At 45.0% G+C, this 70321-nt stretch overlaps 3 protein-coding genes across 14 annotated transcripts; 1 reads left to right on the plus strand and 2 right to left on the minus strand.

The window, feature by feature from the left end:
- Positions 1–3513: 3513 nt before the first annotated feature.
- Erp27 (endoplasmic reticulum protein 27) lies at positions 3514–18661 on the minus strand. 3 transcript variants are annotated; one of them, XM_006506554.2, is made up of 7 exons: positions 18309–18661; positions 17929–18029; positions 16070–16207; positions 7729–7845; positions 5658–5783; positions 4225–4422; positions 3514–3707 (listed from the first exon to the last, which is right to left on the minus strand). In XM_006506554.2, exons 3-7 carry the CDS (start codon positions 16169–16171, stop codon positions 3663–3665), a joined length of 588 nt encoding a protein of 195 aa, XP_006506617.1. In that variant the 5' UTR covers positions 16172–16207; positions 17929–18029; positions 18309–18661; the 3' UTR covers positions 3514–3662. The 3 variants fall into 3 exon arrangements, with proteins under 3 accessions (XP_006506617.1, XP_006506618.1, NP_081259.1); NM_026983.2 differs by having other exon boundaries at positions 3587–3707; positions 18229–18380; XM_006506555.3 differs by lacking the exons at positions 17929–18029; positions 18309–18661 and adding an exon at positions 16775–17326.
- Positions 18662–19854: 1193 nt separating this feature from the next.
- Arhgdib (Rho, GDP dissociation inhibitor (GDI) beta) lies at positions 19855–38099 on the minus strand. 9 transcript variants are annotated; one of them, XM_006505404.4, is made up of 6 exons: positions 35711–35802; positions 29784–29973; positions 28460–28543; positions 25812–25888; positions 22872–22935; positions 19855–20526 (listed from the first exon to the last, which is right to left on the minus strand). In XM_006505404.4, exons 2-6 carry the CDS (start codon positions 29959–29961, stop codon positions 20327–20329), a joined length of 603 nt encoding a protein of 200 aa, XP_006505467.1. In that variant the 5' UTR covers positions 29962–29973; positions 35711–35802; the 3' UTR covers positions 19855–20326. The 9 variants fall into 9 exon arrangements, with proteins under 9 accessions (XP_006505467.1, XP_030110978.1, XP_030110977.1 ...); XM_030255118.1 differs by having other exon boundaries at positions 35613–35794; XM_030255117.1 differs by lacking the exon at positions 35711–35802 and adding an exon at positions 31232–31341.
- A 10318-nt stretch (positions 38100–48417) lies between these two features.
- On the plus strand, positions 48418–59685 carry Pde6h (phosphodiesterase 6H, cGMP-specific, cone, gamma). Of its 2 annotated transcripts, none has more exons than XM_006506773.3 (4): positions 48418–48509; positions 55426–55594; positions 57365–57405; positions 59393–59685. In XM_006506773.3, the coding sequence occupies exons 2-4, from the start codon at positions 55461–55463 to the stop codon at positions 59467–59469; spliced, it is 252 nt and encodes an 83-aa protein (XP_006506836.1). In that variant the 5' UTR covers positions 48418–48509; positions 55426–55460; the 3' UTR covers positions 59470–59685. The 2 variants fall into 2 exon arrangements, with proteins under 2 accessions (XP_006506836.1, NP_076387.2); NM_023898.4 differs by lacking the exon at positions 48418–48509 and adding an exon at positions 50723–50779 and having other exon boundaries at positions 59393–59683.
- Positions 59686–70321: the final 10636 nt, after the last annotated feature.

Consider the following 70321-nt stretch of genomic DNA (forward strand, 5'->3'; position numbering starts at 1 on the left):
CTGTGTGGCAACTCCTTTTCCAGATCTCACATGGCTGGTCATTTCTCTATCAGAAACCTGACAAACTTTCTCTCTCCTTCCTTCCCATCTGTCTGCCTCCTCCAGGGACCCAGAAGTACTGCCCCCCCCATCCCTTCTGCTCCGCAATTGACCATTGCTTCTTAACTGACAGATCAAGAACCAACTGGGGAACAGGACTGTAGCATCAACACTAACTACCCCTACAGCTTACCCCACCTACTTTCCTGATGAGATCTTTTGCTCTAGCAGCTGCCCTGTTGTCTTACTCGCCCCAGGGTCAGAGTCTAGGCAGCTAAGGACAGTCTTTAAGGCCCCGAGCCTGGGGTACCCTCCTTCACTCTCATTTGTCCTTGCCAGCCCTTCCTCAGGGAAACGGCTGTGAAGGCTTTTGCCCACATTTCCCTGTTGCTCAATCCGCCTCATCAGTGATGGCGATACTTCACTTGAACATCCTCCCTCATGGCCAAGTGAGCTCTTATTTCTTGTGAGTGCTCATTTTAACACTGGCAATTGTTTCCTGCTCTGGTGGCCTCACTGCATTGAGAAATAATGAAAGCGATTTAAAGATAGTTATCCCCAGAATTTCCCGCTGGGCAGGCTCTTTTGTTTAAGGAAGTTAGTAAGTGATGTCTTTTTGTTTCTGTAAGCTGTGACTACTGGAGAAGTGACATGATGGGGGGAAGAAATACAGTGTCAAGGCTTTGATGTGTGCCTTCAGCCTAGAGTCTCAAAATATCCTATGTAAGTGACTTTATTATCTTCAACAAGTTTGAAATGAATCTCCAGAGACAGAAACTGGTTCTCACAAAGTCCAGGAAGGAGTCAAAGGCAAACTTTCCTAACATGCTTTGTTCTGCCCATGTGCACCCCCTCCATCACAGTTTCCCAAATCTTCCAAGTTATTTGTGATAACTGCAGACTTGATACCATGGAGATAGGGTATAGTTTTACCAGTGGGAGCTACTGAATGCATCCAGGCACAAACCACCCAAGATGTCCCCAACAGGAGTGTAGACTCAGGGAATAAATATGAAGTCTTGAGGAATGATTAACCAATGACAAGGAAACATCTAGAAATGGCAGAAATTTTAGTAGGCACCAGCGTTAGCCAACAGAAACCTCTTCTTTTGCCTGTTTTGGTTTCACACACTTAAAATCCCAGTCCTTCAGCAGCAGAGGCAGGATGGTCTTGACTTTGAGGCTGACTGGTTGAGTAGGAAGGAACCCACAAAGGCCTCAAATAAACACACAACCCCAAAGCTCTTCTCCCTAAAGGAATTTCATGCGCTGGTTTTGAGCCCTGAAACCTAATCAGCACTGACAAAGACATGGGGAATTCCTGGCTTTCAAAGAGCCATGAGGTGATAAGGAATAATCCAACTCAACACTACAAATACACAAACACAAGCACCCGAGATACTATGGGACAGAATTGCTACAAGACATCATCAACTAGAAAATCAGCCTCCATCTTGTTATTATCTATGGAGTCTGTGCTGGCTATCAGCATGTGTGGAAGAGTGTGAGGATATGTATGGTAAAATTAACCCTTTATTAAACATGCTATGATGTGGGGCTTTACTAAAGCTTAGGGCACTATCATTTTAAGCAAAAAAATAAAGACAGTTGAGGAAAAGGGAAGAGAGAAAATGATTGAGTGATGAACACATTGGAAATGAAAAGTATAAACGTTTGGGTTGCATGGAGGACCTGAGACCATGTAAATGGGCTTAAAAGAAACAAGGAAAGGGGCTAAGAGTGTAGCTAACTGGTAGAGCTCTCAGATAGTATGCCTAAGTCCCCAAGTTCAATTCCTAATGCACCAAAAAGAAACAGAGAAATCCGTGGAGTTGAAAGTAGCCTTAGGCTAGTGATTCTCAGTCTGCGGGTTGTGACCCTGTTGGCGGTGTTGACCTTTTCACAGGGTCACATAGCAGATGTCCTGCCTATCAAATATTTATATCCTGATTTACAACAGTAGAAAAATTACATTTATGAAGTAGCAATGAAATAATTATAGGGTTGAGGTCACCACAACATGAGGAACTCTATTAAAGGGCATCAGCATCAAGAAGGTTGAGAAGCCAAGAGGGCTCATGCCTTTGACCCCAGCACTCAGGGGGCAGAGGTGGGTGGATCCCTGTGAGTTTGAGACCAACCTGGTCTACAGAGTGAATTCCAGGAGAGTCAAGGCTACTTGGGAAGACCCTGTCTCGAAAAATTAAAATAAAATTAAACGGTTTAGAAAAAAAAAGGTTGAGAAGAAAGCACAGCCTCCTGGGGGGTTGGGAAACCTCAGTAGGGCATCAGAAAGAATTCTGGAATGTAAATGTCAAAATGCCCAGAAAGCATTCTGGGATGAGCTCGTTTTGTACCCCTGGGCTTGTGCAGCTCTGGGGCGACCTGGTGTCCCTCAGCTCCTGGTTCCTTTGTCACTGCAAGAGTTACTTTCACAGTCTCCTTTCCAGCCACTTTCCATGCCCAGGGGCCACGGGGTTATCCCACAGCAAGGAACAAGCAAGCCTTTCACTCCTTGTCCCTCACTTGGAACCTTCCTGCCGTACATCCGTGGTTTTTCAGCTCTTCAACACTTAGTCGCTTTTCTTTAGAGCCAAGGGCCTGGAGTGGGTGGGAAGGGTGTGACAATGTAGCATCTGTGTGTTGACAGTAACAGCCCGTGGGCCAGCGACCCACAGTCAAACGCGCCTGCATCTGCTGTGTGCTGGACCGCACACCTTACTGGCAGTAACCGTGGTTAACCCCAGCGCGTCCTGGCGCCAAGTGCCCCTCTTCTGTTGCTCCCCAACATCTTACATAATTGACTCCCTGGCTCCTTTGCCACATTTGTACCAACTCTCACGCAGGATGATCTGGTCCCACCACCCATCCCACCCACACAGAGAACAACACATCAGTGGGTCACGACCTAACAGGACACAGAGCCCTGGAGGGTAGGGCGTGTACCACTGAGCTGGGCAGCTGTGTTTCCCTCCAAAGGGTTTGGCTTGCAGAGATACTGCTCTGGGTTTTATTTACTCTACGGGTTGCTGATTTACACAGGGAATTGCAATCTCTAAATGAGCGTAGCTTTTAACATGCTCTGTTTCTGATGCGTTCAGAAACTTGGAGACATCCTTTAACTTTTGGGAGAAAAAAAAAGCTCCAAAGCAAAAAGACATTTTTGTTCTTGGCCCCGAGTCGGAGAAGGATATTTGCTTATGAAGGAGGGGCGGGTCTATCCTCTGATGACCCCAAAGGAACAGGAACAGTTGCATAAGCCATGTGCAGGGTACCAATTCAATGTCAGTGACACACCAGAATGTCCTCTCTCTAGGAACGCTTGCCCTTCACGGAGATGCATGTCTCTGAAGCCCATGTCCCGTACCGTCCCGTCCCGTCCCGTGTCCCCCCACCCCCCCAGGCTCTCAGGCACAGTGTGAAGCTAGGCATGGGGAGAGGGGATAGGAAATTGGAAACAAGAGGCAAGCGGGATGTGGAAACAAGGCCAATGATTGTGATCCTCCCGCCCCTTGTTAGAACGCCCGATGATCGTGTGAGCGTTGCAGGGATTTGAACAGCTCCCTTTTATTCAGTATAGAATAGACACAGGGCAGGCATCGGGCACAAGTTCCAGGGAGCCATCAGAGCTCCTCCTTCCCGGAGTCTCCTTCAGCTTCGTGATCTCTCTGAAAAGAACATAGCAAAGAGTGCACTGCTAGTGACTGGAGAAGCCTCACATCCGCCCTAACTTTGACCTGCTGACCTCTTCTGTTACGCTGATGCTGGTTTTTGTTTTTTAAAAAGAGTTTTCACTACTCAGCTCCGGCTGGACTAAACTTATTATGTACCCCGCGCTTGCTTCAATCTGTGGCGGTCAACCTGCCTCAGCCACCAGAGTACATGGCGTGAGCCACCACACCTCATACATGAGCTCTTTATCTGGGATTTAAGTTATTTCCCATCGGCCTTTCAATTTAAAAAAATGGAGAAAACCCAAATTCAGTTTGTGCGTACAAGCCCTTCGTAAATCGGCATCTCTAGCTAATAGAGTCCCATGAATCATGTGTTCAGAGTCACCCTACTCTGCCCTCTCCATCCACACCCTCTGTTCTCACAGGGCTAAAGACCTCTGATTCCTTCCATGAGAAACGGAGCACACGGAGAGAACAACACAGGCGTGTTTACTCGAAGCCCGACACTCACCTGCAGCAGCCCCTTTAAGAATCCCTCGCAGAAGCCTCGGACCTTCTCCACCGTAACCTCTGCGATGGGCAGTGTGTCCCACTTGTCATCCACAGACTCATAAATGGCCAGAGCTGGCAGCTGAGACTCTTTTAGTTTGAAATAGGACATCACCTTTCCATTTTCCCTTTTGCCGCTGTCCACCAGAACAAAGAGAATCTGTAGAGGGAGAGAGGGGTGAAAGAAAAGGGTCCAGCTAAGATCCTGGGGGGCAAAGCGATGCTTGTCATTACTGTCACTAGGCAGACTGGATTTATGCTTAGTGTCACATAACATAAGTTAGAGCCTGGCTTGATGGAGTGTTCAGGACACTCTCATAATTCTAGCACTTGGCAGACAGAGGTAGGAGGACCAGAAGTCCAGAGTTACCCTTAATTACAGCAAGCCAGCAAGTTCAAGGCTGGCTTGGGCTATATAAAAATCTCTCTCTCTCTCTCTCTCTCTCTCTCTCTCTCTCTCTCTCTCTCTCTCTCTCTCTCTCTCTCTCTCTCTCTCTCTCTCTTGTTCTCCATCTATCTACCTACCTACCTACCTACCTACCATCTCTCCACATACACACACCCCATCTTGATTAAATTTAAGTGAATTTGAAGTTTATTTTTTTTTTTTGCTTTGGCATTTGATCCTTTAGTCAAATGTAACTACATGAATTTTGGATTTGGGGTTAGATCAGTGATTCTCAACCCAAAGCCGCCACCCCCTTAATACATTTTCTCATACTCTGGTGATTCCCCCCCACCAACCATTAAATTATTTTTGTTGCTACCTCATAACTGTAATTTGGTTAGTGTAATAAATCACAATGTAAACATTTGTGTTTTCTGATGGTCTTAGGTGACACAGGCTGAGAGGTATGGGGTTTAAAGAGATGGCTCAGAGGTCAAGAGTTTATACTGCTGTAACAGAGGGACCTGAACTTGGCTGTTAGCACACAGTACCAGCAAGTTCGCAGCACCCTGTAACTCTAGCTTCGGGGGATCCAACTCGCTCTGATAGTCTCTGGGCATCCTCACCCACTCCCACAACCTGATTAAAAATAAAAAAATAGCATTGTAAGAAAGAGTTTGGGCTTTGAAGACACTATGAATTTTCCTTAAGCAAGAGAGTATAGATGGCCCTGTAACTAAAGGCAGAGAATGAAGTTAAGTCCGAGTCTGTCTTCCTGGCTGTGTGATCTGGAGCAACTTAGTTTCTTTGAGACTAAGTTTTCTTGTTTGTAAAATGTACTGGTTGGGGTTGGGATAAAGCGAGACAGTGTATTTAGTGATTGTTGTGTGTAGCACGTGTTTGGCAAATGTTATTTTCTAGCCCTATTTTAAGAACCCCCACCTCAGTGGCTCGCTAGAGTCATGGATGTGCTCTTTCTTGCTGTATGTACACATGGTGACTCTCACCTGTCCCTGGAAGAGCTTAGCTGCCTCCCGATATCTGCGCATGCTCTCTTCATACTCTGGGGAAGTCTTCTTCATCATCAGGAGAAGATGGGTCTGAACCATGGTGTTAAATAAGCCAGCTGCAATCTGGAAAAGTAAGGTTTGCTATAGAAGAAGAATAGGAAGAGGGAGAAGGAGAAGGAGGGAAGGAAAGAGGGAAGGAGGAAGGGAGGGAAGGAGGGAGGGAGAAAGGGAGGGAGGGAAGGTCAGAGAAGCAGAGATACAGAGGATTGCCAGTGCAATGAACAGAATAACACAAAAGCAAATAGCCTCTAAGATGGCTGTTAAGTACCTCACCGCCTGGAATGTATTCAAAACCCATTGTATACATGTGTGGAATTGTCAAATAACACAAATAAAAATATTTGTAAGAAGTCAAATCATTGACGATCGGAGAGATGGTTCATAGGTTAAGAATACATTTAATTTTTTTAATCCTTCTTATAGAGGACGTTGGCTTGGTTCTGCATTCTGTCCAGAGACCCTAAGGCAAAAACACCCAGCCACCCCATGCCCAGTGGCTGACTCCTAGGATCTGTGTGAGATTTTTCTAGCGCAGCTGGTCACAGAAGGGCCATGGGCAGGCAAGCACGGTCAGATGAAGTGCTTCCTAAAGACGTTTGCTTGGGCTTTAACAGCAGGCTCGGTTCTCACTGGGCGCACTGTGTGGCAAATAATTGATTCTTATTATGATAAGATTTGTAATTATAGTAACTGACTCGTGCTACTTAAATACAGAGTAGGATCCAGTTTGTTAAAGCAGAAAGAATTCTTGGGAAAAGTGAAGAGAAGAGAACCAAGGAGCCAAAGGCATGGGATGGGGGTGCAGAAGTTTTATCTGGCTTAATCTCAACCAACACAGCAAAGCCACACATGGAGTGTGTACATTAACTGTACACGCAGGAGCAGGGCACGGCTGTGACTTTCTGCCCAGCTTTTCTAGCACAGATGTTTGTACCAGCATGGACAAGAAACAGCAGTTACTGAGTTGGCAGCTCTCCAAGTGAGAAGGGATGACTTCAGATACGTGAGAGCCCCATAAAAGTTAAACATGCCGCTCTAGAGAGCTTCTTTCCTGAGTTTCTCTTGATGTGATTTGCTTTCTCTACTAGTGTGAAATTTTTAAAAAAGGACACATCACTGTGTGTAAGATAACAGCTGGGGACTTCTGGAAGATGTGTCCTCACACTGGCTGGCATCCAGGACACCATGACACCAGGGTTGTGTGCACAGGGAACATTAGGACATCTTTTCCGAGTCCACATGCAGTCCAGCGGACATAACAGAGACAGTGGTGATGCCCCAGAGAAAGAAGACTATATGGTTACGCTTGTGTTCAACTTGATTGGATCGAGAACGCTCCCAGTCATGTCTGTGAGGGTATTTCTAGATCTTCAAGAGAGACAATCAACCATGAGGGTGGGTAAGCAAACCAACGAGTTTCAATCCTGGACAAAGGGAAAGGAAAAGCAAGGGCAACGTGGCCCGTGGACTGTACCCGCCTCTTCGTGCTTCTTGGTTATGGATGCATTGTGACCAGCTTTACATTCTTGACTCAACAGCGCGATGGACTGTATGTCTCAAACCGTGAGCCAAAAGAAACCCTTCCTTCCTTAAGCTGTCTCTACCACAGCAATGAGAAAAGCAAAGAAGAAAGAAGCTTTCTTGATCACAGGCTGAGAAAGGTGGTTTTGCAGCTGTCTCAGAGCCAATGACCTCCAGAGAGCACACTTACACAGCAAGACTCCTGATTCGGAAGGTTTTCATCCAGATACATTGTATTTGTATTTTGTTTTTTTCTTATGAGTTGTGTTATAGGCCACTTAACCTTTCTGTGTCTGTTTCTCTCTTTGTCCCACAGGGAGGGAGGAAGCCATGCATCTTAAAGTGTTAGTAAAGATAGTAGCATAAACAACAGGCTAGGTGTTCAGTGAGAGACGGGTACCAGCAGTCGAGAGAACATCTCTGTTCCGGGGGCAAGGACCCTTCCTGACACCAGAGCATAAGACTGGCCACAGGGACCAGTGTTTACCATAGGACTGTACTCTGTCACCCAGTGGAGGTTGTTCACGTGAATAAAACGGCTCAATTTGGCAGCATCGAGATTTTCAATGTCTTCAGCATTCAAATGTAGTTGTTGATCATCAACCTGGATTAAAAAAAAAACAAAAACAAAAACAAGGGACAGAGTGGCCCCTCTCGTGCACATTTTGAGATCATTGATAAATAGCATTTGATTATGAAGATGAGACAGACACTGAGCACAGCTCCAAAGACAGGAAATAAGTTTCCCACCCTCAGGGACTCTTTTTTTCTCTGCTTGTGTTTTAAGGGCTATTTTTATGTAATATAATCACTGATATATTGAATTTCCCATCAGTGCAGCTGTTCTGAATTCCATCTTCTTAACTTCTGGCCTATTCTGCATTTAGTTACTTCCCAAGATTCCTTCCTTGGTTGGGAAGTTTCTCAGACTTGATTTATCCCTTTAAGGACTGCCAGCATGCATTATGGGATACGTAGCTTCTAACATTCCAGAATCTAGGATCATCGGGCAGCTACATCTCCCTGTTGAACATTAGAACATACACACAAAGATGAAGAACTAAAACAAAACAAATAAACAAAACCTTATGAGACTATCTTAAGCAAATTAAATTTACAAGATAATAAATGCAAAGGTATAGAAAATATACTTCTGAATTAGAATTTTTGGGGAAAACTCCACCCAAAGCCCTAGATACTGTAAAAACATGAAGTACAGGCTGGCAGTATAGGTCAGTGGTAGGGCCTTGCTTGCCAGGTATATGTGAGTTCCTAGGCTCAGCTCCTAGCGCAAACACACAGAAATGGCACTAGAGATGTGTGGTTTGGCTGGTAGCACGCTTATGTGGCATGCAGGAAGCTGTAGATTTGATCTCCAGCATCACATGAAATAGCCATGTTAGTGTCTGTAATCCCAGCGCTCTAGAACTAGAGGCAGGAGGGTCAGAAACCCAAGGTGCCTCTGCTACACAGTGAGTCTGAGGTGAGAGGTGAGAGGAGATGACGTCATTCGGTACATATGCAGGTGTGCTAAAATCCACCATGTTCTCACTCTCGGAAGAAACACTGAGGAAAAGATAGAAGAACAATAGGAACAGGCTCCGGGGACCTTGTTCAGCTTTGTAGTCCTAATATCTACACCAAATCATAAAAAAGTAGAAGGCTGCTGTGGTGATTCATGCCTTTAATCCCAGAATTTAGACAGACTAGGCAGGAAGATTTCCAGGAGTTCAAGGCCAGCCTGGGCTACATGGGAAGTTCTAGGTCTTCCTGGATGATAGAACAAGATCTTGTCTCAAACAAACAAAACAAAACAAGGAGTTAGAGAGTGGTTGAGAGAGCTTGCTGATCTTTCAGAAGATCTGAATTCAGGTGACTCCTAGCAGTTTATAAACTCCAGCTCCAAGGGGACCTGAGGCCTCTGGGCTCTGCCAGCACCTGTCCCCATGGGCATATATCCACACAGAGACACAGAGACACAGAGGTATTCGCAGAGCCAGCTAGCCAGGCTGCCAACCAAAGAGAAACAGACTCAGGAATCAGAGAGGGGTGGGGTAGGGAGAGAGAGAGAGAGGGTGGGGTACGGAGAGGGGGAGGGGGTGGGGGAGGGGGAGAGGAGAGGAGGAGAAGAGGAGAGGAGGAGAAGAGGAGAGGAGGAGAAGAGGGGAGGGGAGGGGAGGGGAGGGGAGGGGAGGGGAGGGGAGGAGAAGAGAAGAGAAGAGAAGAAGAAAGAGAGAGATTAGACAGAGACAGACAGACAGACAGACAGACAGACAGACACACACACACACACACACACACACACACACACACACACATACATGCACAGAGAGATTTTCTCTGTTGCTTAAGGCCTGGCTTGCCAGCTGGCAGAATATCTCACACTTAGGACTTTGCTATTACAGCCCACTCAAGCCATTATTATCATAATCAAGGCCCTCTTAATATTGACTAAGTCCAAATGCGTGAGGATTATTTTTCTAGGACGTAGAAGCCTGGCATCTGTGCGCAGCTGGCCTGGCAGCACGTGGACCAGGAGGCCCCGCCCACCCGCCCCGCCTGCCCGCCTGCCTGCCGCCTTTCCAGGCAGTTTTTCGGGTTTCCCAGAACTGGTGAACTGGAGGCGCCAGGAACTCCAGGTGTTTCTGAACAAGGGAATGCAGAGAAGGGACAGAGCATGTGCAGCAAAAATAAAGTTTCTTCCCTGGGCAGCAAGGGACCTTCAAGAAGCCGCCCCCTCCCCTGCAGGCTCTCCGATTACTGGGGTTCTTCCAACAAAGTGTACCTGATTATTTCATTATTTCCTAAACTAATAAACCCAGGAGGGTTCGTGTGTAGGGTTCCTGGAGGCAGTACTTGAACAGGAAGCATGCTTTCTGCCAAGGGAATCGTTTGCATAACGCACTGCAGAGAAAGCTCTATCCTAGCATAAGGCTTTGGGGGACGTTTTAAACATCTATTTTGCCAGGGTTTGGAAAGAGTTTTACTTAAGCTATCCTCCCCAAGGACAGAGATGCCCACAGCAGAAGAGAACAGCTGGAAGGGCTTTGAGCTCAGGACTGTTGGTTTAGTGCCCAGCGCTTTGCTAGGAGGGGGTCTTCCTTTGCGTTCCAGAGAGCTCTCTGACCATCTAGCTTTCCAGAAAATGCATTAAAACTCATCTTAGTTTATTTATAGTCTTTCTTTTTAATTTTTAAAAATTTATTTCAGACAGGGTTTCATGAAATGAGGTTGGGTATTAGTTTCCAATGCAGCCAAGACGAATCTGAGCTCCAGCCCCTTCCCGTTCCGCCTCCCAGTTACTGGAATTACAGGCTCACCCCACCATGCCCTGTGTATCTTCCTTTATACTGCGCTACAATATTTTATGACAATTGAGTCATTGAGTCATAAAGTAACTTGGGTAGGGCTGAAAAATGACTTGAGCGTTTGCCTCACATCTCTGATCACACACACACACACATACACACACATACACACACACGCACATGCATGAACACACTTTGCTCAGCTGCCATGTACTTGTAGATATATACTTTTGTTTGTTTGTGTCTCCTGTAGCCCAGGATGGCTTTAAACTTGTTGTGTAGCCCAGGATGACCTCCAACTCTTGGGTCCTCCTGTAAGTCTCCAGGTATGGGATCACACGTATGCACCACCATGACCAGCTAAACACATACTTTATAAAAGTGTAATCACTTGATTCATATTACTTCCCTCTTTTACATAGTCATTTCTTCTGACTCATCTGGTATGGTGCATCTCTTATGCCAACTACTCAAAAGTCACTGTATGGAGGTCAAGAATGATACTCTGTCTCTCATATCTCCCTGGGTCAGAGTTGGGCTAACTTTATTTCTTAAAATAGAAGTGAATAAGAAAACCCGAAGTAGTGCAGATATTCAAATAGCAGGGCAGGGTCACGGTCCACTGACTCCAGGAGTTGGATCTCTGTGAGGATTACATCTCTGTGGGACCGTGTGGAAACGCAGAGGGTCTCCATGCTGCCACACCCACAGGCTGGGTCCCTGACAGCCACACTGTCACCTGCAACTTCTTACTGTTCCTTGACTTTTGCTTAGGGCTTTCGGGGAACCTTTATAAGAGTCAGTCTGCACTAGTTTTGGAGAGTAGGTTCCTTTCCTACTTTCTTTTCGATTGCTGTGCTGAAAACCGTGGCCAAAGCAGTTTGAGAGATGAGGAGAGGGCTTCTCTGGTCACAGGTCACAGTCTATCATGGAGGGAAGCCAAGGAAGTGAATCGAAGACTGTGGAGGAGTACTGCTTACTGGCTGGTTCTATCTGATCTCTGTTTCAAGTTCCTGCTTTGAGTTCCTGCCTGGGCTTCCGTCAGTAATGAACAGTCGTCACATTCAACCAAGTCAACATTCTCCTCCACTCACAGAAACTCTGTGACAGAAATCAGTACCAGCATAGACGACTTCTGTGGCGGATATGATGTTGTTGTTATGGGGGGATTGTGAAGGATTTGGGGAATTTGGGGCTACAAAAGCCATTGAGTGTTCAGAGCCCTCTATTCTGTGGGAAGTTTGGGAGAGAATGCTGAGAGCAATGGAGATGTTGGAGGCCCGACTTGTGAAGTTTTGAGGCACGTCTGAGAGTGCTTCATGTGATATTTTAAATCAAGACTACAGACTTCTGGCCAACTGGGGCTAGAGAGTCAGCTGCTGTCAAGAAGAGACCGGCATCACTGAGGTGAAATCTTCTGGGAATACTCCCTCAGGGTTATCACCCAGAAGCTGTGGTTAAGAGGGGCCCAGGCTGCATCTTATGCTGGCAGCCAGACCCCATGATGTATGAGTCTGCCTCGTGTTACTGATTTTGGCAGCATGAAAGGGTCATGCAGTGCTGTTGAACCTTGGCGAAAAGTGACAAAGTTAAAGTCCCTCAAGAGAGTCCAGGAAAGGCCATGGTGAAGATTCAGTCTCAGCTGCAGTGGAGACCCCAGCATATTTTCGATGCCAGGACTGGGTGATGACCAGCAAGTATTATGAGACAATATGAGTCTCCTGGGCGAGCCATGCGTGCTATGACAGGGACGGATGCATAAATGACAGAGCCACAGTGAATGCTTGCCAGGCCCTCTGGAGCCCAGAAGACTGAGTGCCAGACACTGGGCAATGAGTTACTGACAATGTTGAAGGGCTTTTGCTTCGATTTGATTAGGGCTGTGCCCTGGTTCTCACCTCTTGGAATAAGAAAATGTTTAACTTTTAAATATTATTTCTTCCACAGAACTTTGGAGTATTAGAAGGACTTTGGTTATTTTAGACTTTGAACTTTTAAAGAGGCTTTGGATATTTTAAAGAGACTGCACTCTTGAAGTGTTTGAAATTTTAAAGGCTGTGGGACTTTAAAAGTTATTTATGTTTTATTTTGCAATGTTAGCATTGATATGAGATTTGGGAGATGAACAATAACCCCAAGAGTGATACATTTATGTGTCTAGTTGACAAGGAGTCAGTTTTACTGGTTCATTTTTTGCCAACTTGACACGAGCTAGAGTTGTTTGGACAGATGGCTCCTTAAGGCCAGCGTATAGGCAAGACTGTCAGGCAGTTTCTCGATTAATAGTTGATGTGGGAAGGCCTAGACCACTGTGGGCGTTTCCTCTTTCAGGGTGGTGGTCCCGAGTTGTATAAGAAAGCAAGGTGAGCAAGCAAGCATGGAAAGTAATCCATTAAACAGCACCGTCCATGGCTTCTGTTCCGGTTCCTGCCTCCAGGTTCCTGCCTCGAGCCTACCCCAACTGCTGTACTGTAATATAAAAGTCGAAGGTGATACAAACCCTTTCCCAAGTTACTTTTGGTCATAGTGCTTCACCACACAATAGAAAGCCCAACGAATAGAAAGCTGTGGTTTCACACACACGGCTTTTACAGGCCCAATCACAATGAGCCAGTGTTCTTTTACTCGACCATTATGTCCTATTATCTTTACAAATATTCGTACTCTTGTGAGTCCAGTAACCCTAAATTCTGAAAATTTGCTACCACACTATATAATATCTAAATTAGATTCTGATATATAACCCCTGGACTTGATATATCAATACCAGGGGTTTAGGGAAATGGTTTGGGATAAAGTTTTGAAACGGAGACTTCAGAATAAGGAACATTAAATAAATACAGCCTAGTGTAAAAATAGAGATTTTCTTCTGGGGCTAGAGAAATGGTTCAGTGGTTAAGGGTGCTTGGAACCCCTGTAGAATATCTGAATTCAGGTCTCAGTACCCACTACAGATGGTTCACAGCTGCCTGTAACTCCAGCTCCGGCGGGTCTGACACTGTTTTCCGGCCTTTGTAGCACTCAAAAGAACATACAGAGACACGGACACACAGAGACACATGTGTGAATGCAAACAAATCATTACTAGAGCTTTAAGAGGACTGTCCTTGAGTGCTCTAGAGAGCCGCTGTAATGCAGTAGACAGGGGACGCGGAGTACGGAGTCAGGCGCTACCTGACGGTTGTGAAACTCTGGCGAGTTGCTTCAATCTACCTGATGCTTATTCAGTATTGAAAATTCATGGCTCATAGTCTCTCTTCATATTTTGTGAGAACTATAATAATGGCTATCATAGATTAGACACATACACACAGATAGGCAGATGGACAAACAGACAGACAAACACACACACACACACACACACACACACTCACACACACACACACACACACACCAAACTGCAGAAAAAAAATAAGCAAACTGTGGAAAACTGAAAATGATAAAATGTGGATCTAAGTTGAAAGCCTTTCCCAGAAAGTTTGCCATAGGCTTCTGTTCCCCAATGTAAAATAAAATGGTTCCCCCCCCCCCCCCCGTTTCCCTTTGTTACAGTTACTCTGAACTCCTGAAGGATAATCTTATTAACATATGTAGCCAACCTTTGGAAATGTAAACTGAGAAATGTGTTTATGTAACAGTTGGCCTTTCCAGCCTTTCCAAGCACTGCCAAGGAGGTGGCACAAAACCAGCCTGTTTATTTTCTGGCATGGCACATAAATTTTGTCCACCAAAGTTCCAAGACTTCACTCAAAGTAGGGCTGTCACTAGTGGTCGACATAAACCAGATGCTAAGGAAGGGGGCAGAGCCCAAAAGAGCCACCAACAGGGCTTTATAAAGGATACATTGTAAGCAAAGTTTACACTACCAGCAGGATTGCTCGGCTCTTTTGTGTGTGTGTGTGGGGGGGGGCTTGAACCTGTGGTCCTCTTGCCTTAGACTCCTGACTGCTGGGCTCACAGGGCTGAATCTCCTAGCTTGGCATAGCACCTTTTCTATTACTTCTATTGCTACTTCTCCACTATAAATTCTTTATGTCTATTTAAGTATATATGGGTGGATATTTTGCCTACGGGTCAGTCTGTGACCCACCTGTGTGCTTCATGTTTGAGAAGGCCAGAAGATGCAGTCAGATCCGGATCTGAAGTTGAGAGATGCAATGTGGCTACTGGGAATGAAACCCAGGCTCTCTGCAAGACGTCCAGCACTCTTAGCCTCTAGGCTGTCTCTCCAGCCACTGCAGACCTTCACTAAGCGTCACGAAGTCCATTTTGCTTAGCTAGCAAGGTCTCTCACTTCGCATACCTTTTTCCTAATAGTCCATCTTATTCTTTGTTTCCAAAATAACCTTGCTAAAGCTCACTCCTGTCCATGCTGCTTTACTGATCCAAAGGCTTTCCAAATACCAATCAAGTTAAGTGCAAATCTAAGGCGCTGGTACTGTGGTTTTAGCACAAATGTGGTTCTAATAAACCCTCCCTCTCTTCTATGCCTTTCCCTGTACCCTGTGCCTTGGGGTCACGTTGGCATCGTTGATTCTTAAGTACATTTAGTTTTTCTCCTTTGGCCATGATCCTTCTTTAGAGTACCCTAGTTTCTCTAACATACACTTCCCAGTTTAGCTGTCCCCTTTGTATTGTTTATATATATATATATATATTCACACTATTTCCACTCCTGTAACACCTTACCTATTGTGGCGTTCTGTATTAGATTATAATCTTCACTCTGATGTAAGATCTATGAGAGCAGACAGTATATTCAATATGTTTTTATCACAAGCTCCTTCCACGTAAGAGCTGTCTAATAAAATGTTTGATAAACTTAAGTCAAATGCTCAGCATATGAACAGATAAAATTATGGGGCCGGGCATGTAGCTCAGTTGATGGTGCGATTACCTAAAGCACATGAAGCCCTGGGTTTGATTCTCCGGCGCTGCGTAGGTGGGGCACACCTGTAATCTCAGTAATTTAGGAAGTGGAGGATAAGAAGTTTAAGGTAATCTTCATCTATGAATCGAGTAGCCATCCTGAGCTACATCAAACCTCATTATATATGTGTATATATATATGCACATGTATGTATGATATATATCATAAAACTCCTGGTCTCTGTCTGTCTATCTGTCTGTCACACCATCCCTGGTGTGTGTGTGTGTGTGTGTGTGTGTGTGTGTGTGTGTGTGTGTATGTGTGTGCACTTCCCTATTTAACATGACCTTGGAGATAATACGGTCAGACCTTTTATTCTATAGCTATAAGAAGCTAATACACACTAAACAGCTGACCCACTCCGTTTCTCTGGCAAGGGACCAAGCAGCACCTTTACTGCCCCATCTTGGCTCTCAGTTCCTGTTCTCTGCAAGCCGCATCCCCACCTGCTTTGCCAGCCTGAACTGAGTCACTCTCCTGGTCAACAATGTCCCTGAACTTGGCACCAACGTTAGTGTCAAAGACAAAGAGTTCTTTCCCATCTCACAAGGGAAAACTAGAGGAAGGCTGGAGCTGCCAGCCCGTCTTACCAGTCGAAAGAGGCAGATGCTGTTGCTGGTGACATTGTAATGGGTCAGGACCTCAGAATGGTTGCTGATTCCAAACGATACATCTTGGAACTGTCGTGCCATGCTCCGGAACACAGACACGATCGGTATTTCTAAATCCTAAAGACAAAACAAAGCAAACAAGTGAAGAGACATAGAAGGAAGAAAGATATGCTCATGCCAGACGTTATCCTTACACATGCAGGCTATACTTGCAGTGTCATTTTTGAGTGTCCCAGGCTCTGTGAGAATATTGGTTATTATCAAAATTGTGTGGGCTAGTCGTACAGCCTGAATTCTACCTGTAGCTGAGGGATGCCTTGGTGTCCAGAGGTCTGTGAAGATGGACGATATAGCCATTCAAGCACCCAGAGAAGCAAATGTTTTGGGAACAATTTGTGGAGGAACAGGAAGATGTAACATAAAGGAGCAGGGGCTTAGCATGGTCCTCAGGAGATGTGCAGGAGCTGAGGTCATGTCCCCCCCTTCCAGGGATCCTTTCAGGCTTGCGCATGAGGGTACTTAATGGCCTGTGCACCTGTTGTACCCCAGGCCCGCAGTTAGGAAGCTGGGAGTCCAGTCATTAGTGATGGCCTCTCTCCTCCCACGGACACTACCACTGTAGTCCTTGCTGTGTCAGGACGGCTGTCCACAGAAGCTCCAGGAAGTACACAAGAGTAAACCTACATCTCACTGAGCTAAAGGCCATGTGAAAGGAGAAGGGACGGTTGCTACTCTCGAGTCTGGGATCACAAGACAGAACTGGAGACTCGCTCTTTTGAAAGGAAGAGGGCATTCACTTAGAAGCTGTGGACATTTGTTGGAGGGCTCCCTGGTTTGTAATCTGGGCTTTGGAATTGAATTGCTCAAGGACCCGATGGCTCCATCTGGTGGTCTCTTGTGTTACTACACCCTTCTCATTCTTTGCTCTTTCCTTTCTGAAACTCAGTCCCTTAGCACCAAAACCGGACTCCTGCTGGCACCCCATCTCAGCCATTTCCAGCTGTGTACACGGAATGGACAGGGTGACTGTGGGTTGGAATCAAGGGATGGAAGTAGACAAGAATGTCTGAAGAACGGCTGGATTAGCTGTGAGGATTGCCATCTGCTATTAGCAGAGCGAGAGGGAAAGGCTGGGATGAGACCCTCTTGTGTGTGACTGTCTACGTGTTAGCCTACAGCCAATGAGGAAGCTGTCAGTTATCCTGTCACCTTCTTCAGTATTCGGAGAAGGCGAGAAAGACGAGTGAAGGCCTCCCTATTTTTTTTTTTTTTTTAGCACATCCTGTGAAAAGTGTTTCCAGGTTTTATTGGTTTGGCCTGAGTGTGTGGCATAGTCCTTTTAGACCACTACTCAGGAGGCTGAGGCAGGAGGATTGTCCATGTGAGAGAAGCACAGGCTACACTGCAAGTTCTAGGCTGGCCTTAGTTTTGAGACCCTATCTTGAATAATAAATTAATGAATAAACGAATAAAATTTAAAAGTGCCTCTACTTTCCCTTCCGCCTGTGAGCAGGGTTCTATGGGTCCAGACTCAGGGAGTTTAGGGCATTTAGGACAACGATGAGATTTGACTGACTCCCTGCTGACACCTGCTTTCTTTCAAAGTGTCCACAGGTAAGGAGATTCAGCCATGAGACTCAGAGACCCTGAAGCAAGCGAGTGAAAGACCTCATGCGGAGGGCAGACAGCTTTGAAACAAAAGAACCTTGGATGATAATCTGAAAGCAGAGTGTGTGCCCTCTCACTCCCAAATGTCACTAGCCCAACAGGCCCCTGGATTGACTACCTTAAAGCCAAGATGCCCGATTATGGGTATGCAGGTGGGGTGTATCACAAACCTGGAAGAAGCCTATGACTGCCACTTCAGCAGCAGCGATGAGTTCCACGGTGGCTGGGACGTCTGTGAGCCATATGGGTTCCTGGGTAGTGCTGAGACCATCTGCAGTGAGAGGAGAGGAAGTGTGGGCAATATGCATCTTAACCCAGAAGCGTCTGGAAAATTTCTAGTTTGGAATGAAAGCACGCATGGTATTTTCTCGAGTCCCTGTCCCTGTCTTTTCCTCATGGCAGCTTCACTGTGGCCACACCACTGCCCCACCCCCACCCCTTTTTTCTTTTTCTATTTTTCTTTCTTTTACCCGTGGCTTCTTCCACATCTGCTGTAACCTCTGGAACCAGCCCACACACGAGGACAAACGAGAGGATTAGGCATCTAGACCTGGTGATTTTCATTGTTGCTCTCTGGTGCCCACTGTAGATGTTGAGAGTGGGTGCCAATCCAGGACAGGCTGGTGAACTGAAGTGGTTGTGTGTTATAAGAGCTCTGGGAACCTTGCAGCTGACTCCAGGGGGGAACTTTCACCTTCTGTGATAAGTGGCTCACAGTGGAAGAGCTCTGGAACATATCCAGCCAGAAGGAAGTCGGGTCCGTTCATTTAAATAATAAAAAAAAATATGTAGGTACTCTATGCGGCTTATTGATTTAAGCAGTCTATAAATATGGCTGTGAGCTGACCCAGTGCCTCTCAGCTTACGTTTGTTTTTGTTTGTTTGTTTGATTGGTTGGTTTTGGTTTTTTGAGACAGGGTTTCTCTGTGTAGCCCTGGCTGTCCTGGAATTCACTCTGTAGACCAGGCTGTCCTCAAACTCAGAAATCTGCCTGCCTCTGTCTCCCAAGTGCTGGGATTAAAGGCGTGCGCCACCACTGCCCAGCTCAGCTTACATTCTTGATGGGAGAGGTGAACACAAAAATCCATGATTTAAACATGTATCAGAGAGTGGTAAAACACAGAAAAATTCATAGGCTGCTGTGAGAGACACGGGGAACTCTTAGGGCCATGTGGGATTTGATGGAGGATGTCTGCCTCGAAGTCGCTACAGACAGAGGCCTGGGCGAATAGGCTCTGGGCATCAAAATGTGGAACGGACTTGTGTTGCTTTTCCCTGCTGTGAGAAAATATTTTAAGTGACCAGAGCAACCTAAAGAAGGTGGGGTTTATTTTGGTTCCCAGTTTGAGGGTGCAGTCAATCACAGCAAGGAAGGCACCCGGCAGGGAGGAAGGCACCCTGCAGGAGATCGAGACGGCTGGTCACACTATACCCACAGTTAGGAATGATGATGAGGGATGGTGGTGTTCAGCCTGCTTTCTCCATTGTAATATGTCCCGGCACGGAAGGACACCACCCATAGGTAGGGTGAGTCTTCCCACCTCCATGAACCTAATTTAGAAACTCCCTCACAAGCAGGCCTCGGGGGCTCTTCTCCTAGGTGGCTCTAGAGTCTGTCAAGCTGATGATCACTATTAACCAATCACAAGGGATTTAACGGGGAAGAGCCAAAAATCTAGAGGTGAAAACAGAATGTGAAAGAACTTTAGTCACTGAGAATCATGGGAAGGAAGAGAGTGATCCGTGTGGAGACCATCTTGCGATAGGCCTTTATGTGACGTAATACAATGAAGTAGCGTTGACGCTTCCACTTCTTCATCAGTAGATGTTGGGAGCCCACGAAGCAGGAGACAGCCTGATTTGACCCACGAGTCAAGGCTAAGAAGAGGTTTCTACAGGCAGTGGGGTGTTCATCTCAATCTTAGATGAGGCCATTCTAAGAAAATATTACACAATCAATGAGATTTAGAATGTTCATCCTCTGTATTATTAACATTCACTGACCATTATATTGTGACAACCCGTTGGCAAAGACATACATATCCCCTGTACCATGGCTCTCATCCATACGCCCATGCATAAGACAACTCACAATGTGGGCTTTCTGGTACCATATTTATTTAAGGGCAAAGGAAAGCAAATGAGGTTCTCAGTCACACACACAACGATTTTATTCTTTTCCTTTGGTGTTGTTTACAGTGTCTCCCACAAAAGGAGAGCTCCCCTTGGCAGAGAAGACAACGGGGTTCATCGAACCGGAAGAACCCAGTGGCAAGAATAAACTTCTGAACAGAAGGCCAAGGAGGCGTCAGCCGGAGCTTGCCCATTTCTTGACCTTCAGGACTCAAGGTGGGAGAAGCCAGGGTTTTAAGTCTCATTTGCAGGGAACACTCTGAGAGATGGGGTAAGATAAAACATATTGGTGATGAAATGTGTGTGTGTGTGTGTGTGACAGAGAAAGGGCCTAGCTAGGAACAGGGAGGGAGGAGGGAGTTTGTGATGATCAACATGGTCGGGAGAACTCTTCTGGTGGGTGAGGAAGGTGACAGGAGGGACGGACAGACGCACTCATTCTGTCCAATCCTTCTTAATGGCCAGGTTCCATTCCCAGGTGAGGTGGTCCTGTTTGTCGTCATCCGTGAAGAAGGACTTGTTGTGGTAAGTGCCTCGGGCCAGCATGCCCTTGGGAGCTTCCTCTACTGGAGTGAGGAATTCGTACTCCTCTGGTCGGGGCCCATAGCTGCCAACCATGAATGTGGCTTTATCCACTGGGAAGAAAGAAAGGGCTATTAGTGTGAGAGTCTGGTGTCAGAAAAGAAACTAAAAATGGGAGAGCCTGGTACGCAGCTCACATGGGCAGAAGCTGAAGCAAGTGTCCAAGCCTGGCCGAACATCTCTCTCTCTCTCTCTCTTTCTTTCTTTCTCCGTTTCTTTCCTTTTTATAACTAAGCCAGGTGTGCACAATTCCATTTGTAGTATCAGGGAAGCTAAGGTACGAACAAGTTTAAGACCAGGTCGAGCTGCATGCACACACAGGAGACCTTGTCTCAGAGCCCAAACAGTCCCTCCAGACAGATATACTAAAGCATCCTTAAGACCCCAAATTCCTTTGAAAAATGTGACTCATTTTGCCCCTCACTCCCCATACTTGGGGGGTGGAGTTTCAGTAAAAGTGTCAGAGTTGATTCTGATTATTAAGCCATAGTATGGCGTGACTTAAGTCGGTGGGCCTGAAATCTCTTTCCAGAGATGTAGCAGATTGCACCGTTAAAAACTGACAGAGGACAGTCAGGTAGGCAAACAAGTTGAGAGACCTACATTCTGACCCCAGGTTTGAAGCAGTTCAAGATTGGCAGCTTGCAGGGCGTTCTTTCTTTCTCTATATTACAGACTTCAATGTCATTCTATGAATGTCTTAGTTAGAGAGAGGGTCACTGTGACATCTGGGGATCAGGATATATAGAATTTAGGAATCTGAATGTTAGGTGAGAGGGGAGATCAGCAAATTGGTCAAAAGTTTAAAAAAAAACAGAGAATTTGGTACATGAGGTCAACCAACTGTACTTACGAGGGAGGGGAACGCTGGGGTGTGAATTCAGAACAGCTGGGGTTTAAATGGCACAGAGAGCTGGGAGGCGGGTACAGCTACCCTTCTAACTGCTGCACACTTTAGAGGGACAACTGCACACATGCCAGGGGCTGCTCGCTGACGTGAGTCAGCGCTGCCTCTGGGCTGGGAGGAAGTAGGAAACTGAGCTGGGTTTTCACCCGAGCAGACACTAGCAAGGCCAACAGTGTGTCTCAGGCCCCCAATCGTCTCTGGAATTTGATAGACTGGTTCCCATGTCCTGCAATCACATCAAATCATAACTTCCCTTGGCTCTTCTGTGGCTTTGGGGACTGGGCTCTGTCATATTGTTCCCGCATCTGGCACAGAGAGTAAGAAGGCCAGGGAGGACTGTGGGATTGTTTGGGTTACCTTCCTGCCCAAGATACGTCCAGAATGACATCAGAAAGAATATGCGGTTAGTTATATACTTCAATTACACTGCTTTTTCTCAGGCCTAGAGAGAGATGTTCCTCTTTTCTTTTTTCTTTCTTTCTTTCTTTCTTTTTTTTTTTTTTTTTTTTGAGACAGGGTTTCTCTGTGTAGCCCTGGCTGTCCTGGAACACACTTTGTAGATCAGGCTGACCTCGAACTCAGAAATCCGCCTGCCTCTGCCTCCCAAGTGCTGGGATTAAAGGCGTGTGCCACCACTGCCCGGCTCCTCATTTCTTTGTTAAGAGACAAGAGCACTGTCTCTCTGCCTCTCCTCCATGTTGCACCCCTGATGCTCACCTCAACACATTACCTCCCTGCTCCTCCCGCTCCCGTGGAACTCCTGATACTCACCCCTAGGACACAATCCCAGGGCTCCCAGTTCTTGTTTTTCTGATGTGGTTTCACACTGTGAACTGCTCTCACTTTTGAATATCTGGTGTATGTGTGTGTGTGTGTGTGTGTGTGCACATAGTACGCATGTGTGCAGGCCAGAAGTTGGCCTCAGGTGTTCTTCCCAGGCACTAGCCACCTTGGTATTGTTTGTTTTGTTTTTTTGAGACAGGCCCTTTTCACTGGCCCTGAACTCACCAATTAGTCTATGTTAGCCACCCAGTGATGCTCTGGGGTCCTCTTGTCTCCACATTTCCAGGCTGGGATGTATACCACCAGGCTGGCTTGCTTCTGTTGATTCCAAGGCCTTAGTCTCAGGAATTGGTGCAAGCACTTTACCAAGGGCTATTTCTTCCTCCACTTCTTCACTTTTGATGACTATTTTTGACCTTGTCTTCAATTCATCTTGATTAATTTCTCCATAGGAGTAACAAATTTAAATCCAGATTCCCAATGTTGAAGGCCAGTAGTTTGCCTTGTCTGAATGATGTTCTCAGCATCTTGGTCTGATGTGCCTGTCTCCCTTTCCCTAAAGCAGACATGCCATCTACCTGTACCTGTACCTGTACCTGTACCTGTACCTGTACCTGTACCTGTACCTGTACCTGTACCTGTACCTGTACCTATACCAGCTCTTGTAAGTTTATAAGCAAACAGAAGTAGTTGCGGCCAATCTCTTACCTCTCATGCCAGTCCGGTATGTGTGTTGAACATACTTCAGGCCAGACACAATATCCTTATTCACCTGTAGGTGAGAAGCCCACAAGCAATTCAGATTAGAGACTCTTTCTGGTTTTTCTGTTTTGTTTGTTTGTTTGACTACTTCCTACCCTTCCCATCTAGCTAAACCGAAATCGAAGAGACCCAATCACAAGACTTAACGCTGCCAATGCAGGTACATCCTTGACTGTTGTAATATTTGTCCATCTAACTGCGTTTGGGGACGGTGTTAATGAAAACAGTGTCTCAGTATTCTTCACCATATTTCTCCTTCTTTGGTGGCTTGGGCAATAATCTCTAGCTAGTGAAAACACGGCCCCCATTTCAGAGAAGGTTATGAAAATACCAATGGAAAATTATATGTCAGTCTGTGAACACCATATCCTCAGAAACGATCCACCTAGCCTATGATAAACAAGCAAAAGGGAGTGAAGTGGTAATGGAAAGTCAGCTAGGAGAGGCTGCGTAATCGAGACTGGAGCCTAGAGGGAAGGTTATGGGTCACCAAAACACCCTTTCCTATTAATAATGGATGGAGTCCACTGGTGCCCAGTGCGCACTGCCAGACTCTCTCACCATGAATGTTATCTGAGCTGTCGCTACTTTCCCTAGATGCTCAATGAAAATCCACCAGATGGAATGGAACTGCAGACAGTCTAGCATTTTGTTTTCCATGACTCATTATACCTGGGCCAGAAGTAGGCTGTCTGTTAGTTTTTCACTGTGGTCATGTCTATACAAACAAGTTAAGGAGGACATTGACTCATAGCTGTAGGACTCGGGGAACGTTCAACTGCAGAGGAACGAAAGCATCTTCAATAATGTCCTCCATGAATAATTACAGCTGTCTGTACACATAGTGGGTACAATAGTTAAGACCAAACCGCCAGGGTTGTCCTTCATTCTTCCGATGGTGAAATTGCCCAAGAGTGAAGACTGTCACCTTAGAGTCTAAACCACCTAGGTTAGCATGGGCGATAAAGCAACCAAAAGCAGCTGGAATGAAAACAGCCTTACAGAGAGATGGTGATGAAATGAATCCCCATTTCCTATCACCCCCTCTCTTACATCTAGTCCAAGGGAATGGGAGGAAATGAATGCATCTTTATATGACCCTTCAGCCTGACCCTTGGGCCCAGTGGGACTGCATAGCTGAAAAGACAATCCAGCAATAGCAAGAATTTTAAAAAGAGGCATCTGCTGTGTGACTAGTGATTCACTTAATAGAAACATATTTAGGGCAGAAAACACACACACACACACACACACACACACATATGGCTACTGTACATCTCACCACCCCCACTCCCAAAGCAAGAAGGTTTGATGACATGAATGAACCTGAGAGCTGTGGACGTCAGAAATGCTTCATACACTTAAGAGGCAGCATACAAGGGGTGGGGACCCACAGAATCACCCTCGTCCAGGGTTCTAGGGTGCTGTCAATTTTAGGATAAGAAGAACCCTGAGAGAGACAGAGTGCTGGAGGATCGTAGGGAATTGCTATTATAAACGTAGTATCCTTGAACATTTGTCAAGAGATGTCAGTAAAGGTTTAAATAGCTCTTTAATTCCTCTTTACTGTGACCAGGGTTCCTTCTAACTGTAACTCCAAGCCGGGACAAGCTAGAGACTCATTCAGGTTTACTTGGGTACAGACAGAGTGGTCTTAACCTCGGTGGAGCCTGACGCCAACTTCAGAAGTGGATTTGACTCAGGGGCTCCTATGCACCCTGATGTGCTACCCAGGCATCTCTGGAGTCACCCATATTCATAGATCTCTGTTCGTCTTCGTATTCAGTCAAAAGCTGCTGGTCAGATTTCATTTGTAAACACGAGTTTTCTAAACTGACAGCACAGCAGTGTAAATGTAAGTTCTAGACTGGTGTGAAGTTTTTCTGTGCATTTTAAATGTGAGGCTCTCCCCCAAACTCCAGTTGCTCTGGTAGTAAACAGCATGGCAGGAAGCAAAGCCATCCACAGTTCAAGTGATGGCTGTGTTGGTGTCAACAAATATTTCCAGAATGAAGAGACTTTAGGCATTTTAGTACATGGGAGAGGGTGGCTGACGAACCACCTTGAATCATATCCTATGCCCAGTAGAAAGATGAGCCCAGTGTGTACCAGAGAGAGCATATGGGGTCTTCCCTGGTGGAGCCCTGGAGAACATGACTGAGTGGAAATGACGAACAGCCAAGGCAAACAAACCCTGAGATGCAAAACAGTGCGTCTCTTACTTATTTGCTTTCAAAGTCAAGGTTGTTTTCCCGGGATCCGTAATTAGTCACATATGTCTATTCACGAGCAGTGAGCTTATGTCTTGTTTAACTTTGCTATTATCTGGTCCCCTGATCCACAAATGCCACTGAGATTCCTAGCTACTTTGTTAAGAGCACAGTTCCTGTATCTGAATGGTAATTGAGCAGTTGGGGAATCCTGGTGTTTTTTTTTTTTTTGTTGTTGTTGTTGTTTTTGTTTTTTGTTTTTTTCTATTTGTTGAGTCTTTGTTTTGTCCATTTCTTGCCATATACCCATGAAGACCTGCCATTTATAAAGTCGTGTGAAACAGTGGAAGGGAGGGGCACACAACTTTAGCCTGCCTCTGGGTGCTTAGGTTGCGGAAGGAGGACTCGGCAGGACACCCAGCAGTGTGTGCCTCATGGATGTAAGCAGCAGGAGTTCCGAGAAAGGGTGATGATATCCCTGCTAGGTAAAGATGGGAAGTAGGGGTGGATCTCCACAGGAAGAGCTCAGAAGCGGACACAGCTTAATCCAGAACCAAGCTGGAGAAAGGACAGCAACAACCACCACCAAAACAACAGTGACATCAACAGAATACCAGCACAAGGATGCAAGAAATGGGTTATAGGAAAGATAAGAGCCCGTGGGGGAGATACTTACTTTGAAGTTAATTTTCACCCTGTATTCAATGCCTTCCTTTAGCACAAATGTATCCTTTTTGAGGGCCTCGAGATCGCCTGTAGAAGAGGAGTTACAAAGTTACTATCCCCAAGAAGAATGAAAGCCAAGCTTCGGCATCTTCTGCTCGGCCCACCTGGGTTACGTGATTCATAAGAGTGTGAGATTAGTGTAAACACACACACACACAGACATACACACACACACACCCTATACTGGCTTACAAATCTTACAAATTAGTTATTAAAAAATCAAAACTGTAACATAGTAAAGGGTTTTCCTACAAGTTTGATGTCTATGCCAAAAATACAGTTTTTTTCCAATAAATAGTCGTGAAGATAAATCTTTTTTCCCCCCCTAACTTCTAATCAGTACTCAGGAAGATAACTATATTTTATTGTTGTCAATAACAAAAAAAGTGTCAATCAACCAACCAGCCTAGAAGAAATTGAGCTAATATTCTGTCTATTAAAAACTTCATGTATATACATAGCTAGATGGAGACATGAGGATTTCTTTCAAAGAATTATAAAAATATAGATATATAAAAGCATCAGCCTTTGGCTTTCAAAGAATTGATAGGCTTCAAGAAAATTTCCCTCCATCAATTCATACAATTGATATTAACAATTGATAATATATGGTATTTCCTAGCTTTAACAGCTACTTTTAGTTTTTATAATTATTTAAGTAAGTGCTCACTTTGGACTCACTAGACTTGCGTTTACAACATTTTTTTTTAAGGAAGAACATTCTAATTGTAACAGCTTTAGGGTTCATAACCCTGAGATCTGCCATTAATTCTTAGGCCCTGCTTAGGGAAGCTATGACGATGCTTTCTTTAGTCTTTCCTCCAAATACTCCTGCATAGCTCAGTTGTGTATGTGTGCATATACATGTGCATGTGTGTTCACATATGTATGTATGTGTATGTATACGTGTATACTTCGGGAAAGTGTTTGACTTCATAAACACTGTTATATGACTTTAGCTCAGCGCTTTCTTTAGGACAGAAATGCAGGTTTTCTCTTCTGAGAGAGGAGGACAGAGACCAAGCTCTTCTGCCTGGTCCTCCGTCCTGTCTGGGCATGTCCTCAGCAGCGCCAGACCTACTCCTGCAAACTGACAGTTGTACCTGGCCACGTGACACAGCCGAGTGCAGGAAGAGGCCTGAGTCTGGATGAGAGAATGAGTTTCTGTCTGGGGTGATGCTGCAGCTCGGGGCCATGCATGTGTGCGTGCAGGGCGGGGCCATGCATATGTGCCTGCCGGGTGCCTGCTCTACTGATTACAGTTGAACAGGAAGCCTGTCTTCTCAGGCCCCGATTTCCTCCCCTTGACAGAAATATCCATATAAGGCAAAGCACACACGCCCTGTGAGAGGAAGCTCTGCTGCTAAACTTACTGCTCTCGACCCGTGCTTTCCTCTGGCTTCTGTAAAGCTTTGACTTTGGTGACAGATCTACCTTGGATGCCCCTGATTTGGATTTATGACCCCTTTCCCAACCCCCAATAGGTGATTATTTTCCCATGAAGCCCCCCTTCCCAGTTTCTGCTCATCTCCTCAAGATCTGCCTAATGAGAGCAGTTGGCTGTTAGTCACAAAAGGTGAAATAAACACCAATTATTATTTTGGGGTTTTTGTCAGAGAAATTGTTTAGGAATAGAGTTTTAAGCTTTGGGTGTGCGGAGCAGGGGAGTGTCTGTCATTATTCAGGAGGTGCTGGGCTTTCCTCGCCTTCTGCTAAGGCCATAGCTGGGATAAGATCAGCGCTTTCGCTGGTGTTCAAACCATATAAGTACTGCGAGTCTAGCCACGCACAGCATTTCCACCTGCATTGTCTCCTACAAGAATAGCTGTTTCTTCTGTTACCACGTGGAAGCACAGATCTGAAGTCAATACTGCACAACTGAGTAACTGAAGGCTGAAGAGATCGCGCGATCAATAAAATGCTTGAAGAGATCGCACGATCAATAAAATGCTTGCCAGGCAAGCACGAGTATTTCCTGAACCCACATTTAAAATGTTCTGAGATAAATAAATAAACAAACAAACAAACAAACAAACAAACAATATCCCCCCCTTATTAAATAAAGCTGTGCATGCTAGCTCTGGAGCAAGGGGGGGGGGCAGGTGGAGCCCTGGAGCTCACCAGCCAGGCAGACTAGCTCACGTGAGAGAGCCCGAGGTGCCCTGTCTTGATTGATGCTTGCTGCGAGAGGACCCAGTTCATATGGACAATGGTTCCCCTGGGCTAGTGGTCCTGGTGCTTTGAGGAAACAGGCTGAGCAAGCCCATCCGATAAGCAGATCCCGAGGTTAACTTGCATGCACACATGTACTCTTCATATGAACACGAATACAGAAGCAGAATAGTGCACAAATACTCACTTACCCACAAAAGGTGTCCAACTCTCAATTGTTCCACTACATTGAGTCAGGAGCTGGGTTTTTTTCATTAAATACAGAAAGCAGTGGACACTGGGAATGCAATGGTTGTGGCCTGGTACGAGTGCATGCATCTCCAAGAGCCACCTGACTAGTTTTCTCCAGTGGGAATTGGGGACAAAGATCAAATTTTCCCTGTGACATCTTAGACCCCTCTGAAGAGTAGAGATGTGTTCACTTACCAGTAAGGTCCATGGTGATGGGTCCTGGTGCACTGTCACATACAAGGCTAAGCCGGGTAACAGTCACGTTGGGAACTGTTGGGTCTGCAGGGTTCAAAAGAAACCATGAGCACACAGAAGGGCATTAAGTGGAGAAGAGCTCGTGAGTGCATGCATGGGAGTATGCGTGTGTGCACGCATGTGTTTGTGTGTGTGTGTGTGTAGATACAAATGTGTGTATGAGTGCATGTGTGTGCATGTATGTGCGGGCATGTGTGTGTGTACACATACAAATGTGTGTATGAGTGCATGTGTGTACATGTATGTGCGTGTGTGTGTGTTTCATGCTGTGGATGATAAAAGAGAATATAAAGAGGAATTTAAATATGTAGCAATCAAAACAGAATGGCAGACTCGCTATGTTTACTATTGATTTCTATAAAAATGGAAGAATTAAGAATTTTCTAATTCAGGCATTTACGGATTGTGTTCACTACTTTTAGGTCAAATCGGCACAAGCTAGGATCATTTTGGAAGAGTGACCCTTACTTGAGAAAGTGCTCCCACCAGACTTGCCTGTGGGCAAGCTGGTAGTGCATTTTCTTGCTTGATGATTGCTGTGGGAGGGACCAGCTCATATGGACAGAGTTTCCCCTGGGTTAGTGGTCCTGGGTGCTATAAGAAAGCAGGCTGAACAAACTCTGGGGAGCAAGCCAGTGCACCCCTCCATGTCCCTCAGCTTCAGTTTCTGTCTCCAGGTTTTTGCCCAGAGCTCCCAGCCTGTCTTCCCTCACTGATGCACTGTGATGGTGGAAGCATAAGACAAATAAACACTTTTCTCTCCAACTTGCTAACTAAGACACAGACTCATCTTAATTATAAGTCTCAAATACTGAGACATTGTCTATTCAGGCCTGTCGCCATGTCTTGTTCTGGCAGTGTGTGTGTGTGTGTGTGTGTGTGTATGTGTGTGTGTGTGTGTGTGTGTGTGTGTGTGTGTGCTAGAGAGAGAGAAAGAGAGACAGAGACAGACAGAGACAGAGGAATAGTTAAGAAACGTCCAAGAAAGAGAGAGAAAAAAAGTAGGGACTAGTGGAGACCGGAATAGAGTGCAGTTGTGGTCTGAAGTTCTACATGCTCCATGTGGGTAATTTTTGTCTGCTTCACCTCTGACTCTCACACAGGCTCCAAAGAAAACATAATTATACAATCCATGACCTTAGGCAGCAGGTACAGATGGTGCCTCACCCACCTAACCAGGAAGCCCTTTGCTCCTGACTGTGGGTGACAGCAATTGCATGTCTCCGTGGAGGCCTTGCCCTGACCCATCCCTACACGCACACACCTGCTACCACAGGGACATCTCCCAGCAGTGTTTTCTTGTACTTGGTTAGACTCTCGTCATCCTTGTCCATCTCCTGCAGCTCCTTCAAGGACTTCTGAGGGGGTGGCTTATAATTGAGCTTGCTGTCCAGGTCGTCGTCCGCCTCTTCCAGCTGTGGCTGTGCATCCTTCTCCGTCATCTTGATTGCTCTCTATTTCAGAGAGAGAATGATGGTTCATTAGGCGCTGGGGTTGCTACTGGTACCACCTTAGTGGAGATCTGTATTCATCGGTGATTTTCAAATTGTTCCTCAACACAGATATTCCATGAAATAGATAGTATTTCCAGTCATTTCTCTGACTTGTCTTAATTTTTGCTTATAGAATAAAGCTATAAGAATGAACAGCTTTTCTGTGAGCCATGCACTACAGTGAAGAAAGGTAACATAAACAATCCCAGCGATCGACCATTCTAGCTTAGCCCCATTGCTATTCCCAGTATGCGCAATCTGAGTTTTGCTGACTTCTGGACACTGGTCAATTATCTGTGGTCAAAAGGCTGGTTTCTTCTTATTAATGTATTCTTTCGTTGAATACTTATCAGACCTTAAAGGGGAACCCTGGGGAAAACAGACCTCTAATGCCTGCCTGGCGGGTATGAACGGTTCTGCTCCATGCTGTTAATCATAGCTTGAGAGCAGATACCGGGTGGGTTCTGGGTTCTTCTTGAGTGCCAACCCCACCCGTAACGCCTGCACAGCTCTGCATTTTATGATTATCATCGGTGATTGCTTCCTTTCCCTCTGTATCTTATGTTCTTTTGTCATGCCACAAAATAGCAAAGGACTCAAATTCCTCCAGGCAAGATGATAATTACACATTTGTTATTAGGGGCCTTCAGCCAGCTTCCCATTTTTCTTTTGTATTTCCCTGTATTTCTAGTAATCTCATGCTCTCTCTACACACTTCAGGTTAATTATGAGTGTGGCCTAATGCAAAATCATCAGCTTAAAACATTATGAGATTTTTCTTTAATTTTTTTTTTCTTGATGGCATGATTCTTGAACATGACATTTATACGTGACAACACTGTGGAACTTGTCAAAAGGTTGGACACACCCACAAAATCTCACATAGGCAGATCATGATATACTCCTCTAATCAGTGTCTGCATTTACTTGACTTGTGCAAACAACACTGAGAAGGAAATGGAGTAATATTATCTTTGTGTGTGTGAGTGTTGATGAGCACCTAGCAATACTGCTTTTTAGAGTTCAGACAAGGTTAAGAGGTAAAATAGTTCACCTTCTCACTGAATCACTGGGAAAATTGAGTCCCGAGAATTAAGAGACTGGTTCCTCATGACACAGCTGCGACTGTCATAGCATGTGTCTGCAAGCCACGGGAGATGCTGCCTAGGTGAAATCCAGGCAAGAATGCCAAAGCCTCCATTTCTTATAAGTCACACACCTAAGATATTCTTCATCACATCATCTCATCCAGAGGCACTGGGAACGTCTGGGAATTCTCTGGGGATGAGGAAACTCATGGACCAATGTCACTGCAGTTCTGGGTCTTAATGTTACTAATGCAACAAGAAGGAAAATAATTTAGAAATGAAAACTAACAAAAGCAAACTTACGGAACAAAAGAAAGAGAAATGGTGAAGTGTGCAGATGGGATGAGGGAAAGGTTGCGACAGAGGAAGGGAGAGGGAGAAACAAGGGTCCTCTTCATTTGTCTTCCAACAAAACATCAGGCCAAACACCAAAGGCCCTAGTAGCTCTGAAAACTACATTGCAATGCCCAGGCCCACTTCCTACACAGAAAGGAAGCAGATAGGCCAGTTGCTATGGTAACCCTTGTCTCACTTAAACCACTGGCATCGCTCAAAGAGGAGACTCCAGAGATCAACAACCATGGCTCTGGAGATCACCAGGGAAAACATAAGGACTAACCCAGCTCATACTCCAAACAGCACGCAGAGAAAGAATAGAATGAACTGGAGGTAAAAATAAAGAATGATGCAGCTGGTGGATGTTGCAGTTTGAGGACAACCTTTAAGGGGCTGATGCAGAACAAGTTAGAAAAGACGAATCAGATGAGGCACATTCTTATCTGGTGGTCATGACAGCCTAACGGATAGCCAGAGTGGAGAATCCATAACCAACCCGTCAGAGCATGAGGCTATTGGCATGGAGAAATGCAGCTCAGCTCACAGGACAGAACCTTCTGGAACACAATTCTAACAGTTCACCATTGAGCACTTGACTGTTGGATGGTGTCACTATACCCAGTCGTTAGTTCACGATCTCATGGCCCTGCAAAAGCTGTGGATTCTCATTCTTGAAAAGAGCAGGAGAAAGAGGGAGGAAAAGATGAAGGGGGAGAGAGAGAGAGAGAGAAAGAGGGAGGAAAAGAGGAAGGGGGAGAGAGAGAGAGAGAAAGAGGGAGGAGAGGCTGACATAGGACTTGCAAACTTGTAACTGTGTGGATGTTGCCAAATCAATTCTTCCATCCGGGTTTTAATCTTATTATTAAATCTAATTATGCATGATTTAAATTTATATTATTTAAATTGTCATAATGAATTGCAAACTTATAAGTATCTCATAAAACCGAGACAACTTTTTGAAGACGTTGAAGGGTAGAAGACAATGTATGGTGTCTGGAACTGGAGCAGGAAAAGCAGGAATTTCCGAGCCACATTACAATGATTTGACAAAAATTGTAGCATAAGAAGGAGATATGAGACCAGATGATCCAAAGTCACTCACTGCGGAAAGGTGGCTATTACGGTAATAAACACAAAATAACTGAAGAGGTGATTCGCCATCAAAGCCGCAGGAAGGTCACAGCTGGTTGGTGAGCTCCGAGAGTTTACAAACCCCTCCCTCCAGAGCACGCTGACATTTAAGTTGCTGGTCAGAGCCAGGGAAGAAATCGAAGTTGGTAATTTCTACAAGGTCCAGCTGGTCTGATTGTTGATTCTTCACGTTTTGGAGATGACAGGACTCTTTTAAAAATCTGCTAAGCAAAGGCTGGAGAGATGATTCGGTGGCCTGGAGCACCAGCTGCTCTCCCAAGGGACTCAGTGTTGATTCCCAGCACCCATGCGGAAGCTCACAGCCATCTGTAACTCTAGTTTAGGAGATCCAGCCCTCTCTTCTTGCTTCTATGCTACACACAAAAGCACGCATGCAAAACAGCCATACACATAAAAGTAAAATCAAAAGAACTCTTTAAAAGTATAACAATCATCCTAGTCTTTAGTCCAAAGAGGAAAAGAATAAGGTGATGATTCTTTCTTTCTTTAGTCCACAGATTCACAGACCCTGAAGTCCTCCATAATCTTATCACTGTCTAAGACAATGTCTAAGGTTAAACATGACCTTGAACCTGTAACTTTCTGGTGAATGCAGTCCAGTTGATTGCTGTAGAGAAAGCTCCCTTGCTCCTGAGGCATTGCTGGATCGTTGAGATTTTGAACCCAAAAATCGAGGAGGTAATTATCCACCTGAAATGTTGGATGCACAGGACCAGAGGATATCAGGTGGTATCTGTGTCTTTGAGTGTAGCCCTGTGGCTAGTGGTTAGATCTACTCCATTTGGGGGTGATCATCTCCTTACTGAAGAGCCCCCCTCACATATGGAGGTTGCTTCTGGCTCTCTGGCAGTGAACTCTTGGGCACATGTTTCAGCAACGAGGACTCTCCTTTCTCTACCTTGAGAGATGGTCTTTAGATGAGTCACCATCCCCAGCCTCTCTCTATATCTCACTGCCTGCAGGTGAGTGACCGCTGAGTCACTGTTCAGTTACTTCGCCTCATTAGTGTATTTAAGAGAAGAGTAGAAGTGTTTAATTATTTAAATTTCATACTATTTTCTCAAAGGTGCTACATTTTACATTATTGACAATTCCACTAGGTTCCACCCAACAGCTACCTAGCAATAGCCTGTGGAGCCAGGTGTATAAGAATGCTGCTCTTTCATTCTCTCTCCCTCTCTCTCTCTCTCTCTCTCTCTCTCCTCTCTCTCCCTCTCCTCCACTTGTTCCCAGCTGGCATCTTCCTCTCTTCCCCTCTCTCTTCTCTGTCATTCTGTCCTTCTCTGCCCCCTTTCTGTCTCTGTCCCTTTTCTAGGTCCCCCTTCCCTTCCCCCGGTAAACTTCCTTTGGTACTAGGCCTGTCTTATGATGGCGATTCCTCAGGGGAGCACCACGGCAGGGCCCGTGGAGGTGCTTCCTCCCACCTTATTATACCACAATTTTATAAAACACAACATAACCTACTCCCCCCAACAAGATGTAAATCATCTTTCTTTTACCTAAACCTTTTGCATCACAAGACTATCTTAAAACAGTTACGGAACTGTTCTGAGTCAAAACTTAGCAAATTAGACACTCGGTGCATCCCGTGAAGGAATTGCAAGGAATCACCAGCCACCGTGCAGGAGACAATGTGAGCCACAGGTTATAGGAACAGAAAAAGACAGGAGGAAATCGTAAATACGACTTAACCTTGAGTCAGTGCACACATGTCTGGCTGTTAATATAGCTTCATACGAGTTGCTGGCCATAAAAAAAGAAATGAGATCCTACGTTTCTAGGAAATTAATCCCACCCCAGGTGAATTTAACAAAGTGACCTACACGTTTGACAAAGCATGAACTTTGAGGAAGGTGGACCAGGGGTCTCAAAGCCTGGCTCCAAAACCAACTTCTTATAGGACCTAAGCAAGCTATTAACATCCACCAGAGATGTAGGAAAACTGAGCCTTCCTCAAGGTATCAAAAGGCTGGATTGGAAGCTGGATTGGCCAGTAGATGTTTAATAAATATTAATTCTTTTCCTTGCCTTCCTTCGTGGCCCTGTCATTATGTGTTTTGTGGGACCTAACGTCCTGAGGAGGAAGTGCTTCCCCTGGGTATAACTGATCCTCTGCGCCCTTCCTCCTCAGGATGCAGTCTGTTTCTCTGCGGAGGAAGGACGGGACCTTGAAGGTTAGGAACTTGTGAGGATTATTTATAAATGAAATCCAACGCAAAAATGGGACAGTGACTACTGCATTTCTTTTGAAATACCTCACATTAACAATTCTATTTTCGATCTTATTTCTTGACCCTTCGCCTGACAGAAGGTTCGCTCTGAATGAGATGAGTCAGCGGGCTCAGAGAGCAGTTAGTGGACACACTGCCTCTGGCTAGGGGAAAATGCAGGAAGATCTCGCTACGTTGAAAGGCTGGGTTGGCCGGGGTCTTATCCTGCACCTCTGAGTCACTAAGGGGAAGACATGGAGAGATGTGTGTGTGTGTGGTGGGGGTGGGAAGAGCAGGAGCAGGGGATTTCCCACAGGAGGGCCAAGCGCCCAGAGCTAGGTTCTTGCTGAGAACTGCGCATGTCACAGCCTGCCCTGCCGCCTCTGCTGCTGCCTGGCGTCAAGAGACCCCAGATTGTCTGCCAGGACACCCACAAGGCCTCTTCTCTTGCTTATGGAGAAATCCCTTCAGTATTTCTAGTCACGTGAAAGATCTGGCCCTTTCTGGGGCATCCCAAGGCCATTTTCTACCAAGGCAGCCGCATGGGCATCCAAAACTGGACAAGAAGATCCAAGCTAGTGATTGAGAGGAACCCATCTTGTATGACGCAACGAAGGGGACATGGTTCTAGAAAATCTCCCTCTCCTCCCTCTCCCTCTCCCTCTCCCTCTCCCTCTCCCTCTCCCTCTCCCTCTCCCTCTCCTCCCTCTCCCTCTCCCTCTCCCTCTCCCTCTCCCTCTCCCTCTCCCTCTCCCTCTCCCTCTCCCTCTCCCTCCCCCTTCTCCCCCCCATTTAAAAAATGCCTCCCCCCCACCTTTTTAAAAGACGGGGTCTCACTCTGTATCCTTGGCTGACCTGGAACTCACAGAGATGCCCTGCCTTTCAAATGCTGGAATTAAAGTCGGGCCTCACCACTCCCACTGAGGACCACAGACTCTTCTTTCCTGCCTATGCATTCCAAGCGCGCTCTTCCAGCTCTGTTTTTCGGTGCAGAAAGAGATAAGAGTACGAATCACTATGTTCCCCCCCCCCCCACACACACACACACTGCGTGACGTTCCTCTTTCACAAATACCACTTTAAATAATCTTAAAAGACAGCTGCACTCTGGAAGCCATGACTAGGCAAAAAACTAGACACAGTCACCAAGGTTCTAAATTAATGTGAGACGTCAAAGACAATTTCATGGACACTCGAACTTAGATTATTAGACCCCCGAGGAATCCCCTGTGGAGTTTTAGTCAGCTTGGGTTGAGGAAACCAGAATATTATCAATAAAGGGCAACCTGGTAAGATCTTATTGTATGGATGAAAGTACCAGTGATTTTTCAGGAGCAATCAAGACCCGAGGCCTGCAAAACTCTACCTGGGACTCAACCCACCATCCACCAATGTAGTCCATCTCAGCAGCGAGGCTGCTGTGCAAACAAAGACATTCCACATGTGGGATTAGAGAAATCTTCTTCCACAGACAATGTCTAAGGCTATCAACTCTTTTACTGTACCACTATATGAACTGCTGAACACTTCCTTAATATTCTTCTCCATTCTCTCAGTATGAAAATCGTGAGTTTCTCAATACCAGGCTTGGCACACCAGAGGGCTCTGAGCCAACCCTGGCTGTCTTTTCTCTCTGCTTAGTTTTCACCCCACAGGGCTTCTTCTCCCTTCCTGTTAGCTCAAGTTTGTCACGGATCATATTCCCGTAAATTCCCCTCAGAGTAACTCTGCTGTTCTGAGCTTCCAGTGGAAACCAAACTGTGCGCGGCTGAGCAAAGCCTGTCTCCCTGGGACAGACCCACACTCTCCAAAATGGTGAAGGACCAAATTCCGAGGGCAAGAAGATGCCCATGAGGTTTAGGCCGGCTAGTCATGGTTGTTTCTCACTGGCAGAGTGTGGGCCACGTGGAAGGAGAGTTGATCATGTTCTATCAGAAACCTGAAGGACTCACAAAAGAATAAGCTCATTTTGTCAGTAAACTTGCACTGTGTTTGAAACGGGCAGGGGTACACTCTTAGAAATGCCACAGAGAGAAATGGCACCTGTTGGTGACAAATTCCCAGCCAGCAGGTCACCGCTGATCTCTTCTTGAGTTCTCATGTGGGGAACCCAGTGTGCTAAGCCTGACTTCAGAAGGCTCTTAGTGTCTTTGTGAAGGGGTGGTTTGGGGGCCTTCCTGTAAGAGTCTGACTCCCTCACCGCCTAGTGAAAAACTACTCAGAGCTTCTCAGACCCATGCTACAGTTACCCAAAATGGGGCATTTAGCACTTGCTGACTGGAAAACCTGAGAAAGAGAGGAGAGCATACCAAGTGATGCCTAGAGCCCTTCTAGCAAGGCCAAAGTTCAGACCACGACAGCTGGAAGGCCCACCGACCACGTTTATAGCTGGGCCCACGCAGACTCTCCTAGTGCCTCTCCCACAGTTTTCTCCACATCTTCTGGGTCTGCATCAGTTCCCCTTGATGTGGAGGGCTGCTTTGTTTTTTGGCAGTCACAGTGAATATCTTCCTGCCCAGCCCACTGCAGGAATTTAATTCCCCTGGTTTTTGCTAAGGGCTTAGCATTTGACAGCTCTGCACCATATTTTCTCTCCTTTCAAACAGTCTCTTTAAAGTGTGCTCAAAAACAGGAAACCACACATCTCCACCCCAGCACAAGCCGCCATCCACAGCACAGTCAGTATCAGAGGTAGGGTTTTCCTTTTCCTGAGCGCAGCCAAATTCCAGCTCCTGCCTAGCAAGGAAACCACCCAGTGCTGCCCCCCACTCCGCCCCCATTCCAGGTATCCCCAGAGCCCTTCTCTAGAACATTCTGGTAGCAGGGTACTCTCTCCTACCTCCTTCAGCTTGTCTCCCCTTCTCAGGGCTGACTTCCCCTTTTCTGCTCCAGCAATCTCTTTAGCACTTTCTTATCATGAAGTTCGGTTTAAAGAACCGCCCTTCCTAAGAACAGCAACAGCTCCTCTGGCAAGGGCAGTAGGGTGGTTCTGAGATTTCCTACAGGACTCTGCGCCCACCTGCAGCCTCCCCACCTCAGGCATTCAACTTACATTCCAGGCTCCAGTCGGCCCTGTGTCTCTGGAGGTTACCTCTGTCTCTCAACTCTGACTGAGGACTGGCAGAACAGGAAGGAAGTTGAGAGAGAGAGAGAGAGAGAGAGAGAGAGAGAGAGAGAGAGAGAGAGAGAAGAGGAAAAAATGTTTTAAACCTACTTGACAAGGAAACCCTGGGCTGTCTCGATATCCTGCTCTGCCTATCTTCCGATCAGCCGTCTGAGCAGCATTCTTGACAATTAATGACACATGTGGAGCAAACCAGCCCATGTGACATAGATGCATGAGTGTGCATGCTGGGGGAGGGTCCCTGTAGCTGTGTGTGCTTTCAATGACTGGGTGTGCGTGTCTAAAAGCCATAATCTCGGGGAGAGACATAGGGCCCCTAAACAGAAGTAATAGGCTTTATTGTGTACTACAAACTTCTGCTCCTCTAAGGCTCCTGTCAGCTTTCTTTTATTTATAATTCATTTATTTATAGTAAGACAACTTGCTGGTAGGAAATGAGGAGTAGAAATTATGAATGTTAAATGTATATACTGGGTGCTCAATTTAAATAATTTGTCTTCAGACAGAGGGTTTTTTTTTTGAGCTTTATTTATTGGTCCTCATTTGAAGATGTTGCTGTGTATTATTGCACCACAAGCCTTCAAACGAAATAAACAAAAGTAAAAACAAAAGCAAGAACAAACACTGTTGGTTATATCTAGGAATGTAGATTGTAAATGCAGCTTCATTAATTCCTCATCTAACGCAGAAATCTGTGACAATCACATGGATGCTAAAATTGACTTTGCAGCTATTTGAGGAGTGGCTTGTGAATAAATTTAAATGAGAACAAGCTGCCAACACTGTGTGCAGTCCCGTTGGAGACAGGGCTGCGGTGTCTGCGTTTCGATGCTTTCTCTAACTTGCTCCTAAGCTGCGGTCAACAAGGCATGCTCGTTTATACTAACATTTCAATAATCAGTATTTGTATTAATATGCGTAGTGACTGCTACCTCAACCAAGGCACTTGGGGAAAATGGCACTTTTCCTCTCTTCATCCAAATAGGCTGCATGCTCTTCAGTTATTTTGAACGTCGCTGTGAGTTGTGTCTGGTGCTGAGATGTATTCAAATGCTAAGTACTGGCCACCAAGATCTGGTTGTCCCCCAACATCTTCAGTAGACCAAGTGATGCTATGTAAATCTCATTCCCCAATTGAAAACTATTGGCTAGATAAAAGTGGTTACAGCCAATTACCAGGTAGAATAGAGGCAAGTGGGTTTTCAGTTACCAGGATGAGGGTCGCAGGTAGGGACCATGGGAAAAAAGAGAGAAGGAGAGGAAGAAGAGAGGACGAGGAAGGAGAAAGGAAAGAAAGAAAACAGGAGGTCTCCATTAGACATGATGAACCAGGAGTATGTGGCCGTGAAATGCCCCGCCCACCAGGATAGACTGATGGAGCAGAAATAACCTGGGATGTGTGTGGGGGGCGATGGGGGAAGACTCAAACATCAACTACTTGTGGAATCACAGTTTGGAAAGTAGATAGTCCAGTGTATAGAAAAATAGATTAGATGTGACCCCACCCACCCACCCAATAATTGTGCTAAGCTGATTAAATAAACTCATAGGACTTTGCCTTGATTATTTGGGGGCTGTCTGAGTCATATTAATAGACAATAGAATTTAATAAAATTAATTGAGAGACTACATTATGCCCTTAGAGTAAGGAGAACTGGAGTGATCCTGAGACTGGCAGTCATATGGTCAGACATGGGCTTCTGACCTAGGGAACATATAAGAAGGAAATGAGGGAGCATTGTGGGCTGTGTGCTGGACAATTTTATGTCAACTTAACACAAGCTATAGTCAGCTGAGAGGAAGGAACCTCACTTGAGAAAAATACCTCTACTTGATAAGAAGGGCCCAGCCCATTGTGGGTGGGGCCACCCCTGGGTTGGTGGTTCTGGGTTCTATAAGAAAGCAGGCTGAGCAAGCCATGAGAATCCAGACAGTAAGCCACACCCTCCAAGGCCTCTGTACCTCTTTCTGACCTGGATCTTGACATGGAGCTCTTGAGGCATAGAGGCCCAGGCAAGGTAGTACATGCCTTTAATCCCAGGAGACTGAGGCAAACAGATCTCTGAGTTCAAGACCAGCCTGGGACAAAGCAAGTTCCAGATCCAGGCATGGTGGCACACACCTTTAATCTGGGCCACAGCTTCTGTTGGAGGCCTACCTAAGGACAGCGGAAGAAGGAAGACTCACTCTTCTTTGCCTGCTTGCACTTGCCAGCTCATCTGTTGGTACCTACTTCTTGAGGATTCCAGCTTATGCAGAAAGCCAGCTGAAACAACTAGCCTCGTGGGATTGAGCAACTACTAGATTTTTGGACTTCCCACTCATAGCTGTCCATTGTTGGGATAGTTCGACTGCAGACTGTAAGTCATTCCAATAAATCCACTTAATATATAGAAACTTTCCATAAGTCCTGTTACTCTGGAGATCCTTGACTAATACACGTCCCAAGTTATTTTGGTCATGATGTTTCATCACAGCAATAGCAACCCTAACTAAGACAGGGTACAAGTCTGAAAACCAGCACGCAGGTGGCTGAGGCAGATCCGAGGTCGGCCAGGGCCACATGGCTATATAGTAAAGCCCTCTCATTAGTGACAGACAAAGAAACAAACAAACAAACAAGCAAAGAAACAGAAAACAGTGCATAATTACACTTAACAAAGTTAATAAAACCGCAAAACAGAGCTATTGTATAAACTGCAAGATAATATGTAGGTAGTTTAAATACAGTGGTCAGTTGTGCTCTAAATAAAAAGGCCCTCTAATTGGAGTTAAGGTCTGCTCAACAGGAGGAGACTAGGCTGCTACTGGAACCCTAGCTAACAACCCAGTGCTAAGAAGTCGTGGTTATAGGTGGAGAATCTACAAACACCACTTGACTAAAAGAGCATAATTCCTGACAGCCATCTGTAAACATTTGCACGTAGTACACCCACAGATAAACGGAGTCCTCACCCGTCATCAAGCAAACTTCTCCTTGCAACAGACAGAGATCACTACAGAAAACCACAGCCCATCAAAATGCAGAGCTGTGGAGCTCAGTCCCGGTGAACACATCTACACAACACCCCCACATCTACGGCTCAGAGGACGCTGCAGAAGAGGCTGTGGAATGATTATAAAAGCCAGGAGGCCTAGTAACCTCAGAACCTGCACCCGTAAAGCCTCACAAATATGACTGCCTGAACGGCAGCCTACCAAGAACACCATCAATGGATGTGCTGAAGTGGACTGGGAAAGGCCCACAAGGCCTCACTCAGCCCCACACAAAGAACTACAGGCAACCAAGGAGAGCTGGAAGCAGGAGAGGTGCTCTTCCCAGAGAACAGCACACTGATTGTCCAGTGTCGAAACAGTTCTGAAAACACAATGCAAGTAACATACGACCGAGCTGTCCATATTTAGGAATATATGTATGCATAACTCCAGCTTTCTGCCCAGATCATGTGAGGGAGCCATTCTGGAAGTGATGAATATAGTCCAGGCTGACACCTTGTTAAAATCTAAGACCCTGAACAGAAGCCACCCAGCTGTGACCTGAACTGACCCTGAGACATCTTCAGAAGAGACAACATCATTATTTCTGTCTTGTCCATTCAAGCTGGGGCTTGTTTGTCACACGGCAGCAGCTAACTAATACACTTACCTCTGGTTCCTTGAATAAACTCATCCCCACACTCGTCTGTATACTGTTTACTCCTTTGCAAGCTCCCGCTCCTCTCGTCTCTTCACCAAAAGTTGTTTTCTAGTGTGGAAAGCGATTTTCTCTGCAGGATGGAGGAGTCTTTCCCTGGATTCCTGTACGCAATTTGTTTCCTGTCTTTATAGATTCCTATCCAAATATTAGGCCAGCAAAGAGGCCCTCTCCAACTACAGGTCTAAAGACTGGAGGGACGGCTCAGTTTTTAAAGGCACTTGTTGTCAAGCCTGACAGTGTGAGTCCCAACCAGACAGCAGAGGAAGAGAATTGACACACACAGGTTGTATACATACTCACACACATGCACACTCTCACACACATATACTCACATGCTCATACACATACATACTCACACACACACACACACACACACATACTCACATGCACACACACACTCACATGCATATACACACACATACTCACATGCACACACACACATACAGGCACATACTCACACATACTCACATACATACTCACATGCACACACACACACACACACATACTCACAGGCACATACTCACACATACTCACATACATACTCACATGCACACACACACACACATACTCACAGGCACATACTCACACATACTCACATGCACATACACACTCACATGCACATACATACATACTCACATACACATTCACACTCACATACATGGATGCACACACATGGATGCACACACTCACACTCTCTCACACACACATACACACACACACACACACACACACACACACATGCCATAGCACACACACATGCACAGTTCTCCTCCCAAATAAATGAAATAGAAAATTAAAACTGTGCCCTCTTTGTACATTTACCCAGTTTATTATCATTTCTCCTTGAGAGTGAGAGCTCTCCTGCAACAATGATTTTGTTCTATCCTTTATCAGGGGCCGGAACACTGCTCACACTCATCATAGGCTATCAACAAACATGGCAGAATGAGTGTTAGAGAATAATACACTGGGGAACAGGATCTCTGAAAGCAGAAGTTGTAGGTAGCAGCTAGGGGAAGAGGAGGGGCCCTGGAGAGGGCAGGATGGCTTCAGAGAAGCAAAGGGAGAAGTGAGGCCGGGCAGCCATGCCAGCGAACCAGATCGCCCACACTCAAGCTTGAACAAACATTCATTTGATTGCTTCTGTGTTGATGTTTCTTTATCTTCTTGTTAAATCCTTTAGGACCTTTTCGGGACATTGTGTTTGTAAGACAGTGATAGGCTTACAACAAGCTATAAAGAAGCACGCAACCTCTTTGGCTGTGTCTGCCATCCATGGTCATAAGGAAGGGAATTGAGAGAAAGGCAGAGACAGAGAGAGACAGAGACAGAGACAGAGACAGAGAGAGAGACAGAGACAGACAGAGACAGAGAGAGACAGAGACACACAGACAGAGACACACAGAGAGACAGAGAGAGAGACAAAGGGAGGGGAGAGAGAAAAAAGGAGAGAAGAGAAGAGAAGAGAAGAGAAGAGAAGAGAAGAGAAGAGAAGAGAAGAGAAGAGAAGAGAAGAGAAGAAAAGAAGCCGGCCATGAGCACGTGGAGAGAGACTGGGGGCGGGGGGGGGGTGAGGAGGGAGGGGGAAAAGAGGATAAGGGAGCAAAAGATAGAGCAAGAGCAAGAGAGTGAGGCGGGGGCAAGCAGCCCCTTTTATAGTGAGTCAGGCACACTGGCTGTTGCCAGGTAACTGTGGGGCGGGGCCTAGACTAAATGCTAACTGTGTGGGTGGGTGGGTGAGTGTGTGTGCGCGCGTGTGTTTCTGAGCCTCATTCAGGGCTGGATGTTCAGTGTTGCATGGTACAAACATACCACAGTTTGTTTACTTGTCAGAACACTGGGTAGGTTCCAGTCTGGGGCAAGTATGAATAACGCCACCAGAACATTTGGGCATAAGTTTCTGGGTGAACTAGATTTTTACTTCCCTAGAGAAATTGTCTAGGAATGCAATTGCTAGGTCATATAGGAAATTCATATTTAACTTTAGAAAACTTATAAAACATCCACCAGCTGTTTGACAATACCAAAACCAGTGACTGGAATATTTTCTATTCTACTTGCAATATACAGGCAGTCCAGTTTTTCCACATCCTTGCCAGAATTTACTGTCTCCATTTTTAAAAAAAGAGATTCTCATTGGTCATATCTTACAGTTCTTCAACATATCCATTAGTGAACATCCTATGTGCCTGTCATGTATGAATCATCTTCTGTGAGGTGTCTGGGCTTCTTTGTCCCCTTCATGGAATTGACACCAGTGGTATACATGTCCTGTTTAGGGCAGAATATTCAATTGTCCCTTGTTTTCAGAGCTGTGGGGAGACAGGAGTCCCCTGCATTCACTCCCTGAATTCCTCTTATTAAGGCTGAGATTAGCGGTTGCCTAACACACTCAGGTGTCTAGAAGGCAGTGTGATGCCATTTCTATTCTGTAGAACAGCAGTAAATTCCCCTAGGGCCTATGACCACTCCAGTCACGAGCTTTTAAAATCCGGTTTACAGTACCAAACATGAATTCCTTTCTGTGGACTGGGCCTGGAATTCAATTAGAAAGCTGTTACTCATTTCCATAACAGTTGGGCCACTATTAAATCAGTGGGGAAGCCATGCTGCCTGTCGGGTGTTCTGGGTTATGAGAGAGAATTGACTGTGGTGGTGGTGGCTGTGGTGGTGGCTGTTCAGCCTCTCAAGGACTGGATGCCAACCCCATTTTGCAGAGCCTCTTTACTGTACAAAAGGCATTTTTAAGCAAGTCAATTTCTGAATACCAAAACCTCTTATCGGATTTAGGGGTTGTCTTGAAAGAATCATCATCGCCTTAAGCAATAGTCAGCCACAGGAGACTTCCTGGTTGGCCATGTTTGCCCCTAAGTTATGTAAAGCCTGAGAGAATCCCTAAAAAAAGAACAACCCCATAAAATCTCTGATGATAATTACTAACAAAAGGCTTCTTCAAAACCTAGGTGCAATCACTTAAAATTCAAGCCAGATACAGCTACGATTCTGCTACACCTTGTCTCTTGGTTTGATATTGGAAGCTGTGGGGTTCACAGCTGGGTAAGACCACAGTGCCCTTCTCCTGCCCCAAACCCCAGCAGCCTGCATTTCACCTTCAGTTATGAAAAGCAAGTACCAGGGAGGACCTTGCCAGCTCAGTTCTAGTTTGATTCTTTTAAATCTGACAATCAGGGCACAGGATGTCTTCAGCTTTAGGGTCTTACCATACAGTTCTGGTGGGTGAACAAGAGAAATGGAGAGAGCCACTCTTGTTTTGGGCTCCTTGAGGCCTCCTGATAAGCAGTGCATAAGGATGTGTATGGCTTTTTCCACACACCCTTGCTTTTTTGTTATCTGCCCCCGAAGTGCTTACTTCATCAATGAGTAGACCACATCAGTTTTCTTCTTTGCTCTGTTAATAGGATGAATTACATGGATTGATTTCAATCAATCGCGTCATTCATCGTATTGTGTTTTATAAAAAGAGAAGGCCAGGGATATGTTTAGTGGAGGCAAGGTAAGGTGCGGAGGGGTGGGGGTGCCTCATGATGGTATAGTATAGAAAAGAGTTTATTCAGGGCATGGGGAGGAGAGTTGAAAGAAAGGCAGAGGGGTGGGGTGGAGTAGAGGAGTAGAGGCTGGTCATGAGCCTGGGGGGGATAGGGAGTGAGGGGGAGCAGAAGCAAGAGCAAGAGGAGAGAGCAAGAGAGCAAGAAAGTGACGAGGGGGCAAGCAGCCCCTTTCATAGTGAGTCAGGCACACCTGGCTGTTGCCAGGTAACTGTGAAGTGGAGCCTAGACTCGATGCCAACACATCCGTGTACTATTCTTTACATGTATTAGATGTGTTAAGCATTTTTTTTTTGTCTATAAACCCATTAAAGGCACTGGTTTGTACATTTCAGAGTTTTTTTGTCATCTATTCTGATTTTGATGCTTTGGGAAATCAGGCCTCATAGAAGGACTTCTGATGTACTCTCTACCCTCTCTTTTCTAGAAGAGGATATTACATTTAAAGCAACAAGTTTCCTGTTTTCAAGATGCAAATTTCTATTCTGGTTAATCAAAATGTAGAACACTATGTAAAGAGGGACCCAGGCTGTAGGCTTCTCTTTTGTGTTTAGAATGCTCCCGTTGGGTTCCATGTGCATTGGTAAAAGTGGGGAACCCTGTCTAGGGGGCTCCAAACAGGAGGAAACATGGATTGAACCCTTGTTTTCATGGATATTTTCAGAAACACCAAAGAGATCTTAGGGATTAACCCTGAAGTTAAGCATCTTACAGTGCAGCTAATCGTTTAACTACTTGCTACCTGCCCTGTAATGACTTCCCGACACTGAATCAACAATCCTTCTGTCAGAAAGGATCAAAAGTTATAAAGATTAGAAATGTATGGCACATGGAGTTTTAAACTCTATGCTTACTAAATTTACTTTTAAAGGAACAAAATTATAATTCTTTCTTTGTGGTCTACTTTTCTTGGTATGTACATCAGCTATATATCAGGTACCAGGTTCTCTAGCCTCATAATATCCCTTTTGTTTTCCCTCTGCTGTACTGACTACCTTATGCAACCTCTGGTTTATTTTCTGGGGCTGTAGTTCTGACGTGCTAGAATGTTACCATTGAAACCAGAGAGTATAGATATCTTAATGAATGTGAATCATATACATTGTAACTATCAATAGTCTCCCTAACTCCCCCCCCCCAGACACACACTTCTCCTTGACTTCCTTTTTTGTGTTTTGGTTAATGATATCCCTGTCAGTTTTACTTCTTGATACAAAATCATAGATACTTGCCCATCTAAAACCCTCTTAGAGGAATTCTATACTGATTGGTCACCTTGCTCAGAGTCCTGGCCTCAGTACCTGGTTGATAGATCACATATAACATCACCTAAAGACTTCTAAAATGACACTAGCCAATGACCAATGATGTGAAGCATAGAATAATTCCATCCAACAGAGATAGCACTTATGGCTGCCAGTGGGCCAGCTTGAAGTAGAAACTTCGGGGTTCTTTGGAAAGTTGGTTGGACGGTGTTTTGCTGGGTCAAACATGTGAAGGAGTGTTTTGTTAAAGTGGACACAGGTGAAAGACTAAGGCAGACTTGTGAAGAAATGTTCAGCTGAAGCAGACACAGGGGTCTGAGTGCTTTGTGTGATGATTCTCAGACCCCAACATACACAGTTTTGGTTACCCACATGCTTAATTGTTCTTTGCCTTGGTGTCTTTATATCCTGTTAGTTCAGTAGGATACATTCATTCCATATAGAATTTAAGGTTGTTAGTCTTCTCTGTAAAAACTTGAAGTCTGTGACCTTTCTGGTTTCCAATGAGAATCCCACTGTTATCTGAGGTGTTTGCTCCCTAATGGGAAGGTGTTTTGCTTCTTCTAGTTTTTGGTTTTGGAAGACAGCCTCCTGACACTTCTGAGATCTGGTTATGATCTACCTTGGCATAGGTTTCTTTGAGCTTAGTCTGTTGGGGTTTGCAAGGCTCTTGAATCCAGTGTGTATGTCTTTTACCCAGTCTGTGAAATTGTCGCCCAGGCCTTCACTCCCTTTTCTGTCCCATTCTTTGTTCTCTTTCCTTCACAGATGCAGACGGTGTTGCGTTCTTTGTTCTCACAACTCTATGAGTTTGTGTTAAGCTATCTGGATGAATTCCCTGGCTTTCTTCACGTGGACTCATTTCTATAGCCCCCTTTTTAACCTCCTTGGTCCTGTGTTCTGTGGCTCGGCTTACACATTAAATACATTTTATTTTATTTTACTTTTTAAGTCTAAAATGTGCATCATATTTTAAATTTTCTTTCTATAGATTCTTTATTATTTCTTTCTATAGATTCTTTATTATTATTATTATTGCTTACTGGAGGTAAAAGAAATAAAATCAAAATTTCACTTAAGTGTTACTGACACTATTTAGGTGAAGGAAAAAGAGGGCCCATGAGGATGGGCTAGATAGGAAGGAGCTGAGCCAGGACAGAGCGTGGGTCCTCCTCTCCATCTTCCTGAAGTCTCATTGCCACGATGTTTGATGGCAATAGAGATTACATCTACATATTTTCTGTCATGCTGGACTGCACTCATCCTGCCCATTTGTCTAGAGAGATGGGCTTTCGGAGAGATCTGTTCACTGCTTTTGCAGTGTTTTGCTTGCTGCACGTTCCCAAACACAGGGCAGGATCCACAAAGCAAAAAGAAAATACAGGAACTTTAAAGCCAGATTGTTCCTGGGGTCCCAAGACTTTCCACTGGTCTTCTGGCTCTCCAACAATTTTTATTTATTTATTTATATGTGTATTAATGTATTTATGTTTTATTAATGTATTCATCTTTTATCCATGTATTTTTATATTTTTATATTTATTTATCTTATTTATATGAGCACACAGACACACTAGAAGAGGTCATCAGATTCCATTACAGATGGTTGTGAGCCATCATGTGGTTGCTGGGAATTGAACTCAGGACCTCTGGAAGAGCAGTCAAGTGCTTTTAACCGCTGAGCCATCTCTCTAGCCTCTGTTTTTATTTTTTAATTAAAACATTATTTGATGTTTATCAAGAAAAAAGTTCACACACCAAAGCTCTGGAACTTCCTACTGGATTTTACACTTTCACTATTAAATACACGTACCCACCACTGAAAAGTGAAAAGTCCACCACAGAGTTAAAGCTAGAAGAAAGTGTCAGCTGTGTGTTCTCTCCTATGGCCACGGGCTGTCCTAAGAGTGCTGGATGGACGATCCTGCTGCTGACAACCATTTCTTTTACAGATGAGAAGATGGTGACTCTGAAAGGGGACAGTCTTCACCCAGAGCAACACATCTCAGCCTGTGGACAGGCCTGGGACAGCACTTCTCAAGTGTTAACATGCTAACGGGTTAGTGTAGGCCTTGACATTATGCAGGTGGATGCAGTAAGTTGGCGGCAGGCATTGAAGCTCACCCTGTTGTGTTTTATAAAAAGATAAGGAGAGAAGGAACATGTTTGGTGGAGGTGTAATCAGTGTGGAGAAAGCAGGTGCCTCCGCAGACCCATGCTGAGGCATCCCTTCCCCCTGAGGGACCAGCCACACGATGGTATAGTATAGAATAGAGTTTATTCAGGGCATGGGAAGGGGAGTTGAGAGGGTAGTAGAGACAGAGAAAGGCAGAGAGAGAGAGAAGTAGAGTAGAGGCCGGCCATGAGCACATGGAGAGAGAGGCAGGAAAGGGATGGAGAGAGAGGGAGTAAGGGGCAAGAGGACCGAAGGAAAGCAAGAGAGCAAGAGAGTGGGGAGGGGACAAGCAGCCCCTTTTATAGTGAGTCAGACACACCGGCTATTGCCAGGTAACTGTGGGGCAGAGCCTAGACAAAATGCCAATATACGCTATCAGGAGTCTGGGAAGTACTGTACAAGCATGCATGCATGTGTGTATGTGTGTGAGTTTTGTTAGCACATGTGTGTTTGTGTGAGCATGCACGCCTATGAACATAGAGCCCAGAGTACTTGCTCTATCACTCTCTGCTTTATTTCCTTGCGTCAGAGTCTCTCACTGAGCCTGAAGTTGACTAGTGGCCATCAAAGCTATGTGTGCATCCTGTCTGTCCCCAGCAGTACTGTGGATACAGACACACACTCGACCACGCCCAGTTTTTCCTGGCTTTGGATATTTGCACTCAAGCCCTCATGCACGTACAGCGAGTACTTTTATCGCTTGCTCAACTCTCCAGGGTTGCTGCTCTTTGAGCAACAGCATTCTGGAACACCTACCTACTCACCTTACAGCTTTCCACGCCGCCTTTGTGAATTCATTTCAGGAAGTGAAAAAAAAAATCAAGTAATCATCTAAGCATCATGTTCCTGGAGATGCGAATGGACCTGCAGCCTCTGAGGAGGAACCCAGCCCAGGATTGAACCCTCTACTTGTTCTACATAAAAATTGTAGCGTTCAGGATGGCTCTAATGTTGGCAAAGAGCACGGGAGAGCATACAAACAACTCTTAAGCTGCTAAGCTCCTCTTGTAATCTGCTTGGGGCTGTGGGTTAAGAATCTTTCCTTGCCTTGGGAGGACAAATGGCTTTCTATCTTTGTCACCATGAGGAGTGCAGTTCTCTAGCAAGTAGAAATCTGAGGAAGGCGCACTTTAGTTCTAAGGCAAAGTGTAGAAATGGACAGAGAATCTGCATTTCCTTCCTTATCTGCATGGCTAGGAGATAGTCAAGAGACCATTGAATATCCAGGGTTTACAAGTATCCAACTTGCTCCAGATTCCAATACCAACCTTATAAGCAATTTTGAATGTGTTCCTGACTTTCTGTATGATAAAATTGTCAAAATGGTTGAGTGTCCTGTGAGCTAAGGTCTACATAAGATTTATGTAAGGCAGCACACAAATTGATACTAGTAGCTGAATGCCATGTGAGGACTGAGCCAAGAGCTGTAGTAATTAGATGACAGCCTACAGATCATAAAAATGTATGATCTAGTGATTGGTTTTCAATCACCTGTTCTAAGGTTCTGGAAATCTCTTGGCCTCATTCCCTATCAAATGTCACCGAGCTTCAATGAATAACCTTTATGTCTCATGTCTATGAGGAAGTACACACAATGCCATTTAACCAGAGATATTCTGTACTCTTACATTTTATCATTTCTGTGATCAGACTCTTTATAGTGGTAGAGGACATGAGAGTTGGCTTTCTCTAGATATGTACAGTCTTATAAGAATTATGCCTCGTGTGTGTATGTGTGTGTGTGTGTGTGTGTGTGTGTGTGTGAGAGAGAGAGAGAGAGAGAGAGAGAGAGAGAGAGAGAGAGAGAGAGAGAGAGAGAGAGAGAGAGAGAGAGAAACAAAAAGAATATTGAATCAAAACCTGAACATCTGCCCTGGGCTATCAACATTTCATGCATCTGTGAATTCAATGTGCCTTCACTGCGAGAAGATGCCCCTGTCATTTGGTAAAAGCATCCTTATCAGACAACTCCTAAGTCTGTCTCAGTCACACCCCCACCTCCCCCCACCTTCCTTGCATCTGGTTTGGTGCCCTAAGCCTATGACGCTGGGCTTAAGTGGCAGGAGGGATATATATCAGGATGCAAAGATCTTTGTGTCAGCGACTAGACAACTTACGGGAACACATTCGGCTCTGGGGGATTTTAACTCGTGGTAAGTATGAACACAATAATAACTAACTAAATGAGTTGGAGGGTTGATTGGCTGTAAAAACAACAACAACAGAACATACAAGAAGAGAACACTCTGATCTTGTGGGTCTGACCTGAGTTTAGGGGTTGAACTCAGGACAGAACACACTCAAACCTTTTCATAATGTCATGTGACAAACTGGTGCGTGGAATGCGGTTATTACCAGTTCACTGCAAACCTTGATTGCTGAAGTTGTTCACAAGGTACCGAGAAGGACCCTCCCTGTTTGTGGCTTCCTGGCAAACAGTTTTCTGGAAAAGGATGGATCTGAGGCATTAGGCAACCACAGCACAAATAGTTCTTTACTCCCGGGATGGCCTTGAGGCTGATGGGACAGTGTGAGCGTGGGGAAGAAAGCAAGCATTGGGGTGACCGCAGGGCAGCGTGGGTGACGTTGCCTTCTCCCTCTGAGGTCAAAATGTTTGTTTGCTCTATTCTGAAACAAGGTACATGCTGGATTGTCTTTTAGTGGCTTCATTTTGGCTCTTGTTTGGATCTTTAACTTGAATCTCTCTGTCTCAGAGAAACCATGGGTAACATCTATGGGCCTTACCTATCAGGGGAAGAAATGGTAGTGCCCTGTCTGGTTCCCTTTTTCACTTCATTAACCATGCGTCTGTTTATCTTTCTATTTATCTTTGCTGAGGAGGAGGTGATCTGGAGTTTTGGGGTGATGAAGGAGCATCAGAGAGCCTGTGGCAATCCCTCCCCAGTGGCTTTGTTTTTTGGTGCATTTCTCATGAAAGGTTGAGCTGTGTAATTCCACATAGCTGAGCATCGTTGCATTGGATACCCAACACATCGTGCCTTGACACAGCCCTTCTTTCTGCAGAAGAGCATTTCGTAATCTCTGAAGCAGGAAGGATGCATTAAAAAAAAAAAAGAAAAATAGGTTCTCATACAGGGATGGATTCCTTGACACTCAGAAGGACCTAAGTGTGAACTAAAGTCAAGTCTGATATTTAGTGTGGGCACATTAGACACCAGGACTGAAATGACACACACATATTCCAGAAGTCACAACCTTTGGTGATGTCTATAACCAATAGGACTCTCTTCCAAGGAAAGAAAGATTCATATTTGTCCTGATTTCCCCAAGGCTTTGCAGAGACCCAGAGGGTAAATCTGTTCCAGAAACTCCGTAAGGATCAATTGGGTTTCTCAGCTACTCTAAATTGCAGCATCCCCATCAAGCTCAGAGAGCAGAAGTCTTTCATGGAGCAAACACCAAGGGTCCACCTACTGTGGAAGTCTGCGAGGAGTCCTCATTTTTTAGGTTCTCTCTCTCTCTCTCTCTCTCTCTTTCTCTCTTTCTCTCTCTCTCTCTCTCTCTCTCTCTCTCTCTCTCTCTCTCTCTCTGTGTGTGTGTGTGTGTGTGTGTGTGTGTGTGTGTGTGTATGCAAGTGTGTACATGTGTCTGTGGAGGCTGGATGCCATGGATACCTGAGGCCAGGGGCACTGGATATTCCTGCAGCCGCTGATACAGGCGGCTGTGAATCACCTGATGTGGGTTCTGGTCCTCTGGAAGAGCAGTCCATGCTCTTCAGCATTGGCCCATCTTTCCAGCCCTGAGTCCTATTTACATAACACATTAAGCCTAAGACTAGACTTGAGTACTACTGTCCAAGCATATAGGTGCAAGGTACACCTTCAAAACTACATCAACATACAAAGGGAGTTTGTGCCAGAGGAGGAAAGATGCTGAGGAGGTGCAAATCCTAAGATTTTTAATTCCTGGGACATGCTGTGAGAAGTCTAAGCGACTCAGTGAAAGCCTCTTGAAGCAGAATTTAGAGACCAAATAAATTAATAGTTGGGGAATTTGAAGGAGCCACCAATGAGGGCCGATGACAGTTTCCACTACAGTGCAGAATGAGGCTGGGAAAGAGGGGACTCCGGAGGGAACACATGCTGCAGACCTATGTCTGTTCGCATGGTTTCTTGTTCTCATGAGGGTCTAGTATACACTTCCTAGTTTTGAACACTTTGGATCTGACACAATACTTACGTCAGGATTCTTTAATTTCCTTTGATTCATTTGTAAGGAATGGGGCCTAGAAAGGAGTGTGACGTTTGTCAGGGACACACAGTCAGTTTTGTGGAGTAGGAATTTAAAACTACATGTGTAGTTGACCCTAAAGAATTCACTTTCTCCTGCTATAACCTCAAGACGGGAGTTTGACCAATGAAAGTTAACCTAGTCCTTTATATTTTGAACTGTTTCCATGAAAAAAGTTTCCAGATAAAATATAAAATGCCCAGGTAATTTTGAATGTCTAAAAAATAAAAATTTAAATAAATTTTCACTAATTTTTTTTTACTTATTTATTTATTTGGTAATCTTAATTCTAGTAGGTTTTACAGACTTGGAGAGGGACGATTCATGATTTATTACTATTTTGAAAGAATTGGAGACTTTGATCTGAATTTGATCTGAGAGCGATTCTCCAGTCCCCCACCCCCACACCTACCTCCACCCCTACCCTCACCCCGTGGCTTTGGCACTGGTCGCACACCCTGAGAGCGATTCTGCCCTTGGCTGCTCACCACTGCCTCCTGTTTTCCCAACCACACTTTGAGAGAGTCACAAATCTTGTTGACAGGGGCAGAGAAGGCTCACTGCACAGGAATTAGACTCAGTCATTAGAGGAGCTAGCAATGTTCCCCCTAAAGCCACCGAGGGCATTGTGAGGTGTAGGCAGCTACTGTTCCCTCCGCGGTCTGATGGAATACTCACGAGGCCAGATCTCATTATTCACAGTCCAGGATGGTCCCTGAATCCCCACACTATCCACCCACTCAACCAACAGTCCTTACAGCAAACTCATTTAAATGTCAAATACGACTGCAGGTAGCGAGACTGTAGAAATGTCTCCTCCACTCTGAAAAGGGGGACACACGAAGGACATCCCAGTAGGATAAAGGCAGAAAGGAAGGAGAGCAAGAGCAGCCTAGCTCCTCCCCGGCACTGTTCTCAGAATGGAAGGCATGAGTGGTAGCCGAGAGAGAGAGAGAGAGAGAGAGAGAGAGAGAGAGAGAGAGAGAGAGAGAGAGAGAGAGAGAGAGAGAGAAGCAAGCACCTTGAGAGTCCAAAGAAAAGACCACGAAGTGGAAACCCCATATATGAGGTCAGAGGGCATCAGAGTGTGATGGGGACGTGTGGAGGAAATACCTGAGTTAAAGCCAGACAGGGCCAGGGCCAGGGCCAGGCTAAGAGCATCAGCAGTATTCGTGGAAGGTTAATCTTAAGCAGCGTGGCTATTTGTGAATTCTCTGGAGCTTTTCGGACACATCCTTCCCAAGGTCAACTTTCTTGAATGTCAAGAAAGAAAAGGAACAGCTATGACAAAAAATTTAGGTCGAAACTTAGCAGTTAAAATTTTATTTTTTGTTTTACTTTATGTTCATGGGTGTTTTGCCTGCACGTGTGTCTGTGTGTGCATGCCTGCTGCCATTGGTGGACAGAAGAAGAGGTTAGAATCCCTGGAACTGGGAGTTACAGATGGTTGTGAGCCTCCATGAGGGTGCTGGGAGCTGAACCCTGGTTCTCTGCAAGGTCAGCAAGTGCTCTTACCTCTGGGCGCTCTCTCTAGCCTTGAAGTTTTAATCTTTATGTTTACCTTTGTCGGTGTTTTTTCCTATGGTTTATGTTTATAGAGCGAGGTATAAGTCTGCAGCCAAATTAGTCTGGGTATGCAGTGTTATATAGGTCCATAGTTCGCACAGAGACTTTGTTGAAGGCAGATCCGAGGGAAATTTGGCTGAGGACTCTCCATGTGAACAGGGAGCCAGAGAATAAAGGCTAGCCAGTCCCCAGCATCCAATCCTCTACTTCTGCAACTTTGTTTCAGGCCACATTGAATGTAGCCATTATTGCCCACAGTCTAGAAATGCTTGTGTCCAGATGGCCATGTTACCACCCTCAGACCTGATTGAAGTCTCTGAGTTAATTGAGGATTTAGCAAAGAATGGAAAAGAAGAAGAGTACATTGTGGAAAATATCTTTTGGAGGTGGGCTAGTCTGTAGCTGAATGAAGAATATAGTTTCAAATCTGTACAAATATTATAATCATAGCTTTCAGATAATTTCCCTCCTTTTCCTGGGATTCCATTCAGAGGAAATATAATAATTAAATATTGGATTGTTTTGGGGGGGCATATACCTAGATTTTTTTTTAGACAAGGATTCATGTATTTGAAACTGACCTCAAACTAACTGTATAGCCAAGGACGACCTTGAAATTTCAGATCCTCTGCATCTATCAGTTCAGTGTGTAGATTACAGGTATGCACAATCAGGCCTGATTTTTCAGTGCTGGGAATTGAACTCAGGTCTTTGTATGTGCTGGGCAAACACTGTACCAACTGAGCTATTGCCCAACCCTCATATCTAATTGTTTTATTTTCAAAATCTTTTAGTCGACAAAATCTCTTAGTTAATTGTTTTCACTGCACTCTGTTGTATACTTTCATTGATTTATAGCATATTTTCTAACAATAACTTCTCCGGTTTGCGTGTGTCAACACAAAATGCCAAGCTTCTGAGTTAGAGTGCTCCAAATATCTGGTAACTAACAGTCTTCTCATTTCCTTCCATCTCCGGCAAGCCTGAAAGCAAAGCACGGGCCATTCAAGGACCGAGATGAGTGACAGCCCTTCCCTGAGTCCTCCAGCACCAAGCCAGGGCCCTACTACCCCACGCAAAGGGCCCCCCAAGTTCAAGCAGAGGCAGACTCGACAGTTCAAGAGCAAGCCTCCCAAGAAAGGGGTGAAAGGGTAAGTGGGAGATGGAAAGGCAGGGCTGTCGTCTTCTGGGCCCAACCACGCAGACTCAGCCGTCAGCCACGCCCTCCATCTTCCTCTCCAGCTCATCCTGTCGGTATTCCTGAAATCCCTTGCTTTGTAAATCCTGGGGGAGAATGGCCAGTTTTTAAAGGAAAATAGAGCTTTTCACAATGACCTTTAACTTGACCTCCCAGGTTTTTCTCGCCCTGTCTTTTGAAAAATAATTTTTAAAAGCTTATTTTAATTATGTGTGTGTGTGGTGTGTCTGTGTGGAGGTATATGCATTTGAGTGCAGGTGTCAGAAGCAGCCAGCGAAGGGTGCTTTGAATCCCCTGGAACTGGAATTATAGGCTATAGTGAGCTGCCCAACTCAAATAATGGCAACGGAAGTCAGGTCCTCTGCGAGAGCAGCAAGCGCTCTTAACCACTGATCCCGTACAGCTGCCCATTCTCTGTTCTTTTATGTAGACATAACCCGTGCTTTAACCTGGAATTCTAAATCCTTAGTCGTTTCCGGAAAGCAGTGGTGTGTGGTTTTGTTGTTGTTGTTGTTTGTTTTATTTTCGATTTTTTGTTTGTTTATCTTCATGTCTTATTTCTTAGGTCTCCATTTTACTCTCTTGTTCTTTGGAAAAAATGTATTTTCAACACATACCCCACATGCTAACTTCTCTTTCACTGCAGCTTAAATTACATCATCACTTTCATGTTTCTCTAATGATGCATTCAGCCATCATAGCTTGTGCTAGTTTATATTACACTGACTGATCTATGTCTTTTCATTGGGGCAAAGATCACTCAGAGGAAATTTGGTTTTCCTTCATTCTCTGTGTCTAATGTGATGCTGGGAATGCAGTAGATTAGTTAGTTAATGATTGTCTTACTGCTTAGCCACATCTATAAGTGGACATCTATAAAAGTGGAGATTGAGGGCTTGAAGGACGGTTCTGTGGGTAAAGGCACTTACTAAGCCATGCATGTGTTCAAAGTTGAAACCCTAGAGCCCACCCACAGAAAGGTGGAAGCAGACCTGACAGCGCAAAATGGTTGTTTGACCTCCACATATACAAGCATACACACAGATGTAGACATACACACACAGATGCAGACACACAGACACACATACAGACACAAATACATAGACACAAGCAGACACTAAGACACACACACAGACACATATACATACACACAGACACAAGCAAACACACAGATGCAAACACACCCACAGAGATGAAAGCAAAAACACACAGACACACATGCAGACACACACAGACACAAGCAGACACACAGACATAGACACACAGATGCAGACACACAGATGCAGACACACACAGAGATAGACACAACACAATACAAATTTTTATATGAAACTTGGGGTCAGTAGGTAGGGTGCTTGCTTGCCTGCCTGGCCTGAAGACAGCACTCTCTGTTCAGCTCCCAGCCCTGCATAAACTGGGTTTGGGACATATGCCTGTAACCCCAGAACAATGGCGATCAGGACAATCAGTAATTCAGGTTCGAGGGCATCCTCCTGTCTCATGCTGTCTCTAGGGGAGAGAGCACTGTTCCCTATTGAGAACACACTGAACCCCCAACAGAGAAACATCTTGTCTCTAGTTCAATGTGGACAAAATTTCTCAAATAAAACACTTAGGACTTCTTCTCCTTTATGAAGACAGCTTCTCAGGAGGATTTCTCGGGCACCTTGCCTCTGGTCTCAGCTGATATTTTATCTGTTCTACTCATCTGTTTCTTGCACAGGTTTGGAGATGACATCCCAGGCATGGAGGGGCTAGGAACAGGTGAGCTACAACACCTTTAACCGAGCAAGTGGCCTCTGACATTCCCATCTTCAAGGGACAGTTTAAAGTTACAGCACCCACAGCATAAGATCTTTTGAAGACAGAAAGACAGATGGCGATTTAATTTAACATTTTAAGTCTGTGGGTACCTAGGTGCAAAGTTGATAAAAGAAATGAGCGTAAGCCTGAGGTAATGACTTCTGTTTGTTTATTAAACAACCTTGAGTGCATGCTGCAGCCAGCTGTAGTCTTGTGCAGTATAAGATGCTTAGAGTTGATCCACTCCAACTTCATTTTTTCAGAAGAGGAGTCTGAGGCAGACTGAATGCCAGCACTTGAGGAACTGGGAAAAAAGACAGGGTCTAGAAAGTCCTTCCACTCTGCCCAGGGACCTGCTACTTACTCACCAACTTCTCTTCTTCACGTCCTATGGCACCAGAAACACGGGTACACACCCAGTAACAGGGGTGCGCATAGCATCAGGAACAGGGTACACACAGCACCAGGAGCGGGGGTGCACAGAGCACCAGGAACAGGGGTGCATATAATACCAGAAACAGGGGGTGCCCCGAGCACCATGAACAGGGGGTGCACAGAGCACCATGAACAGGGGGTGCACAGAGCACCATGAACAGGGGGTGCATGCAGCACCAGAAACAGGGGGTACACATAATACCAGGAACAGGGGGGGTGCACAGAGCACCACGAACAGGAGTGCATATATTGAGTGCATCTGATACAATCTTTTTAGTTGCTGGACTATTTCCCTTCACTAGATAAGACAGTGGCTTAAAAATATTAACAGCCTTGCTGGGTGGCGGTGGCGCACACCTTTAATCCCAGCACTTGGGAGGCAGAGGCAGGTGGATTTCTGAGTTCGAGGCCAGCCTGGTCTATAAAGTGTGTTCCAGGACAGCCAGGGCTACACAGAAAAAAACTGTCTCTAAATAAATAAATAAATAAATAAAAAATATTAACAGCTTTTTTTTTTTAAAGAAGTTTTAAATTTCAAGAAGAATTTAACAGAAGGCCCAGAGAACTCCTGTCACCCTCGCTCCTGCCTTTACACAGTTCTCTGTAATTAACACAATGCATGAGTCTGGCACATCCGTCAAGTGTGATGAGCTGCTACCTGTCAATCATTCTTGTTGTCTTAACAAAAGCCCATAGCACATATAGTTTGAGGCTCATTGGTGCCATATGGTTCTAAGGGTTTTAATGCTCATGTAAGGTTGTGCAACTGTCATCCTTGTGTCATATAGATTGTTTCCATCATCCTAAACATTTCCTCATCTCTACCCGAGCACCACTGGACTTTTTACTGGGTCTTATGTTCACATTTTCTGAAATGTTATTGAGTTAGAATAATACAGCGCTAAGCTTCCCTGTCTTAGCTTTTTCCATTTAGCAATATTTATCTAAGTGTCTTCTTAGGGTTCAATTGTACATTTCTTTTATTTACTTTCCTTTCATGTGCATGCTTGTTTACCTACATTTATGTATGTGTGTGCCTGGTGCCATTGGAAGCCAAAGGAGATAGTCGGATAATCTGGAACTGGAATTACAGACAGGTGTGAGCTACTCTACGGGTACTGGGAACTGAACCCAGGCTCTCTGAAAGAGCAGCCAGTGTTCTTAACCACAGAAATATCTCTTCAGCCACAATAGCTCATTCAGTTCTATTTTAAGGGCATTCTGTTGAAGGACATCTTGATTTCTTTCAAGTATTAGCATTCATGAATAAAATTGCTGTGTGCTTGCATGTGTGCATGTATGTGTGTGTTGTGTGTGCATGTGTGTGTGCGTGCGTTTGTGTGTGTGTGTTTCTTATGTGCTTATTTACATCCTCCATGGCTGTGGGGTCCTTGCCCATGCCTTCCCAGCAATGGAGCGTGCAGGAGTGTAACTGTTCCGAGGGTGTCTTCTTACAGGAGTGGGTCCTCCCACCGGTGAGTGGTTGGCTGAGGTTTTCTTCTGTCTCTTGCAGATATCACGGTCATCTGTCCCTGGGAAGCGTTCAGCCATCTGGAGCTGCATGAGCTTGCTCAGTTCGGGATCATATGAGGAGCCCAGAGGCTCGGCTGCTCTCGAGAGCGACTGCTGCTCTTGAGAGTGTCATTGCTTTACCTAATTGGTCTTTCTGAGTCTTGAAACCCAGTATTTGGAAGGACCGTATATGGCCCTGACCCATGAGTTATGGTACGTGTTCTTTCCTGAATGGTAGTTCAGTTTCATTGTTGAATAAAACGGCAGTTTTTGGGGGGTTTCCCCAACTTTACACCTTTTTCTATCTGCTGTTTTGAAGTCGTCCACACTTCTCCATAATCTGTTTAAATGTAGGCTGGACACTCCCTATGTTAGTAGTAGAATTATAGGATAGCATTAATACATTTGAAAGATTCTAATAGAATTTTTATAGATCTGCTTGGTCTACCTAGAGAGTTCCAGACTAGCTAGATGTGAGACCATCCCTCAACAAAAAAACAAAACAAAATTACAGTGTAATACATCCAGGGAAATCTGAACAAACATCTTTAAATCAACTGGGCCACCAGTGACACACAGGAAACAATTCCACTCAAGTTGAATTCACTTAATTGGTGACTTTAATTATGATTACTTCTAAGACTCTGAGTAAGGGGCTACTTCCAAGGCAGGGGCAACTTACAGGAAGTTATACCACTGAAGTAGGTGCCACCTTCTCCCCTTGAGAGATCTCTGTGAAGGGATGTTTTAAGGCCCAGTCTTTTAATGACAGCTGACATCATAGCCATCCTGATTTTAAGATGGCAGTAGTCATGTCATGTTCAGAGAAGAGTATTCTGTAATGGTTTACATCACAGTACTCCCTTCTTGTTTTTATTTTTGTTTTGTTTTTGCTTTTTTTTTTTTTTTTTTGAGACAGGATTTCTCTGTGTAGCCCTGGCTGTCCTGGAACTCACTCTGTAGACCAAGCTGGCCTCGAACTAAGAAATTCGCCTACCTCTGCCTCTCAAGTGCTGAGATTAAAGGCATGTGCCACCACGCCTGGCCAGTCCTCCCTTCTTATCTATAGAGGAATTTTGATTTTTATAGTGGAGCTGTGTTAAACACTGTATGCAAATGTCTAAAGGAGCCATGGCCACACAGGAAGTAGGTAGCAAGGCTTACAAAAGAGCCAGTCTAGTGTTAAGAGTCAAGAAATAATTCTGCTTTGCAATTGGGAAAATCCTTTACCCAGGAGTTTTACTAAATCCAAGTAGGTTACCTCAGAGGTTGCCTGCTGCTCTCACTCAGTCTTAAAGACTGAAAAGTTAAACTTAGAACCCTGACGATGTGAGCTTAGGGCTCTGGTTCCACAAAATTCCCTTTCATTTATTCATTAAAATTACTCTGCCCAATTACTCTGAGACTCACAGCTATCAGAATACCCATTGGTTGGCTTTCTGCAATCTATAACAAACCGCTTTTAAACCACCAGTGAGAAAACTCCCGAGGCTGTGAAGTTCAGACTCTGACACAAAAGCCCTCTAAGTAAAGTGCCGGTTTGCTTCACCCCAGAAGTTGTGTTAAAAGCCATGTGCACATAGCTGTCTTTCCACAACGTTTTTTAAAGGCAGTTGTGTAATGCAAGTGAGCGCCACCTGTGGTTTTAGGCTTTGTTGCTGAGAACGTGAATTTCTTCATTTCAGTTTTGTAATGTGTGGTAAAAGAATGGAGGAAATTAACTGAAGAGAAGGAAAAGAGGAGGATGGGTAGGGAAGGCTCGCATCTCTCTCTTGAGGCTATCAGTGAATTGCATGAAACTCACCCCCTAGACCCTCCAATTTGCCTGAATTCCATAATTTGAGGTTCACAGCGGCGGTAAAATAAATGGCTTTGTGGTCTTCAGTACTTAAGCATGAAAAGGGGAGACTCAGGAGAGGGACTCAGCTCTCATGAGCCTGTCCCCTGCCACCAGTGCTATGACAATTACTTTGTAATGGCTGAATAATCTTCTAGCCATAAAGCTAGAAACAGACGAGAAAAAGCAAAATATGAACTTGAAAGTGGAAGTGTTTGATGAAGGAGACAGCAGGGGAATGTGAGCTTGCACTGCAGCAGGAAACTCCCCGTGGCCTCCCTGTCTTCCCTCCAGACACCGTGAGTCAGTTGTGGCACCTGACAACCATCACCCCTTAGTCCTGCCTTGTGGTTGGTCTTTGGAGTAGGGAGGTCTAGTTCTTCAGCTGCACAAGGCCCTGGTTCACACTTAGTTTACTTTATAGATGGGATTCCCCCCCCCCTAAAGACGAAACAATGTCAACAAAACAGACTGAAGAAAAGGGTGTGTGTTAGCTACCTCTCTTATAGCCAGGACAAAATATCGGGAAACAATTTGAAGGGACTACACATATCTTGGCCAACATTTTTAGAGGATTCAGTCCATTGTGTGAGACAGTTCACATCATTGTGGCAGTTGGGAAGCAGGGAGAGAGGTGGGATACAGGGATATATAGGCCCCAAGGATGCCTCTAGTGATTTAGTTCCTCCAACTAAATACCGCCTCCACTTCCACCACCTCTCAATACACTCTCAGATTATATTATAATTTGATCATGGGACTAATCTGTTCAGTATCTCAGATCTTCATTATCGGATTGTTCCAGGAAACACTATCACAAACACATGCCTTTCTAATCCACTAGCTATCCCTCAATCTAGTCAAGTTGACAACCAGGACCAACCATTACACAGACATATCTAACGGCCAGGGAGGAGAAGGATCAGGGACATGATGCTGCAGGAGGGACAGTGGAAGGATCGATGACACAGAGCCTGGAACAGAAACTGGCAGCCACCTTCCAATGTTTGTGAAGTCGTAGTGAGGAGGCGGAATAGATGTGTCACACAGAAGGCCAGCCCTGCAGCATAGATGCGTCACACAGATGGCCAGCCCTGGGTGGTGAGCAGGCGCTGATGGAGCCTGCATCTCAGCTGTATTAGTCAGGATTTCTATTGCTGTGATGAAACACCATAACCAGAACGCAAGTTAGGGAGGAAAGTTCACCAGCTTACATTCCCACATTGCAGTTCATCATTGAAGGAAGTCGACAGGAACTCCAGCGGGGCAGGAGCCCGGAGGCAGGAGCTGATGCAGAGGCCACGCAGGAACACTGCTTCTATGTTTGCTTCCTATGGATTTCTTGGCCAGCTTTCTTTTTCCTTTCTTCTTTCCTCTCTAACTCTCCTTCCCTCTCTCCCTTTTTTTCTCTTTTTTCTTTCTTTCTCTCCTCCTTTTTCTCTTTCTTCTTTTCCTTCTCCTTCCCTCTCCCCCCCCCGCCCCCCCTCCTTTTGAGACAGGGTTTCTCTGTGTTACCTTTGCTGTACCAGAAGTAGCTCTGTAAACTAGGCTGGCCTCAGCTTCAGAGATTCACCCGCCTCTACCTCCTGTGTGCTGGGATTAAAGGCGTGCTTTCTTATAGAACCCAGGGCCACCAGCCCAAGGATGGCACCCTCCTGGGCTGGGCCTTCCTCCATTAATCTCTAATTCAAAACTGCTCTACAGGCCTCCCTGCAGCCTGATCTTATGGAGGCATTTTTCTCAGTAGAGGCTCCCGCCTCTTGGATGACGCTAGCTTGCCAAGTTGACATAAAACTGTCCAGCACAGCATCGAACTCAAACCCCTTTGTCTCTATTCTTAAGAAGCTCCAGTCCTACCATTCTCATTGTTGCTAATGAGAAATAGGCAACGCTTTACTGTAGAAACAGCACCTAGGGAAGCAGTAAAATCGTCTCAGCACTGGGGCGACAGAGGTGCCCAATTCAAAGAGGGTAATGCAGAGGTTTGAAGAAAGGGACTGGGCTGGGGGTGGAGAGATGGCTCCGAGGTTAAATGCTTGCTGTTTTTGCGGAGGAACTGAGTTTGTTCCCAAGTACCTCCATTGGGAGGCTCACAACTGCCTATGACTCCAACTCCAGTGGGTCTGATGCCCTCTCTGGTCTCTGAGAACCACCCCCACCCTTACTCCCCCCAAAAACTAAGAAAATGTTTGTTTGTTTGTTTTAGGGAACTGAAAGTAAAGGGCAGTACAATAACTTGGGTACAGCAACAGCACGGTAGCTAGAACTCCAAGAAACCTGATTAGCTGTAACAACCAGAGAGGGCAGGGCACATAGCTACAGGATGCCAGGGAATTCAACCCACTCCACTGATCCTCTGAAAGACCAGGAAAGGATGCCATGAAGCTAATTAAGGAACACGCTTCCCAGCCTGCTCCTGGGATTGGATAGAGGTTGAGGTTGGTGTTGCCCATAATCTACACACTGACACCTTTCCTAAACCCAATCGTACCCCAGACAGGCAGAAAACAGCACAGCGAGGGGGAGGGAGAGTCTGGGCTTTGTGTCTTTGTGGGGTTGACCCCTGCTGTGAGCTCAGGAAGAAGTTTAAGCTGAAAGAAGGTAGGAGAAGGTTCTCTGGAAAGCAAAAGGCTGATGTGGGGTTGGTCAGCAGGGGCAACACCTAGCCTAGGAGAAACAGGAAATGACACAGACAAAACCGGAAACGTGTGTGTGTGTGTGTGTGTGTGTGTGTGTGTGTGTGTGAGAGAGAGTGTGTGTGTGAGTGTATGTGTGAGTGTGTGTGTAAGTGTGTGTGTGAGTGTATGTGTGAGTGTGTGTGTGTGTGTGAGTGTATGTGTGAGTGTGTGTGTGTGTGTGTGAGTGTATGTGTGAGTGTGTGTGTGTGTAAGTGTGTGTGTGAGTGTATGTGTGAGTGTGTGTGTGTGTGTGAGTGTATGTGTGAGTGTGTGTGTGTGTAAGTGTGTGTGTGAGTGTATGTGTGAGTGAGTGTGTGTGTGTGTCTGTGTGTGTGTGTGTGTGTGTGACAGGAGTGGTTTTTTTAAAAGATTTATTTATTTATTTTATGTATATGAGTACATTGTAGCTATACAGATGGTTGTGAGCCCTCATGTAGTTGTTGGGAATTGAATTTTAGGACCTCTGCTTGCTACAGTCAACCCGCTCCCTCTGGTCTGCTCAGCCTACTCCGGCCCAAAGATTTATTTATTAATATAAATAAATACACTGTAACTGTCTGCAGATGCCCCAGAAGAACGCATTAGATGTTTTTACGGATGGTTGTGAGCCACCATGGGGTTGCTGGGATTTGAACTCAGGACCTTCGGAAGAGCAGTGCTCTTACCCGCTGAGCCATCTCGCCAGCCCCAGGCATGGTCTTAAAAGGAGAATCAAAACAAGGCTGTGTTGTATAAAAGCCCATAGAAAAAATGGACTGTCATGTGGACTGTCCAAATTACACATAAACTAGTAAAAAAATTTTTTTTTGCAGCTACAAGCTATTCATCGTTCTTAGCTTCCTTAGGCAGATAGAACGTTGCTGATTTGGGGTGTATGTTGGGGCTGGGGGAGCTTTGAAGCCTTGGCCTGGAACTCACTACCTAGCCCAGGTTGACCTTGAACTTGTGGCAGTTTTCCTGCCTCACCCGCCCAGAAGCTGGTGCTGGGCCCATCAGAATTTAAAAGCATAAACTAAAACTGACTGTAGACATGGGCCATGCAGTCGGCACTTGGCAGGGACAGTTAAGAGACCTGAGCTTTTCCTGGTTCTGCCAGTGAACATCTGTACAGCTGCTTAGTTCACTTACCTTCTTGAAAATAAAATATTTGAAAATAAAACTAGGGTCTTGGACTTGCCAAAGTTTCTCTGACCATAATTTCTAAAAGAAAAAAAATTTCAATAAATCTAAATGTGCTTTAAATATGAACAAAATGTTCCCTTTTGTGGCCAGAAATCCTCAGGCACAGAGCCTGGAGTTTCTTTTAGGAGTGTTTAATAATTTTCTTTTCACGGAGCCCAGAGTCAAGTCAAATCGTGTATAGTACTGCCACCTGGTGTGAGTAATGAGCACTTTCACACTTGGAAGTTGATTTGACTGTCAATTTCCAAGAAATCTAAAAAAACACCCCATAATCAGCATCCAAACGCTGACACCATTGCATACACTAGCAAGATCTTATTGAAAGGACCCAGATGTAGCTGTCTCTTGTGAGACTATGCCGGGGCCTAGCAAACACAGAAGTGGATGCTCACAGTCAGCCAATGGATGGATCAAAGGGCTCCCAATGGAGGAGCTAGAGAAAGTAGCCAAGGAGCTAAAGGGATCTGCAACCCTATAGGTGGAACAACATTATGAACTAACCAGTACCCCGGAGCTCTTGACTCTAGCTGCATATATATCAAAAGATGGCCTAGTCGGCCATCACTGGAAAGAGAGGCCCATTGGACTTGCACACTTTATATGCCCCAGTACAGGGGAACACCAGGGCCAAAAAGGGGGAGTGGGTGGGCAGGGGAGTGGGGGTGGGTGGATATGGGGGACTTTTGGTATAGCATTGGAAATGTAAATGAGCTAAATACGTAATAAAAAATGGAAAAAAAAGTATCAGAGAGATAATCTCAGATGGGAGATTCAGCCCACTCCAGCAATTCTCTGAAGGATCAGGAAAGGATGGGATGAAGCTAAACTTCGACTGCCAAATTTGACTGTTTGTGTGCTTTTCTGAACTTCACATTATTCCGAGATTTTCTACATCAAAGTCACTAGAAAAAAAATCTTACCCTAACTTTAATAACAATTCATATCTTCAAATACATGAGTTTCACCTCTGGCTTACACACACAGACACACACAGACACACACACACACAACCACTCTCTTGCATGTTGTCCTTCTCTTCTTAGACACTCAGTAGAGTTTCTTCAATGTTAGGCCGCTCCGCACAGTTTGAGTGTAGAATTCTAAGTTCAGCTGAAGCTACCATAGCTCAGAGGCCTGCCTTCTGAAAGTGATGACACTTCATAAGGCTTGCCTACTAGCGTGTTGCTTGCATATGTTTTACTGAGCTAGCAGAATTATTTTGCTCCATATTTTCAGAAATTCCTATCTTCGAAATGAATCTTTCTGTTTTCAATTCAGCACTAAGATTTTAGCAGATATTACCTTCTATTTTTAGTTCTGTTATATCATATACCGTCTTGGTAGGGAGTTGTAAAGAAGAGGTGCAATGATAATTATGGAGATAATTCATGAGGTTTTAGATTCTATTATTTTTGTTATTATTGAATAATTTTAAAAAAAGTCTCTCTCTCTCTCTCTCTCTCTCTCTCTCTCTCTCTCTCTCTCTCTCTCTCTCTCTCTCTCTCTCTCTCTGTGTACACATGTGTGTGGAAGCTCATGGAGGTCAGAAGAGGGCACTGGATCCCTTGCAGCTAGAGTGACAGACACACTGGAGCCTGAACTCTATCTAGTCCTCATGACTGAGAAGCATTGCCCTTACCTGCTGAGCCCTCTCTCCCTAGGCAGGGGGCCCCAAATTGTACAGGAGAGGAAAAACCGAGCTGAGCACAAGCTAGCGAGGGAGTGAGCATCCTTCACCTCCCACTGCTCTTGACTGCTGATGTGGTGTGGTGTGGTGTGGTGTGTGGTGTGATGTTGTGTGATGTGGTGTGGTGTGGTGTTTTGTTGTGTGATGTAGTGTGATGTGGTGTGGTGTGGTGTGGTGTGGTGTGTGGTGTGGTGTGGTGTGGTGTGGTGTGTGGTGTGGTGTGGTGTGGTGTGGTGTGATGTGGTGTGATGTGTGGTGTGATGTGATGTGGTGTGATGTATGGTGTGATGTGATTAGCGTTTGAAGCTCCTCCCTTGACTGTCCCACAATGATGGACCGATGGACCATAGCCAGGCACAGTGAGCTGTGGTCAAGTCCTCTTCCCCCTTAAGCTTTTCCCTCAGGGTACTTTATCATAGCAAAAGAAATAAAATTACAACATACAACCTCTTCACACACACACACACACACACACACACACATGCACGCACGCATGCGCGCGCACACACACACACCTCCCATGTATAGGCAAACATATGTCAGTATGTAGTGTGCGTGTGTCTTCTCTTACAATGCACAAGATAATTTATTTCACAAAGAAAGAAGAAATTAATATTTGACAACTCTTCATGCATATGAATTACATGAATCCTATTTGGGCATGATATCATCCTGAGTTCATTGATTCCAGTTTCCACAACAGAAGAATCAGACCTAATGACAGTTAAATAGCAGAACTATGATCAAAGTCTTGGTCACTAGATACTAATTGAAAAGCTCTTTTTCTTTTTTTTTTTTCTTTCCATTTTTTATTAGGTATTTAACTCATTTACATTTCCAATGCTACACCAAAAGTCCCCCATACCCACCCACCCCCACTCCCCCACCCGCCCACTCCCCCTTTTTGGCCCTGGCGTTCCCCCGTTCTGGGGCATATAAAGTTTGTGTGTCCAATGGGCCTCTCTTTCCAGTGATGGCCGACCAGGCCATCCTTTGATACATATGCAGCTAGAGTCAAGAGCTCCAGGGTACTGGCTAGTTCACAATGTTGATCCACCTATAGGGTTGCAGATCCCTTTAGCTCCTTGGGTACTTTCTCTAGCTCCTCCATTGGGAGCCCTATAATCCATCCATTAGCTGACTGTGGGCATCCACTTCTGTGTTTGCTAGGCCCCGGCATAGTCTCACAAGAGACAGCTACATCTGGGTCCTTTCGATAAAATCTTGCTATTGTATGCAATGGTGTCAGCATTTGGATGCTGATTATGGGGTGGATCCCTGGAAAAGGCAGTCTCTACATGGTCCATCCTTTCATCTCAGCCCCAAACTTTGTCTCTGTAACTCCTTCCAAGGGTGTTTTGTTCCCACTTCTAAGGAGGGGCATAGTGTCCACACTTCAGTCTTCATTTTTCTTGAGTTTCATGTGTTTAGCAAATTGTATCTTATATCTTGGGTATCCTAGGTTTTGGGCTAATATCCACTTATCAGTGAGTACATATTGTGTGAGTTCCTTTGTGAATGTGTTACCTCACTCAGGATGATGCCCTCCAGGTCCATCCATTTGGCTAGGAATTTCATAAATTCATTCTTTTTAATAGCTGAGTAGTACTCCATTGTGTAGATGTACCACATTTTCTGTATCCATTCCTCTGTTGAGGGGCATCTGGGTTCTTTCCAGCTTCTGGCTATTATAAATAAGGCTGCTATGAACATAGTGGAGCATGTGTCCCTCCTACCAGCTGGGGCATCTTCTGGATATATGCCCAGGAGAGGTATTGCTGGATCCTCTGGTAGTACTATGTCCAATTTTCTGAGGAACCGCCAGACGGATTTCCAGAGTGGTTGTACAAGCCTGCAATCCCACCAACAATGGAGGAGTGTTCCTCTTTCTCCACATCCTCGCCAGCATCTGCTGTCACCTGAATTTTTGATCTTAGACATTCTGACTGGTGTGAGGTGGAATCTCAGGGTTGTTTTGATTTGCATTTCCCTGATGATTAAGGATGTTGAACATTTTTTCAGGTGCTTCTCTGCCATTCGGTATTCCTCAGGTGAGAATTCTTTGTTCAGTTCTGAGCCCCATTTTTTAATGGGGTTGTTTGATTTTCTGAAGTCCACCTTCTTGAGTTCTTTATATATGTTGGATATTAGTCCCCTATCTGATTTAGGATAGGTAAAGATCCTTTCCCAATCTGTTGGTGGTCTCTTTGTCTTATTGACGGTGTCTTTTGCCTTGCAGAAACTTTGGAGTTTCATTAGGTCCCATTTGTCAATTCTCGATCTTACAGCACAAGCCATTGCTGTTCTGTTCAGGAATTTTTCCCCTGTGCCCATATCTTCAAGGCTTTTCCCCACTTTCTCCTCTATAAGTTTCAGTGTCTCTGGTTTTATGTGAAGTTCTTTGATCCATTTAGATTTGACCTTAGTACAAGGAGATAAGTATGGATCGATTCGCATTCTTCTACATGATAACAACCAGTTGTGCCAGCACCATTTGTTGAAAATGCTGTCTTTCTTCCACTGGATGGTTTTAGCTCCCTTGTCGAAGATCAAGTGACCATAGGTGTGTGGGTTCATTTCTGGGTCTTCAATTCTATTCCATTGGTCTACTTGTCTGTCTCTATACCAGTACCATGCAGTTTTTACCACAATTGCTCTGTAGTAAAGCTTTAGGTCAGGCATGGTGATTCCACCAGAGGTTCTTTTATCCTTGAGAAGAGTTTTTGCTATCCTAGGTTTTTTGTTATTCCAGATGAATTTGCTAATTGCTCCTTCTAATTCGTTGAAGAATTGAGTTGGAATTTTGATGGGGATTGCATTGAATCTGTAGATTGCTTTTGGCAAGATAGCCATTTTTACAATATTGATCCTGCCAATCCATGAGCATGGGAGATCTTTCCATCTTCTGAGATCTTCTTTAATTTCTTTCTTCAGAGACTTGAAGTTTTTATCATACAGATCTTTCACTTCCTTAGTTAGAGTCATGCCGAGATATTTTATATTATTTGTGACTATTGAGAAGGGTGTTGTTTCCCTAATTTCTTTCTCAGCCTGTTTATTCTTTGTGTAGAGAAAGGCCATTGACTTGTTTGAGTTAATTTTATATCCAGCTACTTCACCGAAGCTGTTTATCAGGTTTAGGAGTTCTCTGGTGGAATTTTTAGGGTCACTTATATATACTATCATATCATCTGCAAAAAGTGATATTTTGACTTCCTCCTTTCCAATTTGTATCCCCTTGATCTCCTTTTGTTGTGGAATTGCTCTGGCTAATACTTCAAGTACTATGTTGAAAAGGTAGGGAGAAAGTGGGCAGCCTTGTCTAGTCCCTGATTTTAGTGGGATTGCTTCCAGCTTCTCTCCATTTACTTTGATGTTGGCTACTGGTTTGCTGTAGATTGCTTTTATCATGTTTAGGTATGGGCCTTGAATTCCTGATCTTTCCAGAACTTTTATCATGAATGGGTGTTGGATCTTGTCAAATGCTTTTTCTGCATCCAACGAGATGATCATGTGGTTTTTGTCTTTGAGTTTGTTTATATAGTG

This window comes from Mus musculus, chromosome 6 (assembly GCF_000001635.26).
Source record: "Mus musculus strain C57BL/6J chromosome 6, GRCm38.p6 C57BL/6J".
NCBI classification, from domain to species: Eukaryota; Metazoa; Chordata; class Mammalia; order Rodentia; family Muridae; genus Mus; species Mus musculus.

Excerpts from the sequence above, each read along its gene's own strand:
- Erp27 (NM_026983.2), bottom strand. The coding sequence starts at position 18,322 with ATGAAAATCACCAGGTCTAGATGCCTAATCCTCTCGTTTGTCCTCGTG. Across the intron at positions 18,030-18,228 it reads AGATGTGGAAGAAGCCACGG|ATGGTCTCAGCACTACCCAG; the intron begins GTAAAAGAAAGA and ends CTCTCACTGCAG. Across the intron at positions 4,423-5,657 it reads CTAAGCTCTTCCAGGGACAG|ATTCTCTTTGTTCTGGTGGA; the intron begins GTGAGAGTCACC and ends CTCCCTCTACAG.
- Arhgdib (XM_006505404.4), bottom strand. The coding sequence starts at position 29,961 with ATGACGGAGAAGGATGCACAGCCACAGCTGGAAGAGGCGGACGACGAC. Across the intron at positions 28,544-29,783 it reads AGATGTCCCTGTGGTAGCAG|ACCCAACAGTTCCCAACGTG; the intron begins GTGTGTGCGTGT and ends TGAACCCTGCAG. Across the intron at positions 20,527-22,871 it reads ATACCGGACTGGCATGAGAG|TGGATAAAGCCACATTCATG; the intron begins GTAAGAGATTGG and ends CTTTCTTCCCAG.
- Pde6h (XM_006506773.3), top strand. The coding sequence starts at position 55,461 with ATGAGTGACAGCCCTTCCCTGAGTCCTCCAGCACCAAGCCAGGGCCCT. Across the intron at positions 55,595-57,364 it reads CCCAAGAAAGGGGTGAAAGG|GTTTGGAGATGACATCCCAG; the intron begins GTAAGTGGGAGA and ends TTTCTTGCACAG. Across the intron at positions 57,406-59,392 it reads CATGGAGGGGCTAGGAACAG|ATATCACGGTCATCTGTCCC; the intron begins GTGAGCTACAAC and ends TGTCTCTTGCAG.